Source organism: Gymnoscopelus microlampas, assembly GCF_963454915.1.
Source record: "Gymnoscopelus microlampas genome assembly, chromosome: 2".
Lineage (NCBI taxonomy): Eukaryota > Metazoa > Chordata > Actinopteri > Myctophiformes > Myctophidae > Gymnoscopelus > Gymnoscopelus microlampas.
In genome coordinates this window covers 31,341,774-31,409,218 of record NC_139939.1, presented here as the reverse complement: position 1 = coordinate 31,409,218, position 67,445 = coordinate 31,341,774, and the positions used below count along the sequence as shown (strand labels likewise).

General features: G+C 41.2%; 2 protein-coding genes across 5 annotated transcripts; one reads left to right on the top strand and one right to left on the bottom strand.

The window, feature by feature from the left end:
- Nucleotides 1-8,905: 8,905 nt before the first annotated feature.
- Nucleotides 8,906-38,336, bottom strand: sclt1 (sodium channel and clathrin linker 1). Of its 3 annotated transcripts, none has more exons than XM_084074519.1 (22): nt 38,016-38,336; nt 37,783-37,851; nt 37,602-37,654; nt 35,106-35,158; nt 34,690-34,762; nt 33,127-33,182; nt 31,378-31,516; nt 29,246-29,368; nt 27,604-27,669; nt 26,156-26,226; nt 25,365-25,455; nt 24,703-24,794; nt 24,124-24,301; nt 23,417-23,515; nt 19,952-20,023; nt 19,730-19,804; nt 18,600-18,742; nt 15,807-15,999; nt 12,864-13,060; nt 11,793-11,871; nt 11,129-11,224; nt 8,906-9,311 (listed from the first exon to the last, which is right to left on the bottom strand). In XM_084074519.1, exons 2-22 carry the CDS (start codon nt 37,820-37,822, stop codon nt 9,249-9,251), a joined length of 2,052 nt encoding a protein of 683 aa, XP_083930645.1. In that variant the 5' UTR covers nt 37,823-37,851; nt 38,016-38,336; the 3' UTR covers nt 8,906-9,248. The 3 variants fall into 3 exon arrangements, with proteins under 3 accessions (XP_083930645.1, XP_083930646.1, XP_083930647.1); XM_084074520.1 differs by having other exon boundaries at nt 37,783-37,834; XM_084074521.1 differs by having other exon boundaries at nt 37,783-37,827.
- Nucleotides 38,337-38,962: 626 nt separating this feature from the next.
- On the top strand, nt 38,963-53,374 carry cUnh4orf33 (chromosome Un C4orf33 homolog). 2 transcript variants are annotated; one of them, XM_084047440.1, is made up of 6 exons: nt 38,963-39,010; nt 42,065-42,249; nt 45,463-45,535; nt 45,658-45,709; nt 50,710-50,909; nt 52,049-53,374. In XM_084047440.1, exons 2-6 carry the CDS (start codon nt 42,069-42,071, stop codon nt 52,146-52,148), a joined length of 606 nt encoding a protein of 201 aa, XP_083903566.1. In that variant the 5' UTR covers nt 38,963-39,010; nt 42,065-42,068; the 3' UTR covers nt 52,149-53,374. The 2 variants fall into 2 exon arrangements, with proteins under 2 accessions (XP_083903566.1, XP_083903565.1); XM_084047439.1 differs by lacking the exon at nt 38,963-39,010 and adding an exon at nt 41,898-41,972.
- Nucleotides 53,375-67,445: the final 14,071 nt, after the last annotated feature.

Below are 67,445 nucleotides of genomic sequence, written 5' to 3'. Positions count from 1 at the left end.
AGAATGTCCCATTTCAAGTTTTCAAATGTATAAAGATCTTTTGAAAATACTAGCTGATCTACGAGCTCACAATGCGTCGCGATGCAACGCATTGTGAGCTTGTAGACTGGCTATTTTAGATTACAAATCTACAAAGTAACTGTAATTAAAGTTTTCAAATAATTGTAGTGGAGTAAAAGTACAATATTAGGATCCGAGATGTAGTGGAGTAGAAGTAAAAGCATTGGAAATTGGAAAATCTCAAGTAAAGTACAAATACCTCAAAATTGTACTTAAGTACAGTAGAGTACTTAAGTAAATGTACTTAGTTACTTTACACCACTGCAGAGCTACGTTTTGGTTTCTGCAGTGCCAGTTAACCAATGTTAGCTTGGATGAGGAAACCAGAAACATTTATATGTATTCTAAAAAGCTTGTACATCTGCAATTCTTTAATGGCTTAAGTATAAAATATGGTTAAAGTGGTCAAAATGATTGTGAAGCTAAATAATTCAGCTGGGGACCCACCACAAGGACCCCTGGGGGTCCCCGGACACCACTTTAAGAACCAATGGTGTGTAAGATATCAACAAGACTTGGGTGAAACAGCTTATCTCTCTCCCTATTTTCCAATTTGGGGGAAACACACATTTTACATCTGGCCCACGTGACACAGGATTAACGTGTCAGCACTCAGCACAGATGGACGTTAGTTAGATGTATTTAATGATGAGAAGCGTTTCACATTTGAGGAATTAAGCCAAAGTATGATATTGCTAATACACTCTTTTTAAAACATGTCTATACAGTAAGTGAGTAGCCTGCAGAAATCATCCTGATATATTGCTACACAGTAAAATCCTCAGTGTTAACTAAATAAATGTTACCAAATCATCGCTGAGTTAACCCATTTAGACCAGGAAATAATCAGTGTCATTTTTACATTTCTTCATAGCGCAGCACCAAGTGCCACGCTATGAGCTTGTAGATCTGCTATTTTTGAAAGAAAATCGTGAAAGTCCTTTCAAATATATATATATTTTTAAAGCGAACATTTTTAACTCAAATCTTTGCTTCTGGGGGTTCTACAAATGTCTTCTAAATCCTACAGTTTTTAAAAAAAAACGTATGTTTCTATATCAGTGGTTCTCAAACCTTTTCATGTCAAGGACCCCCAAAATGATATGTATTTGGCCACGGACCCCCATCTCAAAATATGTTGTAATAGGGACCCCCAGAGGCAAAGATTTGAGTCAAAAAGGTTCCCTTTAAAAATATTTATATTCAAATATTTGCACAAATGTTCAAAAATAGCAGATCTACAAGGTCATAGGTCACTCTGTGCCACGCTTTGAGCTTGTATATCTGCTCTTTCTGAATAGCCAAAGACATCTAAAAAGACAGATATGCGCTCCCGGATAGAATGGCTTAAATTAACGCTCAGGATTTTGCAGGGTATGCAATACATTTATATGTTAATCCGGCTGGACCCCTCCAGGCTAAGAAGTGAGAAGCTTCATCTTCAAATCACAAAACAATTCTCTCATGAGAATCCCCCCCTATTCTCTCCCCTCGAAAACGTCATTACAAATCAGCTTGATGGAAGCGGCAGGCTTCCATTCTTTATCACCTACTGTTTGTGTGTGTGTGTGTGTGTGTGTTTGTGACTGGCTTTGGAGTCAGTCATCATAAATGAAGAAATAATAGAGGCAGATTGGAATGATGCATGTCTTAACCCTTTAAGACCGGGGAACGCATCTGTGTGTCATTTTTAGATTTCTTTGGCTATTCAAAAACAGCAGATCTACAAGCTCATAGCGCGGCACCGAGTGCCGCGCTATGAGCTTGTAGATCTGCTATTTTTGAAAAAAGAAAATCGTGAAAATGTGTGCAAATCTTTGAATGTATATTTTTTTAAAGCGAGCATTTTTAACTCAAATCTTTGCCTCTGGGGAAATAACGTATGTCGCTATAATCAGTTGTTCTCAAACTTTTTCATGACAAGGGCCCCCAAAATGATATGTACGTATTAGGGCGTGGACCCCCCATCTCAAAATATGTTGTTCCAGGGACCCCCCCAGAAGCAAAGATTTGAGTTAAAGATTTTCGCTTTAAAAAAATATTATATTCAGACAGATTCAAGATTTGCACACATTTTCACGATTTTAAAACAAAAATAGCAGATCTACAAGCTCATAGCGCAGCTTATATATTTTCTATTTTTGAATAGCCAAAGACATCTTAAAAATCACACCCAGTGTGAAGGTAGCGGCGCCTTTGATACATTTTGTCATCGATATGTGTTTATAATGTGTTTATAGCCATGTGTCACGTGAAGCTTGACCAATCACTTTGTTGACGGGTCTGACCAATCAGAACGTTGACGGTGAACACGGACAAAGTCAGGTATAGAGCGTATAGAGCGCCGCTAAAAATTACACAGATGCTTTCCCGGTGTAAATGGGTTAAAACTCAATCCCTCACCATAAATTCTAGATTGAAACGGTCACAGTACAAGTGGTTCATGAGAACCTGTGTATTACACCGTCTGTTCTACACCCATTTTGACCCATAAATCTCAGATTAGTGTTCTAAATGTGATGAAGATATGGGAACATTTCATCATTTTTACATGGGAATGTTCATATATACAGGTATGTGTCTCATATTGTTTCAGTAAATCTTCCACCACCGTCATCAAACTATGCTTACTTGGTATATTTGCTTTAGACTGCAAATTGTGGAATAATAGGATACGGTTTTGATATCTTTGTGCACTTCAAGCCAAGCATAATAATTGTCATGCAATGGAAGACTCCTGGGTGCCTAATGCATTGGTTCTCAAAGTGGGGTCCGGGGACCCCTAGGGGTCCTTGGGGGGGTATACAGGGGGTCCCCAGCCAAATGTGTTAATATAGCACCACAATTTTTCGGAAACGCTTTAACCTTTTATACTTTAGCTATTCAAAAATAGCATATATACCAGCTCATAACGCGGCACCGAGTGCCGCGCTATGAGCTGGTAGATCTGATATTTTTGAAAAATCGTGAAAATTTGTGCAAACCTTTGAATATATACAATATACATTTTAAAGCGAACATTTGTAACTCAAATCTTTGCTTCTGGGGGTCCCTGGAACAAAATATTTGAGATGGGGGTCTGCGGCCAAATACATGTAATTGTGTGGGTCCTTGACATGAAAAAGTTTGAGAACCACTGCCCTCATGAATGTACACAAGAACTGTCTGCCTCCCTATCAGTGAAAAAAAACATTACGTGTGCTATAGAAGGAAACCACAAAGGATTTGAGGACATGTGGAGTGTATTCAGGCACCATTTGATGCATAATCCCCATTAAAAATAATTCTATGACCTCATCTGCGACATTTTCTTGAGGACGACGACTCAGCTCTACCCTGCGACACCTTTAAAAACATATTATGTCATTTAATAGTTTTTTTTTCCCCCCAATAAACTTAGGTTAAACAAGGGTATGAGGTAAAAATAAGGGAATGGTGTCAACACAACCGTTTATATACAGAACACTGTGTGGCTCTGCCATCCTCCCAATTACCTCTCCTAATTTGTTTTCTAAGCTAACCTTTTGGAATTGTTTCCATTTCTCTCTCTCTGTGTGTGTGTGTGTGTGTGTGTGTGTGTGTGTGTGTGTGTGTGTGTGTGTGTGTGTGTAAGAACCTGTAAAAAGACGTTGAGCTCCCCCGGTGTGGCTTAGACCGAGACTCCACTGTGAGACTGGCCTCTACCACAGCCTTCAGCATCTCTCCCAGTGGCGGGCCGGGGGCTTGAGAAATGGGTTGGTTCAGATCTGTGATCACAGGCAGACGAGAGACGAGACACACAGGGGCAACACGTACACACAAATATGTCCACAGTCAGACCTCATTGGATGACTGAATAACCTGTCCTTGTTTATCACAGATGTCCACATTTTGATAGATGATAGGCTGAATGGGTCATTCATCTATTCTCGCACACACACACACGCACACACACACACACACACACACACACACACACACACACACACACACACACACACACACACACACACACACACACACACACACACGCGCACACACACACACACACACATACACGCACACACACGCACACGCCCTCGCCCTCCACCTTGTGCATGGGGCAGGGCACCACATTGTTAGACGGCTATAGCTGGCTGGAGTACTTGTTGACCTAAACAACCGGTTCTCTCTGGTTTCAGCGACAAACAACATGCTCTGCAAACACAACGAGATGAGAGAAACAAGTCTGGCGGGACCAGAGACGTCATCATGTCACATGGTGACGTAGTCACGCCTGGCTCGGCGAGTGCCTTCTAACAATAGAGAGGATGTTGGGGAAAATCCTGGAAAGCGAGGACATTCAGTTGTGTAACGTAACTACTGTAAGTGCATGTACTCAGGCACTGTACATAAGTACAAATTTGGAGGTGTTTTTTACTTTACTGGAGTATTTCCAATTTGCAGTGCTTTTACTTGTACTCCACTACATCTCAGAGGCAAATATTGTACTTTTTTACTCCACTACAATTATATGAAAACTTTAGTTACTAGTTACTTTGTAGATTTTGATTATTATTACAAAACACATGAACCACTTCAGCCCTACATATATTTCAGCCATTTGAAAATAGCAGATCTACAAGCTCACAATGCGTTGCAATGCGACGCATTGCAACGCATTGTGAGCTTGTAGATTATTTATACATTTTGAACTTGAAATGGGAAATTATGCACAATTAGTACTTTTACTTTTGGCACTTTAAGTACATTTTGATACCAATACTTTTGTACTTTTACTCAAGTACATTTTTAATTCGGGACTTTTACTTGTAACAGAGTATTTCTACATTGCAGTATTGATACTTTCACTTAAGTAAAACATGTGAGTACTTTCACCGCCACTGGCGAGGACATTGAAGTGGTCCTCCCTTCCCAGGGGGCAGGTTTTGGAGTTAGGCCTTAGGTTTTAGGGTTTGAATTATGGCTTGGTTAACATGAGGGTAAAGGTTATGGTTAGGGGTCAGAGAATTAATGTGGTCAAAGGAAATCAGTCATATGCCCACACAAGAGTGTGTGTGTGTGTGTGTGTGTGTGTGTGTGTGTGTGTGTGTGTGTGTGTGTGTGTGTGTGTGTGTGTGTGTGCGCGCGCGTTTGTGAGAGACTGTGCACATACGTATGCATTGTGTTTGTGTGTGCACACAGTACATGTACCTAAGTAAAGTACAAATACCTCATCATTTTACTTGAGTATTTCCAATTTACAACTTTTACTTCTGCTCTACTACATCTCAGAGGCAAATATTGTACTTTTTACTCCACTACAATTATTTGAAAACATTAGTTACTAGTTACTTTGCAGACATAAATGATATTATAAAACATACATTAACCATATTTCATACCTAGGCTATTTGAAAATAGCCTATATACAAGCTCACAACCTCGTCGCGGTGAGCTTGTAGATAGGCTATTTTCAAACATTCTAATACTTTAACTTTTGGTACTTGAAGCATATTTTCATGCCAATGCTTTTGTACTTTCACTCAAGTAACATTTCGAACACAGGCCTTTTACTTGTAACAGAGTATTTCTACACTTCTTCAAGTAAAATACATGAGTACTTTTCCCCACCACTGTGTGCCATGCATGTGATAAGTTTGGTGCAATCCTCAGTGTGTGTCCATCATCCATCATGGCATAGTCCCATTCCCTCCAGAGATCCACACAGCAGCTGTTTTCAGCCTCACCTCCGCTCCTCACCTCCTCCAAAGCCTTGAACCCGGGTCCCCTCCACCTACGGTACGGGAAAGTCGCACAGCTTGTTGGGTCACACAGGCAGCACAACAATAGTCTGCAGCTGGTGGCAGAAAGGAGAGAAAAAAAAGAAAAGCAGGCATGTTAACCCATTAAGACCTGAGGCCACGTCTAAAAAAAAATCTAAATCCTAACAATTTTTCGGGAAAAAAATGTAAAAAAATAATTTTCACGATTTTTCAAAAATAGCAGATCTACAAGCTCATAGCGCGGCACTCGGTGCCGCGCTATGAGCTTGTAGATCTGCTATTTTTGAATAGCCAAAGACATCTAAAGTGACACAGATGCGTTCCAGGTATCAATGGGTTAACATGAAGGTTGTCGGTTAGAATCCCTAGTTGGGAGGAATGTGAACAGGGAAGATGAATGAGTGAGTACTCTCTCCCCGACTTGGACCACTAGAGTAGAGGTGCCTTTGGTTGAGGCACTTAAACCCCCCCAGCTAATCCAGTGGAGTTAACACATTGAGTGCCAGGGGTTTTTCAAAACAGGGTACCTCCAGTGCCTGGAATTTAACCATTTTTGGACCTTTTTCAAGTAGTCACAAAACATTTTCAGTGATCACCGTCCTCACGGTGATCCCCTCATTACACACATAGAGGTCTCGTACAATCCGGGGAAAAAGATTAAAAACATTCGGTAATCCGTTCCATAGTTGCAGCCAGTTGAAAATAGTCGAAAATACATCGTAAAAACAAAAAGTACACAGGAGCCGAGATACAGGCTTTTGAAGTCATAACTCAACCAGGAGGTGGATTGGAGTCTAAATCTTCGTAAAATGATATCTCCTGGTGCTGTGAAGGAAAAAAAAAAAAAAAATTGGAAAAAAAAAAAAGATTTTTTTTTTTTTTTTTTTAATATTTTTCCCCAAAAATGGCCATAACCGTTTTTGGCACACCATGTTAGGATTATGAAAAACGGTCCGGACCGTTTTTGGCACTCAATGTGTTAACACATTCAGACCGGAAAAGCATCCGTGTTCACTTTAGATTTTAACCACTTTATCCATTATTTTATACTTTGGCTTTTCAAATATAGCAGATATGCAAGCTCATAGCACGTCACTTCGTGCCGCACAATGAGCTCATAGATCTGCTACTTTTGAAAACATTTTAACTCAAATCTTTGCTTCTGGGGGGTCCCTGGAATAAAATGTTTTGAGATGGGGGTCCGCGGCCAAATACACATAATTTTGGGGGTCCTTGACATGAAAAAGTTTGAGCACCACCGATATAGCAACATTAGTATTTCCAGGAAACTGACATTTGTAGAATCGGCCTCAGGTCTCAATGGGTTAAGAGTCAGTTGTAGCAGAGTGGGGCAGAGCCAAAATGTGAATGGTAGAAACTATACCTCGGTCCCAAATGAAGCCCTCTGGAGTCAAAGACAGAGCTGGTGCAGACTCCTGTGATGTGGTACCAAGGGCTCCAACAGTATTAAAAGGTAGGCTAAGTGATACTTTTTGGTTGAAACTAAAAGTATATTTGTTAAAAGCTTAAAGCTCTATATTCTGATAGTAATCATTGCTGTATAGAGTGTTTGTTCAGTAACATGGGTCTCCCCGTCTCTCCAGCACTTTAATAAAGTTTTCAGGTGGGTTGCCAATTTCAGCCAATCAGGAGAGAGTACCCATTTATCAGCTTAAAGTTGTCCAGTTCCAATTTCGTGTGCTCACTTCTGTTTGTCATCACTTCCTTTGTACTTGTTTATCCTGTATGAGTTCTCTCTCCTGATTGGATAAAACTGATATCCCGACCTGAAAATGCATTCCGTTTAATAAAGCACTGGAGACATGGAGACCCCCGTTACTGAACACACACACTATAGACTATAGCAACGATTACTATCAGAATATAGAGCTCTTTAACACTTATTTTAACAAAAAATCACTTCGCCTACCTTTAAATGGAGAGGGGAACACTATTCTGATGTGTTACATACTGTAGGAAACAATGAGTTGGTTCATAATATATGCATTAGGCATGTAAGGGGAAATATCTGTCCAGTTATGGCATTATTGTGCTAAACTCTTGAATTGAGTGAAAGTTATTATGACATTATGCGGTGGACTAACAATACTAGCCATAGTGTCCACTAAGAAACGTGACCATGTTACTCCTATCTTAGCTGCTCTCCACTGGTTACCTCATAATTGATTTTGACTTACTTTTATAGCCCTACAAGGAGACTACATTTTAGATATGCCACCCACCTATGAGCCTGTACACAGCTTTAGGTTCTCAGGTGGGGCCCTCCTGGTTGCTACTAAAGCCTGCCTCACAAGCCGGGGCTTTTGTGGCCCGGACGCCTAGGCTTTGGAACGCTCTTCTTTTAAATCACTTCTGAAAACACTGCTCCTTTTCGCTGGCAGTAGTGGCACACTATTACTCTTGCAGTTAAAGAGTTAATAAAAACAGCTTTTATTCAATTATTATATTCTATGATTTACTTTAAAGTTTTATCTCTTCGTGGTTATCTTGCTGCTCTTTTAAACCTTGTTCTGGTAAAGCACTTTGTAACCGTGTTTGGAAAAGTGCTAAGCAAATAAATTCATTATCCTGTTCAACTTCAAACACATGAACACCATTCAAACACATGTAGAAGCTGATAGCAGCCTGTGTGTATGTGTGTGTGAGTGCACGTACTTGGTAGCTTCTGGTGGTGTGTGTGGTGTGTGTGTGTGTGTGTGTGTGCCCAGCCACCATTTACCTCGTTCCGCTCCCAGCAGTCTGTCTCTTGACCCTTTTAGTGTTGACGCAGGCTGCCAGCTCTGGTAGGAGAGGAGCGCAGTAGTCTGGTATAGCCTGTGTGGCCTCTCATTCCACTAAGCGAGGACGAGGCAGGTGTCCAACCTGGAAGGACCAGGATCTACCCATGGCCTGCATGCAAATGAGGTTTGGAGGGAATTTGGAGGGAATTGTGTCAAGTAGTTAGACTTGACAGAGGCGTGCCTGCAGTAATGAAATGAAAACACTCACAAAATGCATTTAATATATGAATTAGTAAATTACTCAAAGACACAGAAGGCCGCATTGTATTTACACGTTTATTTGTTTTACACAAACATCATTAATTAAATACAGTACATCAGATCGATGCCATTTCATTCAAAGGCTGACACGTCATTATTTTTGGCCAATATAACAAAACGGTGGTCTAAGTGAAAAGCATTGAAGATTGACTCTTAAGCAAAATATATAATACAGTTCATTGGGGCAACTAGAACTTGCCACTTAATCAATACAGGAGTGTTGAGACAACACTTTGGCTTGGTTTTCCCTACAACACTGACCCCAAAAATTACCTCGTGCATCATCAAGGCCTGCCAAAAAAAACAAAGACAGCCAATGTTATGAAAATTGCACTACAGACTTGACTTTTCCTGTAGTCAGCATGGTGACGGACGGTCACGGTCATTCAGTCTCCAGGTCCAATGTGGTAGGTGTTTTCCTTCTATGTGTAGCCATCATACTCAGCTAAAACAAACAAATACATATTTATGGTTACACTATTTGCTCAAATTTAGAACATATTCAAGGTTGATATTAACCACTTAAGCCACTTAAGACCTGAAGCCGATTCTACAAATGTCTTCTAAATCCTAACAGTTTTCTGAAAAAAACGTATGTTTCTATATCAGTGGTGCGCAAACTTTTTCATGTCAAGGACCCCCAAAATGATATGTATTTGGCCGCCGACCCCCATCTCAAAATATGTAGTTCCAGGGACCCCCAGAAGCTAGATTTGAGTTAAAAATGTTTGCTTTAAAAGAATATATATTAAAAAGATTTGCACACATTTTCACGATTTTTCAAAAATAGCAGATCTACAAGCTCGTAGCACGGCACTCTTCCAGTGTGCGCTATGAGCTTGTATATCTGCTATTTTTGAATAGCCAAAGTGTAAAATAATGCTTTTTAGCTTATATACCATACATATATACTTTGTCGCAGAAAATAGCCGATCAAGTTCAAGCTCACAGTGCGACACAGTGAGAGCTGGCAGAATGGCTATTTTCGCGATTTTTTGGAAAGTTCCAAAACCTTTAAACATTTTCCTTCCCCAAATACGGACAGCAGGTTAAAAGAGGGTAAAGGCCTAGCTTCCTCAGGGTTTGGATAGACAGTGGCTCTACCAGTGACAATTCAGGATGAGGATCAGACACCAGTGGTTAAATACATACAGTAAGTAAAGAACCTTCTGCTAATACACCATAACTGCTCAGGAAAACCTTTAAATCCCATCACGTGCAGTTCATTTTAAAATAATTTATTTTTCGGCCACCTTTGTTGGCATTAACCATAGACAGGTTTCCTGTTAGTAAACATGAGAGGATATGACCGTGCAGATCCGGGGGTAGCCTATAGAGGGCGCCATTACCCGCAGCAGCTCTGGTCAAATGTCCATTCATAAAATAAATGATCTTCACCGGGTTTAATGAAAGTAGATTAAATTATGCAGTTTGTAATACCTTGTTTACTCAATAAAAATGATTTGTCGGAAGTTGGATCTGTTTGTATATAATAGCAGCATTATGCCTATTATGCCTATAATAGCAGAATTATGGCTATCTAACTCCCGAACATAACAACAGAGTGAACGGCGCAACAATTCGTTTTCCCCGAGCATGCGCAGATTGCGCATTCTGCTCTGTGATGACGTCGCGCGGAAATCCGTCTATAGACAGGTTTCCTGTTAGTAAACATGAGAGGAATATGACCGCGCAGATGCGGGGGAAGCCTATGGGTGCGTTTGGAAATTACGCACCGGAGCACACTCGCCTATTAGTTTGTATTGGCCAGTGCGCTCACTGCCGCTCAGGGCTGTATTTTCGAACGCGCCTTACCCCCAGGCATGCGCAGATATCGCATTCTGCTCTGTGATGACGTCGCTCGGAAACCCGTCTATAGGCTCTATGCACAGCAGCCATATTGGACAGAAATTGGGCCCCTTCCTTGCTTCCTTCACAGGTGTTACCAATGACACTAATGAAGGCTCTGTTCCATTTAGTGTAGCACAGTGGTTCTCAAACGTTTTAATTTCAAGGACCCCCATAACTCTCAGAGTTACACCCTCTCAAGGAACCATGAGGGTCCCTGGACCACACTTTGAGACCCACTAGTATTTCTAGTGAGCCAACATGCACAATATCAGCACCCTGACTCTGTTTGACCAGAATGGAACAGAGCCTTCATTAGTATCATTGGTAACACCTGTGAAGGAAGTCAGAAGATTTTTCTCCAAAATGGCTGCTGTGCATAGAGCCTATTAAAATGAAATGAAAACCACACACCTGTTGAGCAGCTGTGGTCGCCCTCTGCTCCGCATGGGTCAGCCGCCGCTGAAGACGGCCGCTCTTCTCCTGGCTCTCCGCCATCTGTCTCTCGTACTGGACAGACCGACACACCCAAAACACTTCTATGAGACATAAACTTGGAAAACAGGCACTTCAGCCCTGTGTCTAACCCATTAAGACCTGGAACTGTGTCATTTTTAGATTTGAGCTAAAAAAGCATTATTTTACACTTTGGGCTATTCAAAAATAGCAGATATACAAGCTCGTAGCGCGGCACCGAGTGCCGCGCTATGAGCTTGTATATCGGCTATTTTTGAAAATTTGTGAAAATGTGTGCAAATCTTCTGAATATATATATTTTTAAAGCGAACATTTTTAACTCAAATCTTTGCTTCTGGGGGGGGTCCCTGGAACAAAATATTTTGATGGGGGTCCGCGGCCAAATACATATCATTTCGGGGGTCCTTGACATGAAAAAGATTGAGCACCACTGATATAGAAACATACGTTTTTCAGAAAACTGTTGGGATTTAGGAGACACGTAGAATCGGCTTCAGGTCTCAATGGGCTAAATGAAGATATTATACTCCACACGTTCTCTTCCACCGCATACTGGTCTCGTATTCAGGTATGTGTGTGTGTGTGCGTTTTTGCAACTGACCTCTGCAATAGTCTCGTGGTCACTCTCCAGCAGTATCTCCAGCTCTTGGGAGCGTTGTTTTTGTCGATTTAGCTCTGTCCTGAAAGGAAAAGATAAGCAGGCGAGAGTAAAACTGTTTAAGCATGAGAAACAGTGTTGGAAGGAGAAAAGACAGACGGCAAGGGGGAAAAATGGATTTATAAAAAGCTCTCCCAACCTGTAAAATATCTCTTGTAGTGCTTGGCATAGCACAAGTGTTGCTAAAGGCAAAACGCCTCCAAATGGAAAGTCGATTCTTGTTTCAACTGCTATTGAAATCTTTAAGCAGCTCCACCTTTGCCATAGCACTTTCTTTTTTGTATTTTCCAGGAGAACTATTCAATAGGCTAAAGAAAAAGAAAAACCTGAAGCAACACAATAGGAGGGCTTTTGATTGATCGCTTAGAATCTCAGGTTCTTGACCTCATACCGGTCAGCGTGTCGACAGACAAGAGGCCGTGGCAGATTGGGGTCAAATCTAGTTTATCCATAGCCATACAGTCAAATCCTCACTGTTCATTTATCCATGTGAAAATACAGGTTAAATCAACACTGAGGATTTTACTGTGTACCCTCCTGTGTTCCATTCACTTAGTCCAGTGGTTCTCTAACTTTTTTTCATGTCAAGGACCCCCAAAATGATATGTATTTGGCCGCGGACTCCCATCTCAAAATATCTTGTTCCAGGTACCCCCAGAAGCATATATTTGAGTTACAAATGTTCGCTTTAAAAATGTATATATTCAAAGCTTTGCACACATTTTAAAGATAAAAAATAGCCAAAGTATAAAAGGTTCAAATTATTGTGATGCTATATTAACACATTTTGCGGGGGACCCCCTGGAACATCCCCAAAGGACCCCTGGGGGTCTCCGGACCCCACTTTGAGAACCAATGCACTAGTCTACACACCCTGCCACGTCTCGAGCCATCTCTTTACTCTTTTCTTTCGAATGTGATGAGATTCCATTTCCTTATGTCTTACTCCCTGCTATATCAATCCCTCTCCCTCTCTTCTCAATCCCTCCAGAGTCACTTAGGAGGAGCTCTCACCTCAGGCTGGTGGTTTTGCTCTCAAAGGCCTGGGACAGGTTCTTGGCCTCCTCCTTCCAGCGCTGGGTGCTCCTCCGCTGGGCCGTGAGGAGGCGCGTCAGGTCCGCGCTGGAGTGGCGGCTGCTCTCCTCCAGCTCGCGCACCCGCGCGTCCAGCCCCAGCTCTTTGACGCTGAACTCCTGCTCCATCTGGGACACCTGGATGAGGCACACATAAATGATGTTCTTTAAAGATCATCGCTGCAAGGCGGAATGCTTGCGTAACGGGAAAAGAAAAAAAAAAAACTAAACAAAAAAGTTAATTAACTCTCTCAGTGCCAGAGTATTTTCATAAAGTACTCCCCCAGTGCCAGCAATTTTCGTATTTTATTTTATTTTTTGCTATTTTGTAATTCCATTTTCAAATAGCTTCTCTTCTGCAGTTTTAAACATATACGACAGTTCTACCAGTAGAGAGCAGCAAATCGCCACATTGATTACCTCGCTGACTCGTTCGACCCCCCCCCCCCCCCCCCCCCACACAGGCCAAACACTGTATAAGTCATACACCGGATGTGACGTCTTCGACAATATCTGATCGGGTTAAAATACGATGTGATACACGACCCCGATGACTGATCGTCACCCAGACCAAAGAGAATAGACGTAGACCTCTCCGTTCGTTTTTTCTACCGTGTGAAAAAAACGTGACTTTCCCTATTCTGGCCGAAAATGACTGCGGAAACAAAATGAGAACCGGAAACGGAATCTGCGTCATGAAACCTGAACCCAATGAGTCTGAAGGAGTCAGGAAGAGAAAGTGATCATGAAAAATAAACAGAATAGCGCGACCACAGTAAAAAGTAAAAACTTGGGATTTCTCGTTCTGGCAGGGAGGGTACTCGGGAAAAACTCGGGATATCTCGGGGCGTGGCACTGAGAGTTAAAGGGATATTTCACTTTTTTTTAAAAAACGATATTCATTTTATCAGACACTTCCTATACAAACCCATTGTAACTTCAAAAACTGATTTTAATCATCATTTAATCATCAAACAATCGGAAACACCCGTCTGGACCTGTCCGGAGGGCAGGATGAGTCACCAGAACCAAGGACGGGTGTTTTCGATGAAGCTATCATGGTTAAAATGCAGTTTGAAGTTACAATGGGTTTGATAACAATGAATATTAAATATCTAAATATTGAATCAAGCAACTTAAAAAGTGTCTGGGGGGCTCACAAAAGCCTGAGTAGATGACAAAATTACCCCCCCAAAAAATGAAAGTGAAATATTCCTTTAATCACTAACTCTTTGTTAATACCTTTCATTGGTTAAATATTTATAAAACCCACTTGCACTACATTTTTTATATATATTTTTATAGCTAAAATAGATGGTGGGTTAGGTTAGTTTGTGATGAGACGCGCCGTTCGCTTATAGTTCAGCTTTTTGCCCTACTTTTATGCAACACTCTTGTACGACAAAGTAAGGCATTCACTTTTTGGGAAAAAACATAAAAAGTGAGATATGGAGATACAAGGTTTCTGATCAACAGCAACGGTGTGTGTGCGTGTGTGTGTGTGTGTGTGTGTGTGTGTGTGTGTGTGTGTGTGTGTGTGTGTGCAAACCCCGCCTTTTCACCATTTATCTCTCTTTCCAGCTGCATCATTCTTTACCTCTTCCCTCCCGCTAGCTTCTCCCAGCTCATCACAGACGGTTGGCAGCTCTCACAGGGCTCATCCATCTCCCTGTACCCACCCAGCCCCTCCTCCTGTCTTTTCCTTTTTTCCTTTACCCCAACCAACCTGTCCCTTAGTGGTGCAGCTATACCTGTTGTTAGGCCTGTCACAATTATTACATTATCATCTAATCGCAATTGTTTGAGATAATCGCAATTATTTTTGCAATAAATAATCGTTTCCATGTTGAAAGATTTTCACACATTATCACATATTTAAAAAAACTGAAATAGCAGATCTACAAGCTTACAACGCGTCACGAAGTGACGCGTTGTAAGCTTGTAGATCTGCTATTTCTGTTTTTTTAACATGAATAAAAATGATTATATATTATGTCAATCATTACTTTGCATATTTCAGTTATTTGTCATATCTGCCCTGTGGAATTTTGTATTACGAAGCCTAACAGGCTTCATATGTTCTAATGTTCAATGCCAAACACACAATTAAATCGTTAATCGCAATTATTTGAGTGACAATTAATCGTCAACTTAAGGAGTAGTTCACCCAAAACAATTACTTATTTTCTATCAATTACACACCCCATGAAGCATTGAATTCATGGATATTTTTTTGTTTTTGTCGCATTCCTAAGCCAATAATTTGATTACTGGTGGAAAGATGCTAATGTTTCCGGGAGGAGACTCAAAGGAGACTCTTTGTGTCTCCTACCGGAAATACACCCGGTCATCAAATCATCGGCTCAGGAATGCGTCAAAAAACTAAAAAATCTCCATGAATTCAATGATTCATGGGGTGTGTAATTGTTAGAAAAGACGTAATTTTTTGGGTGAACTACTCCTTTAACCCATTAAGACCTGGAACTGTGTCATTTTTAGATTTGAGCTAAAAAGCATTATTTTACACTTTGGGCTATTCAAAAATAGCAGATCTACAAGCTCATAGCGCGGCACCGAGTGCCGCGCTATGAGCTTGTATATCTGCTATTTTTGAAAAATCGTGTAAATGTGTGCAAATCTTTGAATACATATATTTTTAAAGCGAACATTTTTTAACTCAAATCTTTGCTTCTGGGGGGTCCCTGGAACTACATATTTTGATGGGGGTCCGCGGCCAAATACATATCATTTTGGGGGTCCTTGACATGAAAAAGATTGAGCACCACTGATATAGAAACATACGTTTTTCAGAAAACTGTTGAGATTTAGGAGACTCGGCTTCAGGTCTCAATGGGTTAAATGTGTAGTGGTGACAGCCCTATACCTGTTGTTTGGCCCTCCTCTCCGCCAGCAGGCAGGTCTTCCTCAGGTCGTCCATGTCCCTGCGGTGCTGCAGGTTCTCCTGCTGTAGGTGGAGGCGCTCCTCGCTGACTCCCAGGCAGTCCTCCCGCGCGGCGGACAGAGAGCCCTGCAGGCGCCGCACCTCCTCCTGGCAGCGGGACAGCTCCTCACCGTAGCTGGAGGACACGGATGAGTGGACGGACACATAGATGCACCAATGAGCAGGACGGAAGGAGGGATATGGACACACTGGGAGGCAGTGGTGGGGAAAAGTACTCCAATTTTTTTTAAGTGAAAGTATGAATACTGCAATGTAGAAGTACTCCGATACAAGTAAAACAGTGGTTTTCAACCAGTGGTCCGGGGACCACCAGTGGTCCTTGAGGGAGTTCCAGGGGGTCCCCAGCTAAATGATAGATAGGAACCAAATGGACCCTTTTGGGTCTGTAACTCTGAGAGTGTAACAAATGGAACCAAATGGACCCTAACGGGTCCATTTGGTTCCATTTGTACACTCTCAGAGTTAAATTAACATTGATTTTATAATAAAAATTGGGGTCCCAGAGATAGAAATGCCATTAAATGGGGGTCTGTAGCCTAATGCATGTTAAACTGGGGGTACTTGAAATTGAAATGGTTGAGAATCACTGCTAGAGCCGTAAAAATCGTCTCTTATTGGGGGTCCCTGGCATAACTTTTTAAAATGGGGGTCCCTGGGCTAATGTGTGTCAATTTGGGGGTCCTTGACACAAAAAAGGTTGAAAACCACTGAAGTAAAAGACGGGAATTCAAAATGTACTTGAGTAAAAGTACAAAAGTATTGGTATCAAAATGTACTTAAAGTGAAAGTAGTACAATGTTTGAAAATAGCTGATCTACAAGCTCACAACGTGATGCGACGCGTTCTGAGCTTGTAGATCAGCTCTTTTGAAATATCCTAGGTATAAAATAGGGCTAAAGTGGTTAATGTATGTTTTATAATTTATATCATTTATATCTGCAAAGTAACTAAAGTTTTCAAATCATTGTAGTGGAGTAAAAGTACAATATTTGCCTCAGAGATGTAGTGGAGTTTTTTTTTGTGTAGTACAGCACTTGAGTAAATGTACTTAATTACTTTACACCACTGACTGGGAGGGAGGATGGAGAGATTTGAGAACCACTGACATAAATGATATCTAGAAAGATTGCACTCAGTAACTAACACTAAGAAATTGTCAGGATACAGTATGTCATTTCCAACTGAGATACGATTCATTATGTAATTCCTTTCCTTGCCCTTGATCGTGACCTTGTCATTCACACTTAGCTTCATGAAAACCCACCCATCCGTTCTCTTGATAGTGACCATGACAACTCCATTGGCAGAGGTAATTAGCTCTGATTTCATGACACATTTCTGCCATCATGCAGTAAACAGGGAATAACAGAACCATTCTTCTCTGGCTCTCAGCAGACCGCTGTGGATTGAAAGCATTGTGGAAACGGTGCCACTGGAGAAGTCGGGTCAGATTGTAAACATTAGCACATTGATCCCGGTAGAGCTTGGGATGAGACAGATAAGAAAGTGGGAAATGGTGCCATGCTGCTGATTTCCAGGCTGTGAAGGGAAACACAGTTGTTGGCACCATGATGCTTTCACAGACTGGCATCCATAACGCTTTCACAGACTGGCTTAACCCATTAAGACCTGGAACTGTGTCATTTTTAGATTTGAGCTAAAAAGCATTATTTTACACTTTGGGCTATTCAAAAATAGCAGATATACAAGCTCGTAGCGCGGCACCGAGTGCCGCGCTACGAGCTTGTATATCTGCTATTTTTGAAAATTCGTGAAAATGTGTGCAAATCTTTGTAAATATATTTTTTTAAAGCGAACATTTTTAACTCAAATCTTTGCTTCTGGGGGTCCCTGGAACACAATATTTTGATGGGGGTCCGCGGCCAAATACATATAATTTTGGGGGTCCTTGACATGAAAAAGATTGAGCACCACTGATATAGAAACATACATTTTTCAGAATACTGTTGGGATTTAGGAGACATGTAGAATCGGCTTCAGGTCTCAATGGGTTACAGTTATTTTGAAATGGAATGCTTGTCAGCAGCTAGATGATAGACCCAGTTAATTTTCTACTACAGTATATACAGTATACGGTTCAAGTATGTAAGAGGCTATCAGACAAAATGATATATATGTATATGTAAAAGGTTTGGAAGTCAACCATAGTCAATCGGAATGGAATTTAAAAAGATCTGACAGACACATCTTAATCCCATGACTACAGCGATAAGTCGCACCGATTTGAGTGAGTAGTAGCAAAAAGTGTGTTTTGAAGAAGACACAAAATGGCAGAGATGGGGAGTTGCGGCATGAGCCAAGAAGAAATAGTTATGACTATATGGCCTACATTTCAAGAGTTGTAGGCTAAACCTTGGAGCAGTCTGTCACCATGAGGTCAATTTGACATTTCGGGTAGAGGTTTATTCCTTGGCCTACTGGGAGTGTGCGCGCAAAGTTTGACGTTGATCAGTCCAGTGGTGACAGAGATCACAGCTAATCACAGCTGACACACAAACACACACACACACACACACACACACACACACACACACACACACACACACACACACACACACACACACACACACACACACACACACACACACACACACACACACACACACACACACACACACACACACACACACACACGGGGGCGAAAACATACTCTCCGTCCTGGTGGAGATAATATTTATCGTTTCCCCTACTTACTCCATCTCTATCTTCTTGAGTTTGTTCTGGGTGCTCTGCAGGGTGATGCTCATGTCGTCCTTCATCCTCTCTGCATCCAGACATCTCTGGTGGAGGGCTTCTATCTTCCTGAACTCCGGCACCGCCCTGCCCTCCTTGTATACCTGACACCAGATCCACAGGAAGAGTGTTACCACTAATTAGTTATAAAACACAAATCAGCGCAAAGCCATGTTTTTATCCCTGATTTACACTTAGCTGCAGTGGTGGAAAGTAACTAAGTAACTAAGTACATTTACATTTACTTAACACATTGGGTGCCAGGTGTTTTTAAAAACAGAGTACACTGAGTGCCAGGATTTTTAACCATTTTTTAGGAGCCGAGATACAGGCTTTTGAAGTCATAAGTTAACCAGAAAGTGGATTGGAGTCAAAATCTTCGGAAAATGATATCTCCTGGTGCTTAGAAGGTAAAAAAAAAAGAAAATGAAAAAAAAAAAATTGATTTTTTTTTTTTTTTTTTTTTTTTTTTAACATTTTTTTTCTTCAAAAAACGTATATATACGGTTTTGGCACCCAATGTGTTAAGTGCTGTACTAAGTACAATTTTGGGTTACTTTTACTTTACTGGAGAATTTCCAATTGCCTGTACTTTTACTTCTACTCCACTGCATCTCAGAGGCAAATATTATACTTTTACCCCACTACAATTATTTGAAAACTTTAGTTACTAATTACTTTGTAGATTTTGATTATTATTACAAAACACAACCATTCAGCCCTATATATATTTCGGCCATTTGAAAATAGCAGATCTACAAGTTCACAATGCGTCGCATCGCGACGCATTGTGAGCTTGTAGATCTGCTATTTTCAAAAGTTTATTTTACACATTTTGAACTTGTGAAATGGGACATTATGCACAATGAGCACTTTTACTTTTGGTACTTTAAGTATATTTTGATGCCGATACTTTTGTACTTTTACTCGAGTACATTTTGAACACAGGACTTCTACTTGTAACAAAGCATATCTAATTGCAGTATTGATACTTTTACTTAAGTAAAACCTGTGAGCTGTGAGCTGGTGTTGCACGCCGAAGTATATAACTCAGGCCACGGCATAGTGCATGGTATTTTTTTTTGTTTTACCTTCTCCAATTCCTCCTCCACGGCTTTCCTCTCTCTCCGGGACCTCTCAATCTGAGACTCCTTATCTGCACACTCCTAGACAGAAGCAGACGGAGAGGGCTGGGGGGTTAGAGAGGGATCAAGGCAGAAGAGGGGAAATCAGATGTGGGCGACCGGTAGAGAATCAAAGGGATTTGGTGTGATGGTGGAGGGTATTTGTTCTCAGTGGGGGAAGGTCCTTACCAGCTGCAGGGCAGACAGCTCCTCAGCCATTCGGAGGATTTGAACGTTGCACTGCTTACGCACGCTCTCCACCTGACACACACACACACACACACACACACACACGAGCGTATTATTCAGATACGCAACCATGGCTATACCCGTAGTACAGAGATTTAAATCCCTTTGCATTCATCTCTTATTCAGAGGGTCACTTGTTTCATCCCTGTCGAATGGTTCACTACATATGCGTCCCAAACATTACACCAAGTCCCCATGCTGCCTTTTTAGATCAGTTATGAGAGAGAGGAGGAGGGTGAGGAAACTATCTGGAGCCGCAGCCTTTTAATATTTACCACATTAACAAACCGGCAATTTTTCATTTGTCTTACCTTTTTAACAAACCAGCAATTTTTCTTACCTTAGAAGCCACAGAATATTATATCCAGCCACAGCACACACATAATCCAGACACACATAATCCATAATCACACAATCAAACACACAATCCATAATCCACACACACATAATCCAGCCACATTATATAGCCACAGAATATTTATATCCAGTATGATCGATCCCCCAAAAGTTGCTAAACACGGAGGCTTTCACTGTGCTTCCGCGGGGAAAAAAGAAAATGTCACCGCGACCCCTCATTCACTTGCTACTAACACTGATAATTTGCAAAGATACAGTATGTCATTTCCAACTGATATGATTCATTGTGTAATCTTATTCCTTGCCCTTGATTATTAGCTCTGATTTCATGACACATTTCTGCCATCATGCACTAAACAGGGGATAATCTCAACAGACTTTCACTGTGCTTCGGCGGGGAAATGTCACGAGACCCCTCATTCACTTACTATCAGGGACGTGCACAGATAGACTCTAGGTGGTTCTAGAGCACCTGCCCTTTGCCCTCTTGACCAGAAGTGCCCTTTTGGAAAAAAAAAAAAAAACGTTTTTTTTTTTCAGTTTACAGCAGGGTCTTCAACAGGGGGACCGGGACCCCTAGGGGGTCCACAGAGTTACTACAGGGGGTCAGCCAAATCTTTATGCGATACGATTTTTCTTTTTACCATAACCACTCGAAACCTAGGATGCCTTTTCTGAGGAGAACTTTAGCCAAAAATAGCAGATCTACAAGCCCACAACGCCTCGCGCTGCGAGGCGTTGTGAGCTTGTAGATCGGCTATTTTTGGCAAAGAGGTATAGGTGTAGAGGGAAAAAAGAGCAGACCAAGTAAACAAAAAAAGTATAAATTACTTGAGCCCCTCAAAATGTAAGTGCACGACACTGCTTGCTATGGGCCATTGAAAACAGCATGTCTCGTCAAAAATGCAGGGAATAAAAAGGAACTCAAGATACAGCCGATTCCCCACAGACGCTAACCAGGAAGGAGATGGAGCAGTAGATCTGGTGATCACGTGATCTCCTAGATCTCTCTGCGTCTGAGCCTGAAATGGTGGCGCATGAGTTGCGGAACAGCGCCATCTAGTGGTAAAAACACTGAAAACACAGTTTGGACGTGTACATGTCAATGGCACTCTGGGCTTTGGAAACAAATCATTGTACACGCCAATGGCACTGAATGAGTTAACCCTGGAATCCCTATTTTGGGATTTTTTCAATGATTTTCACAAGCTTAAAATGGGTTGCGATGCATCGTGAGCTTGTAGATTGGATAGTTTTGCTATTTGTCGTATATATCATTGGTTCTCAAAGTGGGGTCCGGGGACCCCCAGGGGTCCTTGAGGGAGTTCCAGGGGGTCCCCAGCTAAATGATAGATTAGGCACCAAATGGACCCTTATGGGTCTGTAACTCAGAGTGTACAAATGGAACCAAATGGACCCTTATGGGCCTGTAACTCTGAGAGTGTACAAATGGAACCAAATGGACCCGTTAGGGTCCATTTGGTTCCATTTGTACACTCTCAGAAATCAGAGCCATTTGTACACTCTCAGAGTTAAATTTACATAGATTTTACAATATAAATTGCGGTCCAAGTGATAGAAATGCCATTAAATGGGGGTCTGTAGCCCTAATGCATGTCAAACTGGAGGTCCTTGAAATTAAAATGGTTGAGAATCACTCCTAGAGCCGTAAAAAATCTTCTCTCATGGGGGTCCCTGGCATATCTTTTGAAATGGGGGTCCGCGGGCTAATAAGTGTCAATTTAGGGGTCCTTGACATGAAAAAGTTTGAGAACCACTGGTATATAGGGCATAAGTGGTAAACCTCATGACAGACATCTACCCATCAAATAAACATATAACGCTGCAGGAGAGGACACAAAGAGCTTACATCTTGTACAATGCTATTGATATTGTACCTAACTATAACGTCCTGTTGTTAGAGTGCAGCGGTCCAAGTGATTGTCCCTAGCAGTCAGAGACTACGCCCAAGACACTTAGCGAGGCAACAGTCAGCGCCACAGCCGTACACTACGGCACCTTAATGGGATTAAACGATTGGGAGTCTTGATGGAGAAGGGCCATTAGTAGAGCATTAATCACTTCAGTGTCTTCCTCCTGAAGGAGCACAGCAGGGAAGCGAGGCACATCGTTTACTTCTCGATACGCCATGTGTTGAGAAACATGGCGTGAACCTACGGTAGCAGCTGGTTGCGAATTCTAATTTCAGCTTCCAGGTTTCACAGTTACATGTTAAACCATCAAGACCGGGAACGCATCTGTGTCATTATTTGTATTTCTTTGGGCTATTCAAAAATAGCAGATATACAAGCTCATAGCGCGGCACCGAGTGCCGCACTATGAGCTTGTAGATCTGCTATTTTTAAAAAATCATGTAGATTTGTGCAAATCTTTGAATATATATTTTCTAAAGTGAAAATGTTTTAACTGAAATCTTTGCTTCTGGGGATACTAAAAATGTCTTCTAAATCCTAATAGTTTTCATGTCAAGTTAAAAATATCTGCTATTTTTGAGTGGTGCCAGCCACTCCTACTCTTGACCGTGTGTGTGTGTGTGTGGGTCCGTCCGTCCGTCCGTCCGTTTGAGCACGGCCTCAACAGCTGCAGCTGATTGCAACACAAGTATGCAAACAGTTACACTAATTCAAAGGCACCACTCTCTTCACACTGGGTGTGATTTTCTAATAGCCAAAGAAATCAAAAAGTGACTCAGATGCGTTCCCGGTCTTAATGGGTTAAGATATTTAAACCTGACACTCCGACCTCACACTGCACATTCTGCAGTTTCGTGTTTAACAACATGAACCCTGGCGTCCCTATTCTGGGGCAAACATTCAGCAGAAACAGCAGATCTACTGCACAAGCTCACAATGTGTTGCACCGCGACACCATGTGAGCTTCTAGATCTGCTATTTTTGCCAAAGACATTTGGTGTACAGTAGATCCCTGGGGGAACCCCGGTCAATGAAGTATATATATAGGGTTTAAGTGGTTAAATAGCAATAGGGTAGACGGTATATAGGGGATTGTAATTTAGGAAACCCTCACCTCTTTCCTGGTGTGGACAGCAGCATCCTGGATCAGCTGCTTGATGGTCTCCTTGGTCTTCTCAAACTCGTCAGACTTTTGCTTCTCCCTCAGAAGGGCCTACGAGGGTATCAAAATGTACAGCCATTAAGTGATGGGAGAAGACAGCTTCTATCACATAGACCAGTGGTTCTCAAACTTTTTCATGTCAAGGACCCCCAAATTGACACTTATTAGCCCATGGACCCCCATTTCAAAAGATATGCCACGGACCCCCATAAGAGAAGATTTTTTTTACGGCTCTAGCAGTGATTCTCAACCATTTTCATTTCAAGGACCCCCAGTTTGACATGCATTAGGGCTACGGACCCCCATTTAATGGCATTTCTATCACTTGGACCGCAATTTATATTGTAAAATCTATGTCAATTTAACTCTGAGAGTGTACAAATGGAACCAAATGGACCCTAACGGGTCCATTTGGTTCCATTTGTACACTCTCAGAGTTACAGACCCATAAGGGTCCATTTGGTGCCTAATCTATCATTTAGCTGGGGACCCCCTGGAACCCCCCCCTCAAGTACCCCTGGGGGTCCCCGGACCCCACTTTGAGAACCAACGACATAGACTCTAGGGAGGTAGAGAGAGGGGGAGATTTGGTGAGAGAAAAACTGCTCAGACTCAGATGAGAAAAAAAAGGGGGGGGAAATAAAAAGACAAACGTATACCTGATCTTTCTGTAACGCAGCCTCTTCGGTCAGCTGGACGCTGTCGCGGACTTTGGCCAGGGCCTCGTAGCGCTCCTCCTCCAGGGAGGCGCATCGCCCCTGGAGCTCGCCCACCTGTCGCTCCCACACCGCCTGCTCCCGGCGCACCGCCTCGGCCTCCTGGGACGCTGCTTTGAGCCTGAGGATGGAGGGGAGAGAAGAAGTACACACAAGAGTTGCCTGTGGTAAAGAAGCCTTCTATGAGAGAGAGAGAGAGATGAATGCATTTTGAGGATTTGGGGCCATTAGAGACTAGGTATAGATGCAGTGTCTGTGTGAAATCATCAGTGTTAATATAATGGGTCTAATGTTTTTGCATGAAAAAAAACACATGCTTCTCTGTGACTTCTTGCACACCTAGTGGCTGCGATGGTGTGTTCAACCGGACACCTTTTCTTTCTGAGGCATTAAAAAACCGATCGGCCAATATAGATAGAAATTGCTTCCGACTCTTGGTGTGCGAAGGGCCGCCTTTTACACTTTCAGAGTGAAACGATGGATAAATGACAACACTGAGGATGTTTGCTGTTGTGAGTTCACCTGGCTTCTAGCTGACTCAAGGCTGACTGAAGCTGCTGTAGTCTCCGGTCTGAGGCCTCCTCGCGACCCTGGGCCTCCGCTGTGTCTTCCTCCTGAGAGAGAGAGAACACGCAGATGCACTGATGAGATGAGATAAGCCCCGGGCCATTCCTCTCACACAACTCGTCTTCAACAAGTTTTTCGAAGCGAAACTTTGGAATAGATTTTTTTTCCCTTTTTCTTTTTTTCCCCCCACCAAAAGAAACTTTTTTTCAAATGGTGGTTATGTTTTTTTTTCTTCTTTTTCCTTTATTATAAATTAACCCATTAAGACCGGGAACGTATGTGTCATTTTCAGATTTCTTTGGGCTATTCAAAAATAGCAGATCTACAAGCTCATAGCGCGGCACAGAGTGCCGCGCTATGAGCTTGTATATCTGCTATTTTTGAACAATCTTGAAACTTTTGCCAATCTTGGAATATATCTTTTTTTAAAGTGAACATTTGTAAAATATTTTGTTCCAGGGGACCTCCAGGAGCTCATTATATGAGCTTGTATATCTGCTACTTTTGAAAATGACAGAGACGCGTTCCCGAATTGAATGGATTAAAAAGTTATAACTAGTATAAGTTATAACTAATAATTAGAGAGAATCCAGGCCAGAATTATTTCTAAATCTCACCCGTCTCTGCATCTGATCCTGTACTGTCTGCAGCAGCTTGGTCATCTCCTCCACTTTGGCGGTGGCCGTCCTCAGCTCCGTCTTGGCCTGCCTGCAAGCACAGGAAGACATGGCAACAACCAGCCAGGCAGGTTAATGTACTAAAGGAACCAACATTTATAACATGATAATTAACCTTAATTGATCATCAACGCCAGCAGTCATGACTCTCGTCCTACAACATTTATTTGTCACACAAGTGTGTGAAATGTTGGTGTGACATGCCAACTCTATAAATTGACATCAATATATAGTAGGGCTAACTTTCCTCAGAAATGATATTCGAATATATATTCATATATTATTATTATTATAAACATTTTTATTTGAAAAAAAAAAAAAAAAAATATATATATATATATATATATATATATATATTTTTTTTTTTTTTTTTTTTTACAGAAACAATACAAAAACAATGTATCAAGTTTTTTCATATTCAAATATTAATTTTCATATTCGAATATACATATTTTCCCCATATTCGAGGAATATTCGATGTTCGAATATTAATTCACCAGCCCTAATATATAGACACACATTTGGGCTGTTTACAGAATATACAGTACTGCACATGTACAGCAGAAGGCTGGCCAGTAAAAAACATAGTTCAAAAGCATTAAACATGTGCTGAACTGTAGCAATTCTGAGCAAGATAGCCTACAGTCCAAGACAACTGGGAGACATTTAGTGCAGGACAATACATTTATTTAGCAGTAGACATGTTGGATATGCACACAGTAGCAGCGTACCTGAGCTGGCCACGTAGCTCCTCCATCTCCGTGCTCTGCCCCGTCACCGTCTTGAGGAACTGCTGGTTGGTCTGTGTGTGGCATGACAGACATGAATGCAGTAAGTGAGGCATATCACTCTGAACAAGCAACCCTTAACTCTCAACATGTACAAGCTTCTTCTCCATAAACTTTGTCTACTCCACAAACTTTACGCTGTCCCTTGGCACAAACCCTTGTTTTTCAACACACTGGTGCAACTAAGGTCTCTTGCTCTCTCTCTCTCACACACACACACACACACACACACACACACACACACACACACACACACACACACACACACACACACACACACACACACACACACACACACACACACACACACACACACACACACACACACACACAGACGGGGACGGGAAGAGGCTGCTAGTATGAAAAGTCAGAGAGAAGAGAATGTAAGCCCAAGGCTTGCCCTCTCATTAAAATTGCATCAGAAGGATATAGTATTACTTTTTTCCCCCACATACACTGTATGGTGCTATGTGTAGGTGGAAGGCATTATGCGTGGTGTTTGTCACAGATATATATGTGCAACAGGCTCTGATCCTATAGCTCAGCAGTCCTCAACCAGTGGTCCGTGGACCGCCAGTGGTCCTTGAGGGGGTTCCAGGGGGTCCCCAGCTAAAAAGGTGTTAATACATGTTCGTCCCTTTATCCAATATTGTATACGTTGGCTATTCAAAAAATAGCAGATATACAAGCTCACAGCGCGTCACTTCGTGCCGCGCTGCGAACTTGTAGATCTGCTATTTTTGAGCATTTTCGAAAATTCTTGAAAGTGTTGGGATAATTTTGCTTTTTTTTTAACACGAATCTTCTCTTCTGGGGGTCCCTGACACAAAACATTTTCAGATGGGGGTCTGCGGCCAAATGTATATCAATTTAAGAGTCGTTGGCATGAAAAAGGTTGAAAACCCCCGCTTTTAGCTTACAGGTCCATTTAGTTCCATTTGAATACTCAAATAAAATCATGTGTGTATATGACAGACAGGCAGAGAGAGAGACAGAGAGAGAGACAGAGAGAGAGAGAGACAGAGAGACAGAGAGAGAGACAGAGAGAGACAGAGAGAGACAGAGAGAGAGAGACAGAGAGAGAGAGAGAGAGAGAGGACGGACACATATACAGAGAGAGATAGACAGGGAGAGAGACACAGATACAGAGAGAGAGAGAGACACACACAGATACACAGGGAGAGAGAGAGAGAGAGAGCACCTGCTGACCATTGCACAATAGGCTAGCCGGTGCTATCAGAAACAGCGGTTCACAGACACAGAGATCCATATGAAATATTAGAGGAGGATTAATCTCGGGGCGACATGCAGAGGACGGTGATCCCACACGGCTAATCGTAGGGCAATCATTTAAGCAGCTTCTTCTAAGTGGCTATCACACACACACGTACTGATTCCACTCTCTGATTAGCCACTTGCAGTTTCTGGGTGTGCTGCTGCAATTGAACAAGTTGATCCTGTGGAGAGAGGAACAGAGAGACACTCAATAAAACAGACTGCTCCTAATTACGCCGCTCTTCTTCTAATGTGAATTAACCCTTTAAGACCGGGAACGCATCTGTGTGTCATTTTTTTTTATTTCTTTGGGTCTATTCAAAAATAGCAGATTTACAAGTTCATTTTTTTGGAAAATAACAAATTTGTGCAAATCTTGTGTGTTTTTGGCCGTGGACCCCCATCTCAAAATATTAGGTTTCAGGGACCCCCCCGAAGTTGTAACAGAGTTAAAAATGTTTGCTTTAAAAATATGTATATTCAAAGATTTGTACACATTTTCCAGGATATAAAAAAAAATAGCAGATCTACAAGCTCATAGCGTGGCACTCAGTGCCGCGCTATGAGCTTGTATATCTGCTATTTTTGAATAGCCCAAAGAAATCAAAAAATGACAAACAGACGCGTTCCCGGTCTTAAAGGGTTAACTGCGTTCAATATCTTGTAATACGTTTAATAATGAATCAATCGCAATCATGAACTTCCTTCCCTGCCCCAAAAAAAACATTTTGCCATTCTTACCTGCTTGATAAGAATAGCTAACAAGGTGTTTTTTTTTGTTCAGTGTTAAACAAAGATTTTACCATTTTATGTACTAGCTTTTCATCTGCAACCCTGTTGGCAGGTCACAATTAAAACAGCACAAAAAAAAACTTAAGGAAAAGAAACTACAGAGGACACATAGTACAAAGTTACACACACACATAGTACAAAGTTACACACACACATAGTACAAAGTTACACACACACATAGTACAAAGTTACACACACACATAGTACAAAGTTACACACACACATAGTACAAAGTTACACAACACACACACACACACACACACACACACACACACACACACACACACACACACACACACACACACACACACACACACACACACACACACACACACACTGTCATCTGGAAATAACAAAGGTGAAGGCATTGTCAAATTAAGAGCAAAATTATGTGCGAAGACCATGAAATAAAATGTAGTCGGTGGTATCTGGAGCAATGTCATACAGTCATTCAGTGGTGTAAAGCAACTAAGTACATTTACTCAAGTACTGTACTCAATTTTGCGGTATTTTTTACTTTACTGGAGTATTTTACATTTTCAATAATGTTACTCCACCACAGCTCAGAGGCAAATCTTGTACTTTTACTACAATTATTTGAAAAATATAGTTACTAGTTACTTTGCAGATATAAATGATTACATTATAAAACATGCATTAACCGCTTTAGCCCTATTTCATACATGGACTATTTGAAAATAGCAGATCTACAAGCTCACAACGCGTCGATGTAGATCTGCTATTTTCAAACATTTTAGTACTTTTACATTTGGTACTTTAAGTATAATTTGATGCCAACACTTTCGTACTTTTACTCCAGTAACATTTTGAACACAAGCCTTTTTTACTTGCAACAGAGTATTTTTATATCATGAAATTGCTACTTTAACTTAAGTAAAGAAATCCGAGTACTTCTTCCGCCCCTGCAGTCATTATATATATATATATATATATATATATACATACCTTGAGCTGCTGACCCTGAGCAGCGTGGACGTGTCCATCTGAGGCCGTCTTCTGGCAGAGCTGCTGGAGTCGGTCCACCTCCTGGGTTGCGGTGTGCCACAGCTCTACGGCCCGCTCCCGCTCCTATGCCCACACACACAACACAACCTTGTGTCAGGGTCAGATTGACAGAGGTAACATGAGGTAACATAAAGTAACATGCTGGTGAAGAAGAAGAAGTATACTGTTGGAAGCTTGTGTCTTCTTAATCCATTAAGACTGGGAACGCATCATTTAAAGATTTCTTTGGCTATTCAAAAATAGCAGATATACAAGCTCATAGCGCGGCACCGAGTGCCGCGCTACGAGCTCGTAGATCTGCTATTTTCTTGAGAAATCGTGAAAGTTTGTGCAGTTTGGCCGATTCTACAAATGTCTCAATCCTAACGGTTGAAAAACGAATGTTGCTATAACATCAGTGGCTCTCAAACGTTTTCATGTCAACAACCCCCAAAATAATATGTATTTGGCCCGCGGACCACCATCTCAAAATGTTTTGTTCCAGGGACCCCCCCAGAAGCAAAGATTTGAGTTACAATAGTTGGCTTTAAAAAACATATATTCAATGATTTGCACACATTTTCAAGAAAAAAAAAAGCTATGAGCTTGTATATCTGCTATTTTTGAATAGCCAAAGAAATCTAAAATGACACAAATGCATCCACGGTCTTAATGGGTTAATGTGTACTTACAATGATCTAAAAAAGATGCCCGTGCTACAGTTATGTTTATTCGTGTTTGTTTCCTTTTTTCTCACTCCCCAATTTAGTCGTTAAGCCAACACCTACTGTCTGTTCTGAGGAGGATGTAGACAATTATGTAAAAAAGAAAATCACAATTATCCAAAAATACTTTTTTCCACCATCGGCAGCTTGAATCCTAGTCATGTCCTCTCAAATACAAAACGCACCGAATTGTCAGCTCACTCAGAGATAAGATCATAGCAATCAGAACAAATTTAAGCCAAAACTAGGTCACTAAACATTGCTGAACAGACTCCTGCACACAGTGAACGCAATTTAAACCACTTTACTTTGTTGAATTTAGAAATGATTAGAAAAGTGGTGACTGGTTTAAAATCCTCTACCTGCTGTATTGATCCTATCCCCACCAGATTTATTTTTTTAACCGTCTATCCAAACTACTATTATATTTAGTCGATCAGTCTCTGTTTACCAGCATGTTCCCCGAATCACTCAAAACTGCCATAGTCAAACCAATCATCAAAAAAAGGTACCTGGACTGTTTGTCTCTTAGCAACTATGGGGCCATATCCAAGCTTCCTTTATTAACCCATTAAAACCGGCAAAGAAACTGTCATTTTAGATTATAGCGTTGGCCATTGAAAAGCAGCAGATCTACAAGCTTGTACATCTACTATTTTCGAACATTTTTGAAAAATCTTGAAAGCGTGGGAACTACTGATTTAGAAGGCATTTGTGGAAACGACCTCAGGTCTTAATGGGTTAAGAACTGTTTTTTTTTAAATTAACCACACAAATTCTTAAGCAACAACAATGTACTTGAGCTATTTCAGTCTGGTTTTAGAGCAAGCCACAGCACAGAGACTGCCCTAGTAAAGGTAGTGATCTGAGAGTGAACTCCGATGCCAGAAAAACTGTTGTATGAATTAATTTTGCTTTCTAAATCAGTGGTTCTCAAACTTTTTCATGTCAAGGACCCCCAAAATGATACGTATTTGACCGCGGACCCCCATCTCAAAATATTTTGTTCCAGGGACCCCCAGAAGCAAAGATTTGAGTTACAAATGTTCGCTTTAAAACATATATATTCAAACATTTGCACACATTTAAAAAAAAATAGCAGATATACAAGCTCAGAGCATATAATAATATTTGATTGATTGATTTATGTAACCACAGATCACGTACCTAAGCTTAAACCAAGCTGAAAGGATGTATTCTTCCAAATGGGACGAGGCATTTAACATGACTGCACATCAATACTATTATGCAGATTCTGAGACATTGACACAATATTATTCACGTTGTGTGTGTGTGTGTGTGTGTGTGTGTGTGTGTGTGTGTGTGTGTGTGTGTGTGTGTGTGTGTGCATAATATGATTTGTGTGACCTGTCCAGAGAGCTGGATCTGTTCCTGGAGGTTTCTGATAACTCCATCCTCCTCCATTGCACCTCCCTCCACTCCTCCTGATGCCACTGGCAGAGCCTGAAGCTGTCTCTCCACAGACTCCCTCAGCTCTGCATGCAGCCTGAGGGAGGAGAGAGGAATACATACAAAGAGATGTGACCAGGCACAAAGACAGCAGTAGGAAAAAGTACTCCATTTTTTTTTTACTTAAGTAAGAGTATCAATATTGCAACATAAAAAATACTCTGTTACAAGTAAAAGTCCGGCATTCAAAATGTACTTGAGTAAAAGTACAAAAGTATTGGTATCAAAATGTGCTTAAAATACCAAAAGGAGAAAGTACTCATTATGCAGAATGTCCCATTTCACAAGTTTTCAAATGTGTAAAATGTCTAAAAAACATTTGAAAATAGCCGATCTACAAGCTCACATTGTGAGCTTGTAGATCGGCTATTTTCGAATGGGCGAAATGAGTAGTGTATGTTTTGTAATAATAATCAAAATCTACAAAGTAACTAGTAACTACAGTTTTCAAATAATTGTAGTGGAGAAAAAGTACAATATTTGCCTCTGACATGTGGTGGAGTAAAAGTACATTACTGAAAATTGGAAATACTATTTACTCCAGTAAAGTAAAAACAATACCTCAAAATTGTACTTAGGTACAGTACTTGAGTACATGTACTTAGTTACTTTACACCACTGGAAAACATGAACCAAAACATGACAAAGGATTTTTCAAGGTTACATGCACAGCATGTTGAGATCCAAAAATAAACCAATCATAATCCTCAAGTCCCCCCAAGCACACAAAAGCTACAGTAACAGGCATTACTTTGATGTTGGCCAATAAAGGCCACATATTCAGTGACTGGTCTAATAATCCACACATAAAAAACCCCACAAGAGTGAAACATGTGACAGGATATCTTATGGCAGCCTGACTTACCGTTGTAAATAATTGATCCATACCACCTCTGTTACTCATACTTCTGAGACACTTCATACGCACACACACACACACACACACACACACACACACACACACAGACTCTCACACTTATTATTTATTCATTATGTGAGCTGGAAAACTAATGAATTAATCCATTAAGACCGGGAACGCATCTGTGTGTCATTTTTAGATTTATTTGGGCTATTACAAAATAGCAGATCTACACGCTCATAGTGCCGCGCTATGAGCTTGTAGATCTGTAATTTTTTGGAAAATACATTTTTAACTCAAATCTTTGCTTCTGGGGGGTCCCTGGAACAACATATTTTGAGATGGGGGGTCCACGGCCAAATATATATAATTTCGGGGGTCCTTGACAGTTTTAGAACCTCTGATATTATAGCAACATACGTTTTTTTTTTAAACTGTAAGAATTTAGAATACATTTTTAGAATCCCCAGAAGCAAAGATTTGAGTTACAAATGTTCGCTTTAAAACATATATATTCAAATATTTTCAAAAATAGCAGATCTACAAGCTCATAGCGCGGCACTCGGTGCCGCGCTATGAGCTTGTAGATCTGCTATTTTTGAATAGCCAAAGAAATCTTAAAACGACACAGACGTGTTACCGGTTCCAATGGGTTAATGTATCCGGTGTAGCCTTTGGAAAGAAAAAGCTCAATCCATGGTGACAGACACGTAGTCGCGGGCCTCCGTCTGTTATCTAGCGGCTCTACCAGACACTGTTTGTGCTGTGCCACACATGAATGTGCCTACCTTTCATTCTCCTTGACAACCCTCTCCAGTTTCACTTTGACATCTGTCATCTGCACCTGTGAATTCACATGGGAGGAGGGGGGGGGGGGAGAGATTCAAACATTAATCCACTCAAACCGGGAAACGCATCTGTGTCAATTTTTTGATTTATTTGGCTATTCAAAAATAGCTTGTAGATCTGCTATTTAATTATTATTTTTTTAAATCGTGAAAATGTGTGCAAAACATTTTTTATTCGAATCTTTGCTTCTGGGGATTCTACAAATGTCTTCTAAATATTTTTTTTTTTTGGGGAAAAGCCTATGTTGGTATATCAGTGGTTCTCAAACTTTTTCATGTCAAGGACCCCCAAAAGTATATGTATTTGGCCGCAGACCCCCCATCTCAAAATATGTTGTTGCAGGGACCCCCAGACGCAGAGATTTGAGTTAAAATGTTTCGCTTTTAAAAAAAAAATATATATATATAAAGATTGCACAAATTGTCATGATGTTTCAAAAGAATAGCAGATCTACAAGCTCAGCACTCGGAGCTGCGCTATGATCTTGTATATCTGCTATTTTCAAAAAGCACAAAGACATTTAAAATGACACTTTCCCGGTTTGAATGGGTTAATTAGGATGAGGGAAGGCCCTGACAAGTTGATGCTTTTTAATGCCACTCTTAAGAAATGTTTTGCAGCAAATACTCATGAAATGCCTGAAGGTAAATAAAAATGCTTCTTTGGTTTTTACTTTAATAAAGCATTGGCTTCAGGTCGATAATTGTGTGAAATAGAAAATGTCACGTTATTTTGTAAAGAGTGTTTAAAAGGAGCACTATATCTTCACAGAACTTTGTCCTCACTAACGCTTATTACAAGATGGCACAAATTCTGTCTACTCACTCTGCTTCTCATTGGGAGGGCTATGGACAGTTCAGAGGCCTGCCTCCCAAAGATATAATTGATGGCGTTTCCAAGCTAATGAAAACTACAGCCTTTTCTCTTCCTGGAAAGTTAGCACGCTGAAATAGAATCCTTTACTGTTGAATTGATCTAAATTAAATAGAAAAATATGTTTGAAATCTTGTTTGTAATGACCAAACCTGCCTGGATGTCACTGGTAGGTTTTTGAAATGTCCACAGACCTCCTATGTGACACCGTGAGTACACAGAAATTGTGCCATCTTATAATGAGCATTAGTGAGGGCCAGTTATTATTATGAAGATGAGTGAAGAGGTCCTTTAATAATAAATCATTACTTCAAGACTTGGAGTTTGCATTTGTAAAATCTTAACCAATTAAGACCTGAGGCCGGTTCTAAAAATGTCTTCTAAATCGGAACAGTTTTCTGAAAACCCCCATAATTATATGTATTTGGCCACGGACCCCCACCTGAAAATATTTTGTGCCAGGGACCTCCAGAAGCAAAGATTTGAGTTGAAAAAATGTTTTTCTAAAATTGCAGATCTACAAGCTCATACCGCGGCACAAAGTGGCCCGCTATGAGCTTGTATATCTGCTATTTTTTTAATAGCCAAAGCATAAAATAATGATTAAGTAGGCTACAGTCTTCTTTCACCTGGTATGTGTTCAGTTGTTCAGTCATGCCGTCCATGTGTCGGTCATACTCGGCTATCAGAGGAGCCATGATGCTGAAATTCAGAGCAGAGTGACAGACATACTGAACCTGATGTAGTGAACTGAACCTGATAGGACATGATGCTACGCTGAGATAGCAAGAGTAGCATTGAAACAGCATACCCGAAACGAGCATTAGTAAAATATGAACCAAAACTGGCAACTGAGACACTGTTAACATTCTATTAGACATTAGAAGCCGGGCACTTTGTAATGCAAATTTTGACTATTGCTTTTCTACAAGAGCAAAAAGTGAACAAAATATAACTTTATACTACTAGACATTGCATGCATGCGTGTGTGAAATATTCACACACACACACACACACACACACACACACACACACACAAATGTACCTTCTATCTGAGATCCAGGGGGCAGGGGACTGCGCATGCCTCATCTCCTCAACCTGACAGAGGGGAATAGAGTGGAGTAAACACTAGCCCTAGAAGGGCTGATATTCCATATTGCATGTGTTCTATAACACGCAATGCATTTTAATGGAGGGATTCATCTCGGCAGCACTCTAATTTGTGTACTCAGCCAATAATGAATTGCTGCGGCGACTTGGGGTTCAGCTCTTGTCATCTACTAGTATCCATTTGAAAGTTGAGGCAGAAAACTTTTTTTTTCCCCCAGAAAAATATCTTGACGAGATTCACAAGGAACCACATTCTCTGTACTGCAGTAGACGTGGACGCATTAGCAACATTAAACAATAATGATAAGAATAATGGCAGTGGGAGCATGGAAACTATAGCCTGACACTGAATTTTCATTTGGTTTCACTCCATTATTCAGTCTGAAAGCCCTCTCAGTGCACAACGTCTGAGGTGGGGGCGTGGCCAAAGTGGGACTCTTTGGCGAATGGTTCATACTGGATTATCCCGATCCCGATTCGTCATACAGATTTTCAAACCAAGAAACCCCCGCCTTCCACACCGTCACCAGACCCTGAATGCGACGAGGCAAGTGATTCAGGGGGGTGGAGCCAGGCTATGGAAACTACCATTTAGCACATACTAATAGAGCACCGAAGTCTGACGTAATTTACGCATCTTAACCCATTGATACCTGAAGCCGATTCTACATGTCTCCTAAATCTCAACAGTTTTCTGAAAAACTTATGTTTCTATATCAGTGGTACTCAATCTTTTTCATGTCAAGGACCCCCAAAATTATATGCATTTGGCCGCGGACCCCCATCAAAATATTGTGTTCCAGGGACCCCCAGAAGCAAATATTTGAGTTAAAAATGTTCGCTTTAAAACAATATATATTCAAAGATTTGCACACATTTTCATAATTTTTCAAAAATAGCAGATCTACAAGCTCATAGCGCGGCACTCGGTGCCGCGCTATGAGCTTGTATATCTGCTATTTTTGAATAGCCCAAAGTGTAAAATAATGCTTTTTAGCTCAAATCTAAAAATGACACCGTTCCAGGTCTTAATGGGTTAACTGGGTCACGGCATATAAGAACTGTGTTCCAAATATAAACAAATGAGCCGGGCGGTTTGACTCATATGGATGTGAAGCTGACGGTGAGAAAAGGCTAATGTTACCGCCACCGAATTAATAAAATGTTCACCAGAAACAGACGGTATCAAACATGAGCGACTGACTATCGTAAACGATACAGAGCCTCCTCCCTGACAATATCGCAGAGACTAAGATGACCCAATGTTATTTTCCATAGCGAAATTACTTCCGTGACCCAGGGGATGAGCCAGTGACATCAGGACTTCGGTACTCTATGGGGCACATCCAATTGACTGGTGGTTCAAGAATCAAGGTGTATTTTTAACCATATAAGGAGTTCCCCATGCAGCTACGCCCAAATATGGAGTGTGTTGCCTAACCTCAGGCATATTGGTCAGATCGGTGTTGTGAAGTAGGTGTGAGGGCCTCGTAGCTGTATTAATAAATGCGCAAAAATAAATAAGGAATAATAATACGCAGATATGTATATTCTATAGCAGCAACAGTTACCTTGTATTTTTGCTTACATGAGGCTTTGTACCTGTTTTCTCCATACATGGGCATGCCCCCTTTGTCCTTAGGCCCCAGCCATAAAAGTCTGTCCCCCTTTCGTCCATATATGGGCATACACAGGCTGACACGTCATGTGAAGTCCGGCTTAGCCGTGACGTAGTGCTCTGATCTTAGTACTTATTCCGGGTCTGGCAGAACCAGGTCTCCTGGTCTTGTTTATACTATAGCATCAGTGGTAACATCAACATAGCATATCTAATCACACCTATCAATTTGTGTGTCCGATACCTGTGTACTCTTTGAGGAATGTTTATTGTTTACATGTTTAATAATGCTGTGAATATGATCCCGTCACATACAGAGAATGTGGTCTGTGTGGATCTTGTGGAAACGTGAAATATTTTACTCAACTTTCACATGGATATGAAACTAGTTGACATGACTGGACCCCAAGTCGCAGCAATTCATTATTGGGTGAGTACACACAGAGGGCTACAAATCAGATTTCTGCCGAGATTATTTTTTCCACAAAAATGCATCACCTGTTATGGAATGCATGTAATGTATGGAGGACTATCAGCCATTCTAGGGCTAGGTTAACACTATAAGGTCTTTACTACAGTGTCTTCATCCAGTATGTTTATTTCTTGCATTTGCATTGCATTAGCGTAAGGCACAATTGTATTTCTGTGGATATTCATTGAAACATATTGTATGTTAACCATATACTCTCGGTAAGACAACCGGTCATGTGTTCATGGGAAAATGATGACTGCATTGACAAGATTATAGGCATGGTAGCTGTGACCTAGTAAACCTAAAGGATATATTTTAAAGGTGGTTGATGATGATCATACCTGAGAATGATGTCCATCTTGATATTGGCTGAGGACTGAGTTCAATCTTTGGACTAAACACACACACACACACACACACACACACACACACACACACAGGTTTTATAGCATAATGGCTGGGATTGTGGTTTTATAGTGTAATGACTCGAGTTCAATGTTAGAATCAACCCCCTCCTCTTACCTTGATCACGCAAAAACTCAACGTCTGACTCTGCTTGCATTTTACCTGGACACTGGACAGACAGACAGGCTGTAAAAAAAAAAAACACATTCATTCGGTCATGCTAAGAGCTTGTTAACAAACTGCCAAGCTAAAAGATAATCACTGACAGCAGCCAGAATCCCAGGATAACACAGCAGGAGGTATGTATGGACAATCTCAATTCTCAAAGTTATTGAAACAATTATCATCACCTGGGACAGTTCCGATCAGACTGTTTATTTGTTGTAACGTTTGCAGTGAATAATACAGTCGTTCAGTAAATCACTGTGTTGTTAGGATTAGAGAAGGACGTCACTGTAACCTAGCAGGCTAACGGCGCTTAGCAATCTCTGCTAACAGCTCCAAAAGCCAGCTGACTAACTTGTGACACTATCGCATCATGCCAACTTGGCAGGAGCCTTAATAAACATGCGCGTGCATGTATACTTCTATAAAAGATACTAAAGCCGTATAAAGTCAACCTTTAACAAGTCTCCGCCGTCTGTTTTGAAACAAATCACAACCAATCACAGACAAGAGGTGCGCTTCCGTACGGCGTCCCCCTGGAAACAGCGAGTCGGCGACAACAACGACACGTTCCGCTCTGCTGTGGGCAGCAGTGTTGCCATGTCCACTTATTATAAGCGACTTTGGGCTTATTTTTCTGTAAAGCTTGTACATATTGGTGGTCGCATCGCGACGCGTTGTGAGCTTGTAGATCGGAAAAGCATTTTAATTTCGATCGGTGCGTGGCCATTTTCTCATACAGTTGTGAGAAAGTTAATGTATCAGAGTACAGTATACCTTCTAACCGATAGGGTTGCGTAGTTGACAGCATATCGAAGAAATACGGTCGGATTAAAATGCTTTTTATTGAACAATACAGAAGACACGGGTACTTCTGACGGCCCGTACATCATTGTAACATCCGTGGCCATGGGGTAAGCACTTTATATTTGAAATGTGAACGTTTACGTAGATGTACGGGCTGTAAATGGAGAACGTGCAAACACCAGGTTGAAGTTCATCCATGACAGTCATGGATGGATAGTGGCCTAAAAAAGGACTGGTGACGCGAGGTTTCTAGTAGTGCCTAGTTGCGTCTATTGCTTTCCTTGACTTGTTTGCTTATGTCTCTCACAAAATCTGGCAACGCTGGCTTGGGCAGAAGCAGCTCTACGACAGGATCTGCTTTCTTTGAGACACTGTAGGTTTTCATTTACGCTACATACTTTTTCACTTTTTTTAAATGTATTTTTTTTTATCAATGAGTGTCCTTTCAAACTCAAGTCAGGGCCATAGGTCAGGGGTCTAGATGATAACCCTCTGACTCTGACTTCTTCAACGTCACCAGGCTTTGTTTTGTTTTTCCACTTTCGCTTAGGCTCTGACGTCATCACAGTCACATGTACTGTAGTACGTTGGTTCTCAAAGTGGGGTCCGGGGACCCCCAGGGGGCCTTGGGGGAGTTCCAGGGGGTCCCCAGCTAAATGATAGATAGTTAGGAACCAAATTTACCCTTATATGGGTCTGGGTCTCTGAGGTCTCTGAGACCCTTATATGGGTCTCAGAGAGTGTACAAATGGAACCAAATGGACCTTACTCTCTGAGTTACATTAACATTGATTTTACAATATAAATTGGGGTCCCAGAGATAGAAATGCCATTAAACGGGGGTCCTTGAAATGAAAATGAAAATCACCGCTAGAGCCGTTAAAAATCTTCTCTTATGGGGGTCCCAGTCATATCTTTTCAAATGGGGGTCCGCGGGCTAATAAGTGTCAATTTGGGGGTCCTTGACATGAAAAAGTTTGAGAACCACTGCTGTAGTAGGTACTGTCAGGTACTAGTCTGTCCCATTCATTTTAAAACTTTGTTGGAATGATTAATTTAATTATTATTCATACAACTTCTCGATTATGGTTGAAACAGCCATTTGATAATAGCAGATCTACAAGCTCACAATGCCTTGTGATGCAACACATTGTGAGCTTACAGGTAGATCTGCTATTTAAAAAAAAGTAATACATTTTGATTTTATACATTTGAAAACTTGTGAAACGGGACATTCTGCATAACGAGTACTTTAATTGAAGTACATTTTGAAACCATTTAACACTGTTGTATTTTTACTCAAGTAAATTTTGAATTCCGCACTTTTACTTGTAACAGGGTATATTTCTACATTGCAGTATTGATACTTTTACTTGAGTAAAAATGTGAATACTTTTTCCACCACTGAGTATAGCATGCTGTGCTGTCATCATGAGGAAAGTCTGCTGATGAGAGGTTGTCACTCATGTGTCAAGTAGTAAATGTGGTTCTGCTGCCTCTCTTGGCCTGTTGGCCAGGTGTCACTCCTTGAACAAGATTGTATTTCAACTGGCTTTCCCCCCTGGTTAAATAAAGGTTATGCATGTTGCTTGCACATTAATGTCAGCATTATTATTTATCAGGCTATCATACGAAAAACAACTATTGACTTTGTCCGACCTGCCCTTGAACGAGAGTTAAACTGGCTGACGTGTCCTGACATATTGACATTATGAGCTGCATGTGCTTTGATGTTTGTTTGTCCCCCCCCCCCCCAACACTTTTATGTAGATTCAAGTGATTTATTTGACACGCTCATACAAGTATGTGTGTGAAATGTTGATGAGACATGCTCCATGAGACAGTTTTAAAATATATTAAACCAAACATAATGCAAGTATATAACAATAAAATGTGTTTCAAGTGTAAAATGTAAAGATTGTGAGTAACCACCATACAAATGTGCAACAATATCAATATATGTGCAATATATGTGCAACATCATCATCGGTTTAAAGTCCGCTTTCCAGGCACCGCTGGGTTGGACTGGATTCTCGCTATGGCTTTCTTCCACCCGGAACGGTCCATGGTCACCTCATGGTCGACGCCGAGTGCTTGGTCGATGCCGAGACCGAGTGCTTCGACAACAACAACAACAACAACAACAATATCAATATACAGACACTTTCAGTTAACAAAACAGTGGGATGCACAAACTTGGACACATCATCAGTGTTGTTTCCTGGAGTCACTGGGTGTTCCGGGTCTTGCAACAGACACCCTCCTCCAGGCGACCCGACCGAGGCTGATCAGACCCCAATCACATTAGACATAGGATAGGTGGGCCAAAGTGTAGTGTAATTTGTTCAATTTTAAATATGTGCTTTAACTGTAGCAATTCTGAGAAAGATACCGTCCAAAAACACTCAACAAGTGCAGGAGATGTGCAAGAGAATTGTCCAGAAATGTCAAATATAAATGCCGTGTGTGCATGTCTTGCAAGACATTTGACCGGGAAGTTTGGTGGACAGCTAGCCTGAGGAAAAACAAAAACAAAACAAAACAAATGATTTTGGTGACTCTGGAGGCGGATGCCTGACCACAGCAGTACAAACAGTCCATTGCTGGGATGGTTTGCATGAAGAGTGGGCACCAAAACATTGTGGGCAATTGGTAAATCTGGGCACAGCCAGCCTGGGAACAAGCCATCTCCTCTCTCTCACATTGAAGAGGAGTGCACTGTGCATGTACAACTTATAATGAGTCAATGGACAAAGAAATATATATATATATATATATATATATATATATATATATATATATATATATATATATATATATATATATATATATATATATATATATATATATATATATATATATATATCATCAGATTATATATTTTACTCACTAGTCGTTAACTATATTATATTTGGTACCTCACATCCCTAATTAGCAGGCTACTAGCTAGCTAGCTACAGTGCATGGTGTAAGCAGACTGGCTGCAAGCACAGTCTATGGCTGCAAGTGGTGTCACTTCCATGGGAGAAAAGCATAGCCACTGAAAATGAGTGCAGGGGCGTGGTTTGCAAAATGTTATATTTTCCATGCTTTTATCTCCTTGTGAGATGGAGATAAACAACTTGAACAAGCTTACACAATGACCAACTGTTGACCTTTCTACTGTATCTCCTCCCTTGTTGACGTACTGCCCAAGAGGGCCATGTTTGAGTATAAAAGCACAACGAAGGGTCCGTTTCATCAGCAAACGGTTTCACAGCTATTGACAACATGGGGGTCGCCTACGGACTACGATGCATTTCTTTAATCTACGTTCTACTGTACTGCCATTGTCAGTAAGTCGTCTGTCTTGCGCAATACTTTGCGAACAAGACAAGATCCTGTCTAAATGATTGATTCTCATTTTCTTTAACATTTCTGTTCTTAGTGAGATGGAGTATGAGATCACGACGACCTGGGACAGTCTCCCTGTGAACCATGACCCTGTGACGTTCAAGATGTCTCCTGGGGATGGAGGGTTGAAGCTGGAAGTGTTCGCTCCTTTCTGGGATTCCCCCGGAAACCCTGGTGGTACCCCGGGCCAGCCTTTCCCCCACCTCTGGAACTATGAAGGTGAGAAGGGAAGTGGTTAGCTACCAGTGGTGGAAAAAGTACTCAATTTATTTTTACTTAAGTAAAAGTATCAATACTGCAATATGAAAATACTCTGTTACAAGTAAAAGTCTAGAATTCAAAATGTACTTGAGTAAAAGTACAGAAGCATTGGCATGAAAATGTACTTAAAGTACCAAAAGTAAAAGTGCTCATTATGTAGAATGTCCCATTTCAAGTTTTCAAATGTATGAAAATATTTTGAAAATAGCAGATCTTCAAGCTCACAATGTGTCGTAGAACGGCTATTTTCAAATGGCTGAAATGTACTAAAATTGTACTTAAGTATGGCAGTGGGCGGCAGTGGCTCAGGGGTAGAGTGGCCGGGTAGAGTGAACTGGAAAACCGCAAGGTTCCCAGTTCGATCCCGGGCTGGGGCACTCCCCTAGAGTTAGTGTCGAAGTGTCCTTGAGCAAGACGCTGAACCCCTAATTGCTCCCGATGAGCAGGTTGGTGCCTTGCATGGTTTCTTCCGCCATCGGTGTATGAATGTGTGTGTGAATGGGTTAATGGCACAATCAATGTAAAGCGCTTCGGATAGAAGCGCTATATAAATGCACCATTTACCATTTTACCAAGTACAGTACTTGAGTAAATGTACTTAGTTACTTTACGTTTTAAGTCCTCAGTGTTCATTTAACTCAGAGAGTCAGTGAACACATTGAATAACACTTGTAAAGACACAGAACAACATTTGTACAATATTGGAGTTACAAATGGATAAATGAACACAGAGGATTTTAGAATGCTACATGGCATGGTACATGGCCTCTCTGGGGATGTAGAAGTATATTGATTTGGAACTGCTTTTTATTCTCAGAATACAGCCAATGTACATCTACATAATGGAGCCAGGCACAGGCAAATCTATGCACACTGCACACACACACACACACACACACACACACACACACACACACACACTAAAAACTAAAATACCGTACATAAATACAGCTGCTAAACTGTAATACGTTCTCATAAGAATTAAGTGCAGTGTTGACATTTTTTAATTAGATTAAAAAGAGATTATGAAACATTGCCAATGCTAAGTGATTTCTGTATGATGTGAGTTTAAAGCAGTCTTCATAATGGTATTAGGTTAAGAAGCTAAGACAAACGGGGTTGGGGAGACTGCTAGGGACTCTGTCTGCTTATGAGGTTATAAAGGTAACGTCATTAACATTAAAATAGTGGCACAGCAATTACGCCTCATAATGAAGCTGAGTAACAGCCTCGTCCAATTGACCTCGAGTTCGATTTCTGGTTAATGAGCCCCACCCGTTTGCCCTCATTAATGTTACTTATCATTATATTGGAAATCAACCCCACCATAATCCAGGATGATAATGAGCATGTCCCCATGCTATCGACCGCTCTGCTTTGGATGACTTTCATTCTGTTCAGTTTATGGGAATTATTGTTTTCCCTAAAAAGAGAGTTCCTTATGCTGAGTTCATAATGAAATACTTTAGTGCCTAATGCCTATTATACAATGGTGGAAAAAGTACTCCAATGTTTTACTTAAGTAAAAGTATCAATACTGCAATGTAGACATACTCTGTTACAAGTAAAAGTCTGGAAATCAAAATTCACTTGATTAAAAGTAGAAAAGTATTGGTATCCAAATGTACTTAAAAGTACCAAAAGTAAAAAGTAGTAAAAAAAACGCGTCACATGTAGATCGGCTATTTTCAAATAATTGTAGTGGAGTAAAAGTACAATATTTAAATTGCCTCTGAGATCTAGTAAAAGTACAAAGTAAAGTAAAAGTACCTCAAAATTGCACTTAAGTACAGTACTTGAGTAAATATACTTACGTTACTTTACACCTCTGCTATTATACAACATTTCTTTGGGCACTCGCCGACAAAGTACCAGATCAGATGCAAATCTGGGTTCGCTCGCAGAAGGTTTGCTCGCTGTGTCATGAACATGGTTCAAAGAACCCGGAGTGTGATCTCAGCGCTCGCACATATACCTCCCCGGGCACTCCCAGATATCTGACACGTTCATTTGATATCTGGAGAGGTCTGCGATTGAAAATCATGCTGTATGAAATGTATTGTGACCAGCGCTGAGAGCACTGAGACATGCCACAGCCAATGAGAGCACAGGACAGAGGTGGATATGGTGCTTGTTTGATTATGTAAGATAGATAGGCGTATAGACAGACAGACAGAAAGAAAGAAAGAAAGAAAACAAACAAACAAACAAACAAACCGACTTTATTGATCCTCGTGGGGAGATTCAGGTGCGCTCCATGGAGTGTGTGCTGCAAGGTTTTTCAGTATGAAGGTTCCGTGAGGTTATACAGTAATTCCTTAAATTGTTACCCTCACTTAGCCTGGCTCCAGCCCCTGAAATCGCTAGCCTCGCAGACCTGGTGACGCTGTAAAAGGCGGAGTTTTATCGGTTGAAAATCTAACCCTCCACCCATTCGGGATTGGGTTAATCCAGTATGAATCAATCGCTAAAGAGTCCCACTTTGGCCACGCCCCCATCTCAGCAAACGGCTGCACTGAGAGGGTTTTCAGACTGAATAATGGAGTGAAACGAAATGAAAATTCAGGCTGAGTGTCAGGCTAACCCTCACTAGTAGCCTACATAATGTAGGCGTGAGGTTATAATTCCTTAAATTGTTACCCTCACTAGTATAGCCTACATACTGTAATGTAGGCTACCATGATTGGAATACTTATTGACCTTGTAAAATGACTCCGTCGCTTCCCTGCAGTGCACGCTAGGTTGGTCGACTTGGTTCATTGATGACAAGTTAGTTACACTTATCATTATCTGTCTGACAGACGGAGATGCAGAGATAGAATCGAGATTAGATTAGATTGTGTTGGAATTCCCATTGGGGAATCTTAGATCGCGTCATGTAAGAACTGTGTTCCAAAAATAAACAAACCTCCCTGGCGATTTTACTCATATGGATATGAAGCATCAACTGACGGTGAAAAAGTACTAATTTATCCAAAGAGCAAACACAGATGTTATTGAATGTAACTCAATATCATAAACGACACAGAGTCATATACCTGACCAAATTGCCAGAGTGTTTTGTTTAGTTTTGGAACACAATTCTTATATGATGCGATCTAAGATTTGCCTCTGGGAATTGAGAGGCTCATTTGTTGGTTAATTAATTTAATTTCCTTTTTTCTTCTTCAGTGGTGGAGGCCATGTTTCTTGCCGATGATAGTAGTTACCTAGAGGATAATTACCTGGAGGTGGAGCTTTGTCCGTAAGTATAGCAGTCACATGCATACAGTATATATACTGTATAAATAATGGAAACAAAAACAAAATATATATAAATATACAAATTCTCACAATGAGACATAATATTCTATGTTTGTATTCCAGGCATGGACAACAGCTGGTGTTGTTGCTGCATGGGGAAAGCAAATCATTCAAGGTATTGGCCAATGCACAGTACAAGCAGAAATAGAGGGCTAGTGAACAGGAATAGTACAATTTGTAGACACAGATCTGAGGCAGACAGACGTGTCGAAGAACTGAAACACTTGACATATACTGTAGTTTTTCTTGACCCGGGACTCCATATTTGGGCACAGATGACTCATCGTGACCTCATTATGATGATAAGAGCACCGGTGAATGGTATAAAAGCTAGAGTGCTGACAGAGTTGGTTGTGCATTGAACGCAAGAACTCGATCAGCTAGTATTCGAGGTTACTGGCTAGTGGCTATTTCAATAATAATGTCTTACCAAGATATGCAGGACAATATGACGGTTGAGTCGTGGTTTGAGGGAGCAGACTCTATGTTAAAGGCGTGCCTCAAAACATGTCACGGATTGCCCACTACAGAACTACAGAAACAACTCTACAGAGATAAGAAGGGTGAAGATGACCCTCCGTCCTATCCTGTGTGCGTGGACAGCTGTGTGGGCAAATACCGGCAGGTGATCAGAACGATAGACATGCAGAAAATCACTCGAGACAAACTCTTACACGTCCCGAGTAATGAGATGAAGAAGGCAGCTGAGGAAGAAGAGAAGGCAGCCACTGGCAGTGGGCCAGAGTCTGACGGTGGCTGGCGATGGTAGACGAAAGGTTTGCCCGACTGCACGACACCGTTGTACAATCAACTCTTTGACCGCCAGCGGCTGGTTACACGCACGGGGTTCCCCGTAGTGTCCACTTGCGGTGGTCCATTGCACAGCTGTGGCCATTTCAATCAGGCTGGTCTTTGCCATAAAGCAAGAGGAACGGAGATATGGCCGTTTCCCCCGCAGGAAATAAACAGGAAGCAAACAAGCTTTTATTTTGTAAATTGACGTTATTTCTGCTTCTCCATTCACTCGCTCTGAAGGGACCATCCAGGTTAATAGGTAATTGCGCCATCTGGTGGAATTTGAAGATTTTTTTTTTTTTGAAAAGGACACGTTTCCTCGTCGTTGGCAGGTTGACCCTGGCAGAATTTGACGCGTTAACGCGCCCCATGGCAGTAAAAGAGTTAACTATAAAACATGTTAAGTGCTCAATCAGACTAATAGTAAGTAAGTAAGTCAATTTTATTTGTATAGCACTTTTCACAGAGAGGACTCACAAAGTGCTTTACATACAGCAGAAATAAAAACAGCAAAAAACATTCAATGATTAGAAACAGAAACAAAAACACAATGCATCTCAGAGAAAAACAATACAGCTGACATATTTCACCATTGGAGGAGAAGCTCAATGACATTACCCAAAAGCATGTTGAAACAGTAGTGTTTTTAGCTCTGTCACCTTTGGTGATTAACCTGGTACGAGGAATGACCAATAGACCCCGGTCCGCTGACCTCAGGGTCCTGCTGGGCACATATGGTTCAAGTAAGTCAGTTAAATATTCAGGTGCCTGGCTGTGCAGAGCTCTAAAAGTGAGCACTAGGACCTTAAACTGAACTCTAAAAAGTATGGGAAGCCAGTGCAAAGATGCCAAAACTGGAGTAATGTGACACCTTCTGCTTGATCTCGTTAACAGTCTTGCAGCAGTTGGGCACGGTGGCGCAGTCGGTAGCGCTGTCGCCTCACAGCTAGAAGGTCCTGGGTTCGATTCCCGCCAGGGACGCTGTGGGCGCTGGGGGCGTGTTCTCTCCTCCACGTCATCGGCGCCCATACCCTAGGTGGGGTTGGCGAAAGGGCCTACTCTGTGTGGAGTTTGCATGTTCTCCCCGTGTCTCCTAGGGTAGTTAATACCCTCACAAAAACATGTAGTAATCCTGGTCACTATACTGCCTCCCCCTGGTCAGCCGGGGCGCCTGATGGAGGAGAAGGGAACTGGTTGGAATAACGTGTTCCTTCCACGCGCTATGTCCAACCAGGGAAACTCCCCCCTGTCGGGTGATAAGAAGCGGCCTGCTTGCTCCTCATGCATTGAAGGAGGCATGAGCTTCAGCTTGGGCTCTCCCTAGGCTGGCAGAGGGTAGGTAGTGCCCAGGATTACATAGGCAATTGGCACTGGGTGAAAAAATGTGGGTTACAAAATCGTGGGATAAAAATTATAAAAAAAAAAAAAAGAACAGTCTTGCAGCAGTGTTTTGGATGAATTGCAGGCGGTCTATGGATTAGGGGTGTGCCGATACACTAATTTCACTAAACGATACGATACGATATTGGCCTCACAACTTCGATACGATTTCGATACGATACGATACGATACGTACTTTTTTTATTATGAAAATATATGGGGGAGAAAAAAAGCAAATGCAAACAAATCATTCTGTTTTTGCATTATTCAGACATGCAAACTTGTAGCTTTTCAGCTACAATAGTGTGACACCTGACCCGAAAAAACCAACAACATGTTGTCACCCTTTTCACTTCGGGGCTGTTTGCATGCCTGATTTTTATGATTGTGTTGTTGTTGTTTTTTCAAAACGATATTTATCTTCACAAAAACGTATTGCGATATATCGCGGGACGATATATCGACACACCCCTACTATGGATGTCTTATTGAGGCAAGTGAGAACCGAATTGCAGTAGTCAAGGCGAGAGGAAACAAAGGCATGTATGATCATTTCTAGGTCAGAATGCGAAACAATCGACCTAAGCTTCGCAATATTCCTGAGGTGGAAAAAACAGGTGCGGGTCACTGATTTAATGTGCGTGTCGAGGTGCATGGTCTGATCAAAAATGACCCCAAGGTTCCTGAGGTTGGGGCTCACATTGCTTTTGAGGGACCCAATACAATCAGCCACCTTGGATGAAACGCCATCAGAGGCCACAATGAGCACCTCGGTTTTGGCCTCATTTAACTGCAGAAAGTTGTTTGCTAACCAGGCCTTAATGGCAGACAGACACTCGTTTAAAATAGTAATATTAGAATTAAAATTATCAGGGCAGTCAGGGTTAAACGAGCAATACAGCTGGATATCATCCGCGTAAAGGTCGTAGGAGATGCCTTTAAAATCATTTATAATGTGTCCTAGTGGGAGCAAATACAGTGCAAATAAAATTGGACCAAGTACCGAGCCTTGGGGGACCCCACAGGAAAGGGGGACAGACTTCGACACATGAGGGCCTAATGCAACAGAGAAAAATCTACCAGAGAGTTAGGACTTGAACAATTCCAGGGCACTCCCTGAGACTCCCACCCAATTTCTGAAACTGATAGTCAAAAAATTGTGATCTACCGTGTCAATAGACTAGCGGTTTGGAGATAAAGGTTGGATTGAGGTGGAGGGTGTAATACCTGCCTTGACACTGGCAACCTTATTGACAAAAACATTTAGAAAATCATGACAGTCTTCTGCAGAGAAAACAGGTGTGACAGGAGTTTGTGGACTGACTATGGTGTTAATGGTGTCAAAGAGTAGCCTGGTGCTAGTCAAAGAGGACTTTGGGGTTTTGTTTGCTGGATGAAATAAGGTTGGTTTAGTAGGCAGCTCTTGCCTCCTTAACCATACTGTTAAAATCAATTAAAAGTTTCTTAAAATGAAGACGGTGTACCTCAAACTCAGTGCATTTCCACTTTCGCTCAACACACCTGCAGTTGCGTCTAAAACGACGGATATCTTCATTAAACCAGGGGGAGGAGTTTAAAGTGCGAACAGTGCGGGATTTGAAGGGGGCAACTACATCTAAAATGTCAGAACAGTGCAGGTTAAAAGCATGAACTAAAGTACCGATGTCACCATTAATAGATATCAATCTAGTCAATTAGATTGATCAAAATATATTTTTTTTAAATCACCATTGATTCGTTGATATATAAAAAACAAGCTTCTCGATTACTTGATTAATCCAAAACATTATTTGATAAAATTACAAAAATGCTGACCATTTTGACATCCAATCGCCATTTGGGGTATGTCATAGGCAAAAAGATTCAAAAGTGATCCGAAATTGTGTAAATGGCAGATCTACAAGCTCACAAGATCCGCTTGTAGATCGTCTATTTTCACAATTTTTGCATGACACCATTGTGTGACCAAGTATAAAATAACGCTTACATGGCTAATCAATGTGTTATGTAAAATAAAAAAAAGTGAAAATATATTTGTAAAAACACGTTTCTCGATTGTTCGATGAATCATAAAAGTAATCAATAGCATCATTGTTAAGAAAATGATCGGTAGTTGCAGCCCTACTGCCAACACTCCATACATGGCACGTGATAAGCTCTGAGCCTTTGAGTATATACCCACATGTTTTATTTGTCTCCTTTTAAAAATGTCAGGCTCGGGCAAATTGCGAGTGACAAGATGTATGTGTTTGGGTTTTGCCCGGTAACAACACGTCTCGGGCTAAAATGGGAGACTAATTTGCACCCAGGCTCACACACAATCGCCTTCTCCAAAATGATTGATAATGTTTTATTAACCCCTTAAGATTTTTTTGAAAAACTGTGGACATTTTGTGCAAATCTTTGAACATATATTTTTAAAGCAAACATTTGTAACTCAAATCTTTGCTTCTGGGGATTCTACAAATGTCTTCTAAATCCTAACAGTTTTTTGAAAAAACGTATGTTGCTGTAAGTGGTTCTCAAACTTTTTCATGTCAAGGACCACCCAAAATGATTGTATTGTATTTGGCTGTGGACCCCCATCTCAAAATATTTTGTTCCAGGGACCCCCAGTAGTTGTAACATGAGTAAAAAATGTTCGCTTAAAAACAGATATATTCAAAGATCTGCAGAAAATGTTCACGATTTCTCAAAAACAGCAGATCTGCAAGCTCATAGCGCGGCACTTGGTGCCGTGCTATGAGCTTGTAGATCTGCTATTTTTGAATAGCCCAAAGAAATCTTTAAATGGCACCGATGCGTTCCCGGTCCTTAATGGGTTAATAGAGTATTTATTTAATTATGTATGTATGTATTCATATTGGCGTGTCATCATCGCCAAGAACATCAATCCACTTTTAATCCCTCGTGTCACCTTTTGCCTTTTGGTCTCCATAGCAACAACTGCCCCTGTCATTCAACGCCACCATCACGGGGAACAAGTGGTACGGCGTGGCTCTCCTGCCCTGGGCGTACTTCCCACCCAACATCAACAAAGTCAACCTCTACGCCATCCACGGCGAGGGGGTGAACCGCGTCTACGAGTCCCTGTACCCCGTCCCCCGAAAGGACCTGGTGCCAGGACAGAAAGCCAACTTGTGAGTGTGCTGAGTATGAGTGGAATTATTTAACCCATTAAGACCGGGAACGCATCTGTGTCATTTTATATGATATCTTTGGCTATTCAAAAATAGCAGATATACAAGCTTGTAGATCTGCTATTTTTTGAAAAATGTGTCAAATCTTTGAATACGGTATATATATATATATATATATATATATATATGTATATATTTAAAGCAAATATTTTTAACTCTAATCTTTGCTTCTGGGGATTCTACGAGTGTCCTCTAAACAAAACATGTTATGTCAAGGACTCCAAAATTATATATATATTTAGCCGCGGACCCCCATCTCAAAATATGTTGTTCCAGGGACCCCCCAGAGGCAAAGATTTGAGTGAAGAAATGTCGCTTTAAAAATATATATGTCCAAAGATTTGAACACATTTTCACGATTTTTCATTCATAGCGCGGCACTCGTGCCACGCTATGAGCTTGTAGATCTGCTATTTTTTGAATAGCCAAAGAGATCTTAAAATGACACAGACGCGTTCCCGGATTGAGTGGCTTAAGAGTAAATATTGTTTGAGGTCACATTGCTATTTTGTACTTTGTCAGAGTCAAAGCCCTTGAAAACCCTGATCGCGTTGCTCTCCAAGACACACATTATTCACAGCAAAAGTCTTACTCGGGCAGTTTTTTAGCAGTCAGACACAGAAATGTCAACACTAGGCTCTGGAAAACCCAGTTGGATGACAGAGATAAAGTATTGACAGGCCCGCCTCCGAGTAACTATTCATTGCTTAGATGTGTTTGCTGTCAGCGGACACCTAGACCAGCGTGAGGCAGTGTTTTATTCCACCGAGAAAATGAAATGCAAATAAATAGAGAGAGATGCTGAGTGTCAGTGTGTGTGTGACTGTGTGTGTGTGTGTGTGTGACTGTGTGTGTGTGTGTGTGTGTGTGTGTGTGTGTGTGTGTGTGTGTGTGTGTGTGTGTGTGTGTGTGTGTGTGTGTGTGTGTGTGTGTGTGTGTATTTGTGTCCGTGCGTGTGTGAGTCCTTTCTTTTGTGGATGTGTGTGTTTGCTAAATAACAGATTACACCTCTCTCTCTCTCTCTCTCTCTCTCTCTCTCTCTCTCTCTCTCTCTCCCCCCTTTTCTCTCTCTTTCTCAGCCACCTCCTGCAGTATTTCCAAGACTTCTGCCTGCAAAGCATTATGGGAGAAGGGTGGGTCCAGCCAGAGTGTTCTGATCTCTGGGCAGGAAAGTGCTGAGCGCGACAAAAAAACAGCCAATCACACACTCACTCAGACACACACGCACGCACACACACACACACACACACACACACACACACACACAAACAACGTGCCGGCGGCTGCAGCAGGGTGACAGTGCGACCAAAGTCATCGAGGGGGAACAAAGTGCAATCGATCTTTATTAGTTAATGATGTCAAACGGCTTGACATGAAATATGTTATCAGGTTGTCAGAGTGAATTAGATGACATACACACCCTCTCTCCCCCTCACACACGCGCACACACGACACACGATTGCACACTTACAGACACATACACGGCTTGTCACAAGGAATTGGACGTCACCTTAAATTGCCTCAGCAGAGTGTGACCTACAGCGGTGTGTGGCTTTGACATTCAGCTACTGTGCAGCTGGTGCACTCCGTTTCAGCGAGATAAACCGCGGCCAACTTTTTTATTCACTGCTCTGTGTAATAAATGTGACACCCACACACACACACAACCACACGCACATACACATTTTCCTGAAGTGAGGAGAAATTACACCAGCAATGTTGTTTCAGTTCAGTATTGTACTTTAACTACTTTCAACTCCCATTCAATCCGCCAACGCATCTGTGTAACCACTCAAACCGTTATTTTATGCATTGGCTATTGTTTATGATTTTTCAAAAATAGCAGATCTACAAGCTCATAGCGCGGCACTCGGTGCCGCGCTATGAGCTTGTAGATCTGCTATTTTTTGAAAAGCCAACATATAAAATAATGGCTAATTGGCTATAGCTAAAATCTAAAATGACACAGATGCAGATGAATGTGTTAAGTCCTAATATACTTCATTGTACAAACAAACAAAAAGCACAGCTGAAATAGCCGATCTACAAGCTCACAATGCATCACGTCGGGATGTGTTGTGAGCTTGTAGGTCGCTATAGGAAAAAAGTGCCCAAAATAGCTACACCAGGGGTTAATGTAGTTACAGTAAACGTTATGCTATAATTTCAACACCTTCATTGCTAATTGACTGCTGCTATTACCATAATCATGTGTTTATGAATGTGTTTATCACTGATGATTCCATATTAATATAGTGATTGCTTTAGTTGTACTTTATATGTGAAGAAGAATTGCTGATTTGTGATTACAATGCTTCAATGACATTTTTACTTGACTCAGCTTGGACGTCTAATGTGTCACGTCACCTTGCTTGTTGATTCTGGATGTCAGTCCATCCTAATAAAAAGACAAGTAGACTGAAAGCAGCATCATATATGTATGTGTGACACCTTGATAACACCCTGATACTCTGTAACTCCTCCCCCTCCCCCCTTCAATAATTTAGTCCATTAAGACCGGGAACGCACCTGTGTCATTTTAAGATGTCTTTGGCTATTCAAAAATGTATTTTTTTTATTTTTATCGTGAAAATGTGTGCAAATCTTATATTATTATAATATATATTTTTAGGGGAACATTTGTAACTCAAATCTTTGCTTTTGAGGATTCTACAAATATCTTCTAAATCGTTTTCATGTCAAGGACCACCCAAAATTATATGTATATTTGGGCCACGGACCCCCATCTGAAAATATGTTGTTCCAGGGACCCCCCATGAAGCAAAGATTTGAGATACAAATGGTCTTTTGAATATATGTATATTCAAAGATTTGCACAAATTTTCAAGATGTTTAAAAAATGTCTACATACTCATAGCACCCGGTGCGGCGCTATGAGCTTGCAGATCTGCTATTTTTTGAATAGCCAAAGAAATCTTTAAAATGACGAAGACGCGTTCCCGGACTTAATGGATTAAAAGTCCTTTTACTAACTTTTTCACCTACTTTTTTTGGGAAGTTGGAGAAGATCACAGCGACTCTGATCCTTGTGGCACACATAAAAATGAGCTCTCCTCCTCCTTGCGCACGCAAAGATCACTGGAGACCCACACACATTTTCCAGTCTTTCTTTCTACGCGCCTGTTGAGTCTCTCTCTCTCTCTCTCTCTCTCTCTCTGTTAGCCCTGCAGTGGCCCCGCGGAGACCTTGTATATTTATCAGAGGCTTTTCTTGGATCACTGGGCTGGCATACCCCTGCTCCTGACCAGGAGACGGGGGGAGGGGGGTGGAGGGGGGGGGCCGGGGGGGGGCTGATTGATTTTCATGTTGGGCGCATTGCTCTTCAGCGTGGTAGACCCTAAGCCCGTATTGAGCCCTATCAGTTTTAATTGGCAACGCTCGCCTTTGAAATGCGGCGCAGTGATTAGGCCGAGAGAGCCCACTGCTTAAGCCCTTCAATCCGGGAATGCATCTGTGTCATTTTTAGATTTCTTTGGCTATAAAAATGCCGCGCTACGAGCTTGTAGATCTGCTATTTTTGAAAAATCATGAAAATGTGTGCAAATCTTTGAATACGTATATTTTTTTAAACAACATTTTTAACTCAAATCTTTGCTTCTGGGGGGGTCCCTGGAACAACCTATTTTGATGGGTATCGGCGGCCAAAAAACATATAATTTAGGGGGTCCTTGACCTTGAAAAAGTTTGAGAACCACTGATATAGCAACATAGGTTTTTAAAAAAAAAAACTTATAGGATTTAGAAGACATTTTGTAAAGATTTGCACAAAATGTTCAGGATTTTTTTTAAATAGCAGATCTACACGCTCATGGCGCGGCACTCGGTGCCGCGCCATGAGCTTGTATATCTGCTATTTTTCAATAGCCAAAGACATCTAAAAAGGACACAGACGCGTTCCCGGTTTTAATGGGTTAAGCCCGCTCTTTATCATCGCCTGTGTCTCGCCACCGCACCGCTGCACCACTCACATACGCACACACATCCGCACGTATATAACACACACTGAGCTATGCGCACACATCTGCACGTATATATAACACACACTGAGCTGCCAACTGGTGTTCAAACAGCTTGCTCTTTACAGATACACTGTAAAAACAAAAAGTGTTCATTTAACCCTCGGAGTGTGCAAATCGTCACTGTTGGGCAGAAACCTTGTATGTCCATAATTCATCTTTTTATGTTTTTTTCCATAAATGAATGACCAATGTTATACGTTCCCAAATGACGTGCCCCGCAAAAGTAGCAGAAATAGCAGATCGACAAGTCCACGTGTATGTGACACAGCTGATTTTTTGAAAGGCTTTAAAACCATATGTCCAAAGTATAGGGCCAGCAGGTTGAAAGTGGTTACGTCTGTACGTGCGGGTAGTTCACCCCAAAAAAAACATTTATTTTCCTATCGATTAGTCACCCCATGGAGACTTGAATTCATGGATATTTTTTCGTTTTTGTCGCATTCCTAAGCCAATAATTTCATGACACTCTTTGTGTCTCCTACCGGAACCGCTGCCGGTCATCAAATTATTGGCTTAGGAATGCGACAAAAACAAAAAAATATCCATGAATTCAAGACTCCATGGGGTGACTAATCCATAGGAAAAAAATCATTTTAGGGGTGAACTATCCCTTTAACAAGAGCTTTGGACGAAATAATGACTACATTGGAACACAGTCGTTTATTCATTTATTTTCATTTCTGGATTTAGTTTTGCACATGCAAAGTTTCCGCCCCAACAGGGAGGGAAATGTTACAACATTTTTACAAATGGATAAATTGGATAAACGAACACTGAGGATTTTTACTGTGCACATCACACATCAACATGCATATGTCATCATGAAAACACATGAACACGCTCACTGAACTACTGTGAAAAGAGGGGGGGGGGGACGTGTCCCTGCTAAGATTCAAACCCTGTTCTCTCTAATTAGTGTGATGACGAGAGGAGAGAGCACAGAGCTGGTTACAGTTCCCTCGCCTCATCCTCCACAGACATGACACCAGTAGCCTTATCGCACCCTGCAAAGAGAGCAGCCTCCTCCTCTGAAACATTCAGCAGCAGCTTAAGGGGTGATTCCACATGTCAGAAACTTCCCGGTGATCATCTCGGCCTTTATTTATTTACTTATTTATGCGCCAAGTGGGTCTCATTTAAGTTCCAAAGAAACTGTCTTGGAACTTGGTATGAATGGGGTGAAGCCGTGATCTTTATCGCTTTTTGTAGTTTGAGGGGTTGTGTTGCAGAGAATCAAATGAAAGATTTTAAACTAGAGCCAATAAGATACTGTGGCACTATACCTAAACATTACTCCGGGAAAACGTCATGTTCCACAAATTGACTTTTTGTTCCTTTCTTGTAACTGTCACCACAGTATTGTGGGCAATGTTTAATGAGGCAAAGATGCCATTTAAACCTTTACTTGTTTCACCTTTCAACATCAACTAAGGACAAAGTCATGAAACAGTCATTCAGCACCTATATATCTGTCTCCCACTGAGGTTGAGACATAAGGCTTACAAGCAGTACTAGTAGAAAAAGTACTCAAATGTTTTACTGAAGTAAAAGTGTCAATACTGCAATGTAGAAGTACTCTGTTACAAGTAAAAGTCCGGAATTAAAGGAGACACACCATGAATTTAAAAAAAGTATTTGATATTTAATATCATATGGTGTATGTCCCTCAAACCATTTTCAAAAGGTTTGAGCCTAAATCAACACTCAGATATACTCATCTCAAGTCAATTCTCTCAGGCTTATAAAGCACTTTCAGCTGCAATACCAAAACGTCCTGTTGGGCAGAGGGGTGCTGTACTGCGGTACTGAGCAATTCTGTCTGTCAAAATACATGGGCAGAAAGTTTGGTGAGGTAAGCAAACTTGCCATTCTGAGATGGCCTGTTTAGACACGCCCATTCTGAAAATCTCTGAAATGAGAATGAATGACTGAATGTTAAAAAAATATATTTTTTGGGGTACAAGAGACACTGGGGAGCCAAAAAAATACCAAAAAAATAAAAAAAAGTGAAATTCATGGTGTGTCTCCTTTAAATAATTACTTGAGTAAAAGTACAAAAGTATTGGTATCAAAATGTACTTAAAGTAAAAGTACTAAAATGTTTGAAAATAGCAGATCTACAAGCTCATGATGCGACGCGTAGTGAGCTTGTAGATCGTCTATGTTCATCGTAGACGATCGTTCGTTTTATAATGTAATAATGTATATCTGCAAAGAAAAACTAAAGTTTTCAAATAAGTGTAGCAGAGTTAAAGTAGGCTACAATATTTGCCTCTGAGATGTAGTGGAGTAGAAGTAAAAAGTATAGACAATTGGAAATTGTCCAGTAAACTAAAAGTACCTCAAAATTGTACTAAAGTACATTACTTGAGTAAATTTACTTAGTTACTTTACACCACTGCTTATTAGAAAGATTTAATGGAAGAGAACTCACTATGCCAGTCTTTCCCTTGACCTGACTGAATGCTTATGTCTGTCTAATTATTATCCCAAACAACTACTTCATTACTAGGACTGCAGGGGTGAGAGTGGAGTGGTGCTGAGCGCAAAGTAGGTCTGGAGCTAAACACACGTGCGTGTGTCTGTGTGTGATAACACGTGTCACTGCCAACTAGGCGAAGGCCGAGTGTTTTATGCACAATGATGCCAGATAATGTAGAATGCCAGATGAACCTGTGTGAGGCTGAAGACAAGGCGAGAGTTACAGACACATGCAGAGCCAAATGAATCCCATGGACATTAATGAGGGCCAGCCAGACATGTTCTATATCAAACAACACTGCAGAGATCAATTCGGCGAAGAGGCGGAGGAATAGAGAAAAGATTTGAGAGTGAGAGGTTCCTTTAAAGAAGAATGTCTGACAACTTCAACTCAACTTCACTTTGTTTCACATCACAAGTGTACAGGCGCAAAGCTACAAACAAATCGCTGTTACATTTTGAAAACTAGGAAAAGTGCTCCTCGGAGCACAGGTCTCCGCCAGGTCAGGTAGGTTATTGTGGGCCAGCAATGTTTGGAATTCGCTAGCCAGGATGGAATATGAAAAATCGGACAGAACCATCTTGATCACTTGACTATAGAGATAATGTGTACCGATTTGCATGATGTTTGTTCAAAATTTGTGTGCGTAACAAAAGTAAAGTGTTGCAAAAATTTGCTTCCTGGTGGCGCTATAATAGGGCAATGTTAAAAGGGTGGCATTTGTTCCTCACTGTAGTGCGAATGTGCGTGCAAAGTTTCACCCAATCTAACACTGCGTGCATCATTTGCGGCATTTTTGTTCAAAACGGGCCACTCCTGCCAACTTTAGATGTCAATCTTAGCCAATCAAGATGGAATATGAAAAATCAAATAGATCCGTCTTGATCACATGACTGCAGACATCACCGATTTGCGTGAAATTTGCATACAATCTGAAGGCTTAATATCAAAAAGATTGTTTTACATAAGTTGGCCTCCTGGTGGTGGCGCTATAAAAGGCAAATGTGAAAAATGCAGGGCAAAGGTTTTTCCTTGGCCTCTAGAAAGTGTGCATACAAAGTTTTACACGGTGCAGTTATAGGTAAAAACACGAATCGGCCTGTTATAGCGCCACATTGAGGCTGATTTGAAACATTTCAAGAGGCATTTCTTCCTCAGTCTAGTGGGAATGTGTGTGGACAATTTCACGGAAATTGCAAGCTGTGCTCATGATGTGAGGCATTTTGTTCAAAACGGAGCACTCCTGCACACTTTGGAAGCAAATTTTAGCCAATCAGGATGAAATATGAAAAATCTGAAAGATTTAGTTTAATGACTATAGAGATACTGTGTACCGATTTGCGGGATATTTGGGCAAAATCTGTAGGAGTACTGTCAAAAAAATTGTTTTGCACAAATCGGCCTCCTGGTGGCGCTATAAAAGGCCCATGTGAAAAATGTGGGGCAGAGGTTTTGCTCTGGCATCCAGGGAGTGTGTGTGCACAGTTTTAATGCGATCAAGCCAACGGTGCCAGAGATTAGCTGTACACAGACAGAATGACACACACGGACACTGCATGGACACATGGACGGACAGGGGGCAAAACATACTCTCACCATGCCTTCCGGCCTGGCGGAGACAATTATAGTTGATATAGCGTTACCATCATTTTAACCACTTTATATATCTCTCAGGTCATCCCTGTGAATAAACTTGTAATCCACGGCACCCCTGAATAACATTGTTACTTTATAGCACCTTACATTTATGTCAACTTATGCTACGCAAATATGTAAATCTTTCCCCCTAAGATAAAGCGTGTCACAGTGAAAACTTGAGAGAATAATTTATTTTGGAGTTAGGACAGTTTGACGTTATACTTGACGTTTAACCACTTGAACCCCAGCATCCCTATTCTGGGGGGAATATTAGCCAAACATAACCGATCTACAAGCTCACAATGTGTCGCAAGGTCCGTTTTACTAATTAAATCTAGAGGGTCTAAGTGGTTAAACTGAAGTGATATTGATGAATTCCAAATACTAGTATCCTGCTGTGGCACCCCTGGACTTGTGTCACGGCACCCTAGGGTGCCATCGTCTGCCACGGGGCACCCACTTTGAGAAACCCTGCCCTGGAAGGTAGTTAGTTATTGCTCCACACTCCCTAGAGCAGGGAGGGAGGGGCGGGCTTTTTAACTCCTCCAATTGTCGGGCTCCGCCCCCCCCTCACACACACACACACACACACACACACACACACACACAGTCTCTGCAATGTTTTGGAAGTAAAAGATCAAAATAAACAACTCATAATATAACATTACTCCAGATGAACGTTGAGTAGACATTGTCAGTGTTTACCAGAGTGGTGAAAGCTGCTAAAACACAAACAGAAGTGCATTTTCTCCATCTGACCCAACTGAGGTAAGTTTCTGCAGGTGACTAGCTTAGCTAATTAGCTGCTTAGCATTAAATGAATTGATGGAATTGCGTGTAATTTCACTTTTATTTTACTTGGTAGCAACAACTAGTCAGGATGCAGCATTGTTGTGGTGTGATGTGATGTGATGTGAAGTGAATATGTTGTATTGTTGAGCCATGTTTGATTGTGATGCTAAGACAGGGCTACTGTATGCAGAATCCGTGTACGTAGCGTTCAGTTGATTTTCAAAATAAAATCCCAAAATCAAAAATCGGAAATTGTCCGTTCAGTTTATATCCGTTCTTAAGTCCCAAAATCGACAATAAGAAATTGGCTTCATCTCATGAATGGAAAAACGGAAATTGACCCGTTTTTTAACTTTATTTTTTTGTTAAACACAATTTTTGCCAAGATATCAAGTATTACTTTATAAGCCCGTATCTTGCGTTCAGTCTATTATTCAATGTGAAATCCAGAATCAAAAATCGAAAATTGGCTTGATTTTCAATTCTAGCCTTTCATCTACATGAATGGAAAACGAAAAATTACCTGTTTTTTAATTATCGATCATTCATATGCATTATTATACAAAGTTACGGATAGGGAGGGGGCGGAGCCGAGTCTCCACCCCCTCGCTACGCGCCATCTTGGTGAGGTCGTAACGTCACGCTTTGATATCGCCGCAAAGCAATCTTCCAATCACTCTGCTGCTCCGTCCAGCTCCATTCATATTATCTCGGTGTTCAGACCCACGCTCACTGGTAAGTTGATGAAATTACTTTATTTATTTTTTGCAACACTGGCCAGGCAAGGCAGAGGGACGACAGCTGCAGCGTTATAAAGAGAAACAATAGTTTTATTTTATGTAAATCGGCTTTAGTGCTTATCTTAAGAAATATAGCCCATAGAGGAGAATAGTAGACCAGGGGTCTTCAATGTTTTCCAGGCCAAGGACCTCTTAAGAGATGAAGCAGGGACCCCCTCACTGCATATTGTATAAAATTGTGTTGCACGTTAAACATCTTCATATATTTCATAGACAGCTTCATAGACTTGTTTGACAGCACTAATGTGTTGGATTCATGTTAAGTTGTGCATTGTGAGCTTGTAGATCTGCTATTTTCTGCTAATGTTCCCCTCAGAATAGGGATGCTAGGGTTGAAGTGGTTAATGTAACGCAAAGATTTGGGCCCCTCTGTAGTAACACTGAGGATCCCCTAGGGATCCCGGACCCCCTCTTGAAGACCCCTGGTCATGGCCTGTTCCCCAACTGCAACTGCTTCTCAATAGTCTAAGACTATTGAGAATGTTTTTTGTAACCAGTGATGGTTACAAAAATACTCGTTTTCAGTTTGCTTTGTTTTGTTACATATACCTAGTCTAGCAGCCAGGATGATTATGCTCAACCTGTAATGTACATTTTTGTGAGTAGTGAGAACATTTAATCAAATATGAAGACAGAGAAGTTTGGTTCATGTGTGCACTACTGCAGTTCTTACTATTGACAGTAATGTGTTTAGTATGATAATTGTAAAGAAAATAAAGCTGTATTATGTTATTAGTGAGGTAGAGGCGCTTCATTGTGACCAGCACTCAACAATACACACCTGAAAGGCAGATATTTGTGAGGGGCTTGTATATGTGAGCTTACAGTAGGTTTGCATTATTATTTGATTTTCTGTACAATGATCCCGGGGAAGGGCTGTCCTCACCGAGACATGGCCATCACCATTGAGAATGCTGTGGTGACGTCAACTCGGACTGCGAAGAATCTGGGTGTGACCCTGGACGATCAACTGTCGTTCTCGGCTAACATCGCATCAGTGACACGGTCCTGCAGATTCCTCCTCTACAACATCAGGAGGATTCGCCCCTTCCTCACGGAGAAAACAGCCCAGGTGCTCATCCAGGCTCTTGTCATCTCCCGCCTGGACTACTGCAACTCCCTCCTTGCTGGTGCTCCGGCATCAGCCATCAGACCTCTGGAGCTTGTTCAGAAAGCTGCGGCTCGTCTGGTGTTCAACCGCCCCAAGTTCTCCCACACAACTATCCTTCTCCGTTCTCTGCACTGGCTCCCCGTAGCAGCTCGCATTCAGTTTAAAACCCTGGTGCTAGCCTATAGAGCAGTGAAAGGAACAGCTCCTTCTTACCTCCGGGTTTTGGTCAATGCCCACACCCCTGCCCGACCACTCCGGTCTGCCACCTCGGGGCGACTGACTCCCTCGCCACTCAACGGTCCTTCTGGTCGATCGACACGGTCACGACTTTTTTCTGTTCTGGCCCCACAGTGGTGGAATGAACTTCCCACTGATGTCAGGACAGCAGAGTCACTGCCCATCTTTCGCCGCAGGCTGAAAACCCACCTCTTCAGGAAACACTATCCTTCCTCTTTGCCTGGCCTACTTGTTGTTAACTAGTTGTACGAACTCTTGTTTTATTTTTGTATTGTTTTATTGGATCTTGTTTAGTCGATACACTTATTTGTTTTAGCTCGTGCTCATTTGATTTTGCCATTTTTGTCTCATCTGTTTAAGAAAGTAGGTAGCTGATATATTGCACTTTTACCTTAGCGCTAGGTATACTCTTGGTTGCTTGTTTTTGCAGGAAATGTACTTAAAACTTCTGGTGATTAGTAGTTTTCGTTCCCTACCTATGTTGAATACACTTATTGTAAGTCGCTTTGGATAAAAGCGTCTGCTAAATGACTGTAATGTAATGTAATACTGTGTTTATTTTACATTATCGAACCTTTCTTTGTTTTCCAGTACGATCGAGGACTCAAACTCTGGCTGCCTGCCTCTCCAAGACCCCATCTACTGCTGAGAGGAAGGAGTTTGTGCTGGAGTTTTACTAAGACTGGTTGAGGCAGATATTCCCCTTGAGAAAGCTCCCACACTGGCTGCAAAGCAGGGAGGATCCCTTCCAGCTCTGTCCCACTTCCGCTCAGACTACCTGCTAGAGCTGTTACCTCAGTATGTGGAGGATATCAAGAGTGCGGTGGAGTGAAAGGCCATCTATGTTTTATTAGATGAGACAACAGATGCCTGTGGTCGCTGTGTCCTCGGAATTCTTCTGCAACCCGTTGGCGAGCCATCTCTGACATCAGATATTGTGTTCCTTGAGAGAGTCAACTTCAACACTGTGTCACAGGCAGTCATCTCTTGCCTCAACAGCTACAACATCAACCTCAGTGACGTGTGGGCTTTTGTCACAGACTCAGCAAGCTACATGAAGAAAGCCTTCAACATCATTCTTCATGGCCTGTTCCCCAACTCCAGACACATCACATGTCTGGCACATCTCCTCAACAGGAGACATCCAACCCTTCTGCTGCCACTATCCATGGTCAACTTGACAACCTCTACATGTTTGAATACGGCTGCAGTGCAGGGGCTGAAGACTGGCATCCTGGGACCAAAGAGCAGCTGGGGGAGCTGGATGAGAATGAGCATGATGCCTACTCTCAGCTCTTCCAGAAGACCATGGCTAACTGCTCTGCAAAGCTGCAGGCTGTGATGGAGAGACACCCCAGCATGGATCTCTTCAAAGCCCTCCCAGTGTTTTACCAAGCAATTGGCTGGTCTAAGAAAGAACATTCAGGACTATGTCCAGGTGGCCCCTGCCCTTACCCTTGTGTCAGCTGAGGAATGACATCGTTACGTCCACATGGACTAGAGTGATGCTGAGTATGTCAGTCCTGTGGAGTGGTGGGCTGCCAGGGAGGACAGAATGCCCACTCTTGCCCCACTAGCATCATTGTACCTCCATCACCCCGCTACCTCAGTGGATGTTGAGTCTTTTCTCACATTACACTATGCTGCTTACACAGTACCGACGGAGCCTGACTGAACACAACATTACAATGATGCTTATTGCCAAATTCAACTGTCGGCAGAATAACCCCCACTGACTGACTGAAAGCCAGAGGCTGGCTATCTGGCTGGCTGGCTGACTGACTGCCTGACTGAAAGCCACAGACTGACTGACTGACTGACTCAGAATGCCTGGCTGAAAGCCTCAGGCTGACTGACTGACTGACTGACTGACTGACTGACTGACTGACTGACTCACTCACGCTTTAATGGTTGTTAAATGTTGCCTTGTCTTGTATAGAATGTTAAAGTTGTTCTTTTCAAATGCATAGACTTGCAGAAAAAAACAATCATCTGTTTTTCAATGATTATTTAATGTTCCGGAAGTGCTTTGTATCCTCTCTTGAACAAGCACTATATCTGTTGTATGTATTTGTTCCAAATGTATTTATTGAACAAATTAATTAATGTATGTTTAACGATTATGTAAAATGTTCTTTTTTCCCCTCCTTTTAATTAAAAAAAAGAAAATCCAGCATCCATATTCTGGGGATAACATTAGCCAAAAATAGCAGATCTACAAGCTCACAACGTGTCACAATGCGGCGCGATGTGAGCTTGTAGATCGGCTATTTTTATGAGAGAGAATTCGTGTAAAGGAAAGTACAGTTGCAACTCAGGTCTATTTGTCTTAGAATAGAGAGTGTAAGTAGTTAAAGTAAACTGTTCCTTTCCAATGTACAGACTTGCATACATACAGAAAAAACAAACATCTGTGGTTTAATTGTAAATTCTTTTTATTTAAATTGTTCTAAAAAAATATCAGTTCTCGCATTTGCACTATACTTATTTATGTATTTATTACATTATTTAGAGAATGAATTTATGTATGTTCATGTTGGACCCATTGGTAAATTATTGTTTTCTTAGATTAATGTTTAATCTACCTGTTCCCAATGCATTTCAGTGGCAAATTTACATTTTATTGCACATTTGTTATTTGAATTGAATATGTACTAAAGAATGTTCATGAAGGAGTGAATTAGTATTGAATAAAAAATGACAAAATCAAAGGTTTGACTAATGGATCTTACTTTGTGGTACTTTAAGATTTATTTAGCATGTTTAGGGTTGTTATTCTTGCTCCAAACACATTGATTATAGTACTGGATAACTGTCTAAAACCTTAAAAAGTCACCCCGCAGAATCCCACAGATTTTCCTCCTGAATCACCACTGAAAAACAGAAAAAAAACTGCAGATTCCGTTTGGGTTTACTGATCAGATCTTCAGGAGTCAGCAGGTGGCGTGTCCACAGCGAACAGTGGCTGAGAGAATGCGATAATGGTGTCATTTTTCAGTACAGTGTAATATATATATGTATAGTTATACATTGAGTACTGTTACGGCCCTATGTGGCCTCATATTGTGTTTTTAACCCTCTGAGTGTTTTCAGTGCCCTACTTGGTAATGGAGGGTGGAGTAGAGATTGGAGGAGTGGCGTGGTGTCTGGAGACACACCTGGGCCTCATTCCTCATCATCATCATAACCTTTATTTCAGCTCGGAGTACAGTTGAGGGGCAGGCCCTCATTTTCAATGTAGCCGAGAAACAGAACACAGTAATCAACAACAGGAATAGACATTCACATACAGCAACATAAGCATGAATCAGAATACAGAAATCACTCAAAAAAAACTAAAATACTCAAAGAACTAGAACAGATCTACCAAAATTAAATTAAATAAAGCAGTTACAATCCTGAACAAAATTGTTGGAAGTCATTTCCCTGAAATGACCTAAAGATGGAAGTGATTTGATTTTCAAGGGCCTCTGGAGCTCATTCCAGGCAGATGGAGCACTGACAGAAAATGCTGTCTTGCCTAACTCTGTCTGTGCAAAAAGAACCTTGAGTGTCAGGAGATCAGTTGAGCGGGTCTGGTATGTAATAGGGTTCTGATCCAACATAGAACAAATATAAGGGGGCAGCATTCCTGAGATGGCTTTAGAAATAAATACATACTGTACCAGTGCTTATCACGCCTCTCAGATAGAGAGGATAAGCCTGCGTTCCCATAGAGTGTACAATGATGGGTACCATAGCTGTCACCAGTGACCCATCTTAGGGCAGAATGGTACACAGTGTCGAGGCGCTTTAAAATTGATGGAGTAGCAGTTCTATAGATAATGTCTCCATACTAATTGTTTTCCTACTGGATGCAGGAAGGCAAGATTTATTTCTATAGAGACAAGGTTTTCAATGTGAAATTTAAAACACAATTTCTCATCTAGCCAGATGCCAAGGTAATTGTATTCCGTGGCCCTTTCTATTGTAGCACCACTTGAAGAGGTTATGACTATATTACTAAGGTTGGTGGTTTTAGCCCTAGTGAACAGCATGAATTTAGTTTTGCTTGCATTTAAAACCAGTCTAAGCTCAACCAGGGCAACCTGAAGAGCATTAAAAGCTTCCTCAATCAGCCCAGACAGCATAAAAGCCTGGGAGAAGCTCCTCATCAGCCTTTTTACCATCCGTCACCTCCATGTGCTGAACCCTTTCTGTTAGTTAGCTGGTGTTTGCTACTGTAGGTCTATAGGCTGTGTGCCATACCTTTTTCCTGCTTAGTGCGTAAGTAGGTAACTTTATTTACTTAGTGTTTAAAGTATAGACTATTCTTAGATAGGAAACGTAATCATATTCCAAACCTTTTTCCTGAGTATAATAGAGAAGGGAAGCTTGTAGGGATGTGCCGCCATTTATTTTGTTCCCCCTTTTGACCCTGTTTTGTTTAGTTAGGGAGCCTATACTGTAACTTTGTTTTGGTGGAGTTTAGGTTGTTTTCTTTTCAGGTAGGGTTGGGGTATTTTGGCTTTGGCCACCCTGAAGTTTGTTGCTTTCCCTGATCTGCTTAATTATCCATTGTAAACTTAAGGTTGATCCTAATATTAATGTACACTTTTTCGTTACCTGTGTATGTGTTACTCCTTAGCCTCTAGACACCTTATAAGGTCGTAACAAGTACACAGTAGCTAGGCACACATCTGTTTCTGGATCGCTGGAAGAGGAATCGGGTATAGGAAGGGTACAGGATATTCACACCAACTGGGTTTAAATGGTTGAGAATGCGATAATCATGATTTATGTGTCATGCCATGAGTATTACAGTATAATAGTACATGATGTATTCTAAATTATATAACGAACAAATAAAGGGTTGGAATTAAAGAGCTAAGATACAGTATTATGAACAGTATAAACTGGTAGAAATGTGTTAATATGTATTGTAGGCCTATACTGTTTGGACTAGTATGGATGGTGCCATAGTGAAATATAAATGCCAAGACATACAGTAGGCTAGGACGCCTGAAGGTACAATATTAATAATGTACACATTCTAGACAGCAATATCTATAGTGTTAATGTCTTTGTTTGTACAACATATACCCAGTGGTGGAAAAAGTACTCAAATGTTTTACTTAAGTAAAAGTATCAATACTGCAATGTAGAAATACTCTGTTACAAGTAAAGGTCCGCAATTCAAAAGTATAAAAGTATTGGCATCAAAATGTACTTAAAATACCAAAAGTAAAAGTACTGGAATGTCCCATTTCAAGTTTTCAAATGTATAAACATCTTTTGAAAATAGCAGATCTACAAGCTCACAATGCGTCACATCGGAAGCATTGTAAGCTTGTAGATCGGCTATTTTCAAATGGCCAAAATGTATATAGGGCTGAA

Excerpts from the sequence above, each read along its gene's own strand:
- sclt1 (XM_084074519.1), bottom strand. The coding sequence starts at position 37,822 with ATGCAAGCAGAGTCAGACGTTGAGTTTTTGCGTGATCAAG. Across the intron at positions 26,227-27,603 it reads CTAATCAGAGAGTGGAATCA|ACCAACCAGCAGTTCCTCAA; the intron begins GTACGTGTGTGT and ends TGCCACACACAG. Across the intron at positions 24,302-24,702 it reads TTGAGTCAGCTAGAAGCCAG|GCTCAAAGCAGCGTCCCAGG; the intron begins GTGAACTCACAA and ends CTCCATCCTCAG.
- cUnh4orf33 (XM_084047439.1), top strand. The coding sequence starts at position 41,908 with ATGGGGGTCGCCTACGGACTACGATGCATTTCTTTAATCTACGTTCTA. Across the intron at positions 42,250-45,462 it reads CCACCTCTGGAACTATGAAG|TGGTGGAGGCCATGTTTCTT; the intron begins GTGAGAAGGGAA and ends TTTCTTCTTCAG. Across the intron at positions 50,910-52,048 it reads CCAGGACAGAAAGCCAACTT|CCACCTCCTGCAGTATTTCC; the intron begins GTGAGTGTGCTG and ends TCTCTTTCTCAG.